We start from the raw sequence: 72,089 nt of genomic DNA, 5'->3' as shown, positions 1-72,089 counted from the left end.
TAAGCACCGTTAAAGACTTGTGATAGGCAAAGGTGAATGCAATAAGTCATGAGGGGTAATTTGTAATAGAAAAAATAGAGACCATCAGTCTTTCAAGTTTCGAAAATTATATATAATTGAATATATTATGTATCAAAACTTCCGATAATTTCTCTCTCAATATACATAATTAAACGACCATTAGTCCAAGACTCAAGTGTCGGCTTTGTTGAAACACCTTTCCACATAATTTTGATTTGACAAAATTGTTTAAGTATAATTGAAATACATATTCTAAACACACTAAGTTTAAATGCTTTGATTTATTCTACTAATGTGTTTGTTCAATGTTGAGTGAAATTGTTTATAAGACACAAGAATTAAAAGGCCCAAGCCCAATACAAGTGTCAAAGCCCAAGTCAAATAACTCAGTACAACTCGGCCCGCGTTTGTTAAAACGTTGTCGCTTTGGACAAAACGCAACTCAGCAAGAGAAGGATCTAGAAGACCTTCGGGAACAACTTCAAGATGAAGCTGCTGAGTAGTCTCGACAAAGCGTACAAGACAGCAGCTGGCTAATGAAAACTTTCAGACAAAGTATTTCTACTTTGGGTAAAGTTCAGACGACACAGTATGCTGTCTAGTTGACTTTACCATAAAAGGAGAGACAGTCTGCTGAGCTGACCGAGGACAGAAGATACACAAATCTAATTGGCCGAGAGCTCTGAGCAAGTCAGGATGACAACGACAGGAAGCCGTTTCTCTCCAACGGTTATTTCGAAATTCGAAATGACCGATGCCCAGACATCTCTATAAATAGGGCCATCAGAAGCTTCATTCAACACAGAACTTGATCAAGCCATTACGCTGACCAAATTTCTACACAAGTTCTGCAAGCAAGAAGCAAAGCAAATCTTACGCTACAATTCATACATTTGTGTAAAAGTCTAGAGTGATTATTTCAATCGTCTAAAGTGTCTTAGCAAATCATTGTATAGGACAAAACACTTATCATTTCTAGAGATTAGAAAGGAGAGGCTGAGTACTCGGTTATAGTACTCAGCAAGAGATTAGGATTGAGTAGAGGTATAGAGGAAGGTACTCTTGTCATACTCAGTTGCTAAGATTGTAAAAGGTTTGAGGCTCTACCTTTAAAGAGCTCAGTAGAGGATTCGAAATCTCAGAACGTGTTCCGGGGATAGGACGTAGGCTTAGAAGAAGCCGAACCTGGATAAATCTGCTGAGTAAAGTATTTCTTACCTTTAACTCCTTATATATATTGCTTGCTTAAAATAACCAAAAACTGACCAAGTAAAGAGGTCAAGTTGAGTTGTGCGTGTTGAACATCTGAGCTCAGGAATAGACTCTAAGTGCTATCTCCTGACTCAAGCTAAGAAACTGACCTAGTCACCAGTTGACTAAGCCAGTATCTTGCTGTTTACTCAGCGCCGCTGTTAAAACCTTTTTCCTTAGAAAAAGAAGTCTGCCCTAATTGCGAAAAAAGTTTAAATAGTTCCTAACCCCCCCCTTGTAACTATACTTGCAACCTTATAAGGGACCAACAGGCTTATGGTCGTAGAGTACTAGAGTCGCTCCACATTCTCTCTAGGAACTAGATTTTTGATATGAGATCTAAGATTTCTAGTGCTCTAATGTGACTTTTCTTGCCTTGTGATTCTCTTCCATTTATGACTTTCATAGTATGCTCTTCTTCGTGGGTTTTATCCTTGTGGTGATTTTCTCAAGTGAGTTTCAATTATTCTCTTCCACTAGATGTCGAGACATGACATAAGCCAGTGGAAGCCCAAAGTCGGGATTGGGCAGAGTCGTTATGCCACCTATCGGAAAGCTACTCAGGACAGCATGGGATAGGCGAGTGCGATGGTAAAACAAACACATCCGGACATGATGTATTGCTATAAATGACGAGAATGAGTGGAGAAAAATTGGTCGGCAATCCATATAATGGTGCAAATCCAACCGTGTTTGAGGGAAGAACGACTGAGGTGGAAGAGGAGAGGATTGCTGGTGAAACTAATGTTCCATTAAAAGAGGAAAGAATCGGGATTGAAAAGCTAACCTGCTCTGATATTGGATAAAGCAGAGAATAAATTGAAGAAGACAAATCAATTGCATATGTAATTTTTTCTTATGTAAACCATACAAGTATCAATATCTATGAATAGGTGCAAAAAGGGAGTAAATAAGTGTATACAATAAATAAAGTCAATCAATATAAATGTGATGATAGGAATAATTGTGAGACAAATAATGTGTTTATGTGAGTCAAAAAAAAAAAAAAAAAAGTTAAACTCGAATTTTATTTGGATTTTATCTGATTCGTTTTAGTTATAAAAGGCAAATTATAATCCGACTATAATTCTAACAATTACATAATTACATAAAATTTCATTTTTATAATAACTCTTTTGTTTTTTTTAATTATGTATTTACAATTTTTATATATAAATTAAAAAATATTAAAAATATTAATTATAGTATTATTACGGAAACAGTCCTATAAATATTTTTAGAGTATCAATTACTTTTTCATAAAAAAAAGTTGATCTCATCACTAGAAAAATAAAGTTCAATAATTTGTACTACTACTTAATTCGAGTTTTTTTTTTTTTCTATAAAATTAGAGTATGTTTTAGATTTGACAAAGTTTTTTTTTATATACAATCAGTTTTTTTAATGAAAAATATATATAATCAATCAGTTGAATAGTTGATAAAGTGTTATAAAAAAAAAAAAAAAAGTTGATAAAGTTTAATTTAATTAATATGCAGTCTTTCACGTGGAAGTCATAAGATTTGCTTGGGAAAGCGTGAAATCTAGTGTACCAGCCTATAAAGTAGAAGGAAGTAAAGAATACATGCAAAAATAAAGAAAAACTAACGAAATTGCTTTTAGCGTGGATCGAACTTGTGAAATAAATACAAGGAAGTAAAATAATTGCAAAAATAACGAAAATGCGGTGATCGTGGATCGAACACGAGACCTTCAGATCTTCAGTCTGACGCTCTCCCAACTGAGCTATCCCCGCAGATGACATTCTTTCGAAATCAATAACTTATATATGAATTTAAGAAATCCAATAATTCAGAAATAGAGAGTTTATGATATTGGGTTGAAACTTGAAAATGGGCCAACTTCACATTGTTAAAAAAGTCATAGAGGAGTCGGGCTCAGGCCTTTAGATTTAGCAAGATGAGACTTTAATCAAACTTTCAAAATTCAAATTTGTTTATAAATTCCCAATGACTTTATATTTAATAATTACCCATTTGTTTTTGACAAAGTAAGTTTTGTTTTGTTTTTTCTACTATTGGATGAACTTACTTTGTCAAAGTTTATCACCATCCAATGGTGGAAAATATAAAGTAAGACTTACTTTGTAAAAAACAAAATAAGCATAGTCTAACCCCAGAATTTATTATTACGAAATGTAAAAAAGAAAAAGGGAAATGCAGTTTCACTTATTTTCAAGCAGAATAATGTAATTTTTTTTTTCAGAAAAATGAAATATCTTTTTTGTTACAAATTCTTTTCATGCATTTTACACCTTGAGTAAAATAAAAAGTTCAATTAATGGTTTTACTCTTCCATAACGTGACAGTTCACTTATTGATTTTACTTATGTAACACAATAAAATGTTAACTTTATGTTGCGGTATGATGATTTTATCTTATGATAAACGGTGTTAATGGTTTTTTTTTCCGCTAATAGTGTAAAAGCATATGATTTTTTTTATTCAACAAAAATAACTACATTTTTTATTTACAAAAATGTAAAACTACACGAGTTCTTTTTATCTATTATTTTCATACAAATCAAAAAAAAAATTATATCATTTTTTTTTCTATTTCAAATTCTTTTTATACCAAATTTTAAGTGCAGCCTAATATGTATGGGTTAGTTGTTAAGACAGCCACAAGCCATGGTGATTTTCTAGTCTACCTATTGTTGCTTGTAGGACCTGACTAGGCATAAGCCCTATGATGTGGGATGGATGTTATATAGATGAATTGTACAAACTGAATGCTAAGTCATTTTCACCTATTCTGTTAGTAAAGTAGCAATCGTACCAATATGTCTTAGTCCGGAGATATTATATTTAGATGATACCCCTAATTGTAAAGGGCAATAATCTATTATGTTGATTCACTTGTGCAATCTAACTTAATAGAATGTCTTTAATTAGTGATATGGTCATATTTGATGGGTTCAGGACGCGGGTAAGTGAAACCGTGAAGCAATAAGATATTAATTTAGATATCCCTAGTTTGTCGTCATAGTGGGAACGATAACGAATTAAAGACTAGCATGTACCCATGGTCTATCCTGATAATTTATGGACCCTAGACGGAATAATAAACAAAAGCCCTTTTAATAAAAAAAATTTATGTAAAAAAATTAAAATATATTTCAATATATGATAAACAAAAAAAATATTTTATTAATAATTATACTGTACGTAATATTACGTTTACTGTTTATCCAAAATCAAAAAGATGTTTTGCAATTTTTTTAAATTATGGATGAAACCATTATTTGGCTCATGTGGTATTCAAAATTTTGTCATTTGGCTAATGTTGTATTATTTGATAACATTTGCCCCTTCGAGTATTTCCACAAATGACATTTACCTCATTTTGAAAAAAAACTAACCAATTTGTTAAATTTTTTACCAATAATTTTTTATTTTTTCTACCACCACAAAGGTGTATTGGGGGCAAGCCTTCCCTTGCCAATTTAATTGGCAAGAGGCCGCTCCTAAGACTCGAACCCGTGACCTCTGGTCACACGGCAACAACGTTTTTACCGTTGCGCCAAGGCTCGCCCTCTAAACTTAGTACATGGATAAATAAGAAAAAAGTTTAATTTCTTATTTATCTACCTATTATATCTATATGGTAAAAAAATCAAATCAATTGCCACGTGTATATATCACGTGTTAAAAATTGTGTCATGTGGCAAAAATATTTTAACATGTCAATTAACTTTTCCATCCAAAATACGTTAAATGTCACTTATGAAAATATTTCAAGGGAAAAATGTTACCAATTTATATGAAAAAAAATTAGATCCCAGAAAGGCTAAATATGAGTTTAATTCTTAAATTAATCCTCAATCTATATCCAAAAAATCAATTGGATCTCTTTTAAGTTTAAAATATTAATTATTTAGACCCTTTAAAACCTAAATAACTTTGAGGACTTTACATTAATGTCACAATTGGTCACAAAATTAAATTAAATCATATCATGAAAATTATTTTTCAATATATTATTATTTTTTATATATAAGAAATAAAGTATGATTTTATATTCTAATTTAAAAAATTTAGACCTCAATTCATCAATTCTAAACTTTAGTAAATATATCTTAGACCCTTAATTTATAAACCTTAATCCTTAAAATATATTAAAAATAATGATTTTATTAGTTTGACATAGTTTAAAGTATCATTTGACATAATTATAAATAATTTTTTAAAAGTAAATTTCTATGTAAATTTCTCTAATTTTGTGATGGTGTTTCACCGGTTAGAGAAGCATGTAAAAATCCAAGGTTCGATAATACAATAAATGATGAACTAACAACTTTAGAGCAAAATGCTACTTAGACATTGTTTGGCAAATAGTTGTTAGTTGATAGCTGATTACCTTTTTGGTTCGTTGATTTGATTTGCCGATTGTGTAAATTTGTTTAGTAAAACTTAGTTGACTGTTAATAGCTGTTTGGATAAATAACAAATAAAAACATGATAAAACATTTATTTTGAATTAAAGGATAAAAATTAGGGATAAAAATTTCCTTCACAAGAGATGAAACAATAAACTAATTAAAACATTTCATAAAATTAGTTTTTTCAAAATAATTTTGTACCAATAAATTTTTTCAGATGGATTTGTGCATTTTCCAGCTGATAAGAAAAGTATAGGCTCAAAATGGACCTTCAAGATTAAATGAAATCCAAATGGGCAAGTTGACATATTCATAGCCCAGTCTATAGAAAAAAGTATACAATCAAACTCATAGACTATATTACTTTGAATCATTCAGTTTTGTTGAAAAAAAAAACAAAAAAGTTATAGGGAGAAATTTTACAGGTCAAATACATGAATATCATAATTAAGTAAAATTACAACTAAGTTATATCACCAAACTTAATTTTTAATATGTCATTATTCTCTATATATTATGATTTTATATCATAATTTAAAAAATATAGACTCCAATTTATAAATTATAAATTCTAGAAAATATATTTTAGATTTCTAATTTATAAATTTCAATCCTTAAAATATATTAAAAGTACTGATTTTACTAGTTTAATATAATCCAAAATTATGACTTGATATAGTTGTAAATAGTTTGTAAAAAATGAAATTTTACATACCGTTTAGGATAGGTGATTTGATATACCAGATCCATTTAAAATTTAACAAGTGTTAAAATAATTACAAATTAAAAAAAATATATAAAATGTTAGAAAAATTCTATGAAATTTGTTTATCAAGTACTTTTTTCATAAAAATACTAAAAAAAAATATCAATTAAATAATATCTATAAATAAAAAAATAAAATAAAAAAAGCACTTCAATCAAACAGTAAATCTATCAGTGAATTGAGGAGGATAGTTCAGGAGGGATGAATGTTTTTTTTTTATTATTTTTTTGAGGAAATGTTGAAATGAAAGCAAGAAAGGGTCACATGGAATTGATACAACAAGTGATATGGGAGAAAAAATATATATTTAGGGTGGGGTTAGCATATAATAAAAACACTAAACATCTCCACATGCCAATATGACCCACTTTTCTGACTTCTGTCTTTCTTTTTTTTTTTCTTCTCCAAATTTCTCTTTTTTTATTATTATATTTTATTTCATTGGGTCTCAATTCTCAACTCATCTGTCTACATTGTCCTATAATTACTTCTGTAATAAATGTCTAATGCTGTAATAAAATAAATAAATTGGATTAGAATATAGAATTAGGAACCATCCCCAAAAAATTCCTGATATTATGTGTAAGAAAAAAAAGGGAAAATTACAAAACTAGGTCAGGCTCATTTATATATTTAACCCATTTACTCAACCTATTACATATCTAGACTCATTTTGTGTGACTTTCCCGTAATACCCCTACCCTTCCCACTTCCCCTCACTCTATCGGTTTCTCTCCCCTGTTCTCCTTGGTGCGCGAAAACGGTTTGGCTCCTCCATTAATGATTTGAAGACTTTTGATCTTCCTATTTGCCTTTAAATTGCATAAAATCTGCACCATGTTTCCAAATCACAATGAAGTTCTCTTTTCATCTCTTGATTCTGCAACTTCCTCACCCTAGAAAATGAAGCCATGGTTCTTCATCTTCCTGTTCGTTAATTGGTTTCTTTCTTCTTGTTACCATTCCAGAAATGGTTATTCTACGTTATTTCCGTCGTTCTTCCCAGTTTATCATATTGTTAGGAGCGAAAAATGTAAGCATCTGCTGTTTTTCCTGCGTTTTCCATGAATTCACTTCGCGTAGTCGATGAATTCGCGGAGATCTGCGAAGAGAACGAGCCTGAAACTTGATGATCTACTTCGCGAATCGATGAATTCGCGACGTTCTGCGAAGAGAAAGAGTCTGAAACGTATGGATCTACCTCGCGAATCTATTAGTTCGCGAAGTCTGCGAATAGATCCTTACGTTTCAGACCTCGCAGACTTCGCGAAAGCATCGATATGCGACGTAGATAGTCACATTTCAGACCTCGCAGACTTCGCGAAAGAATCGTTATGCGAAGTAAAATCACCTCTTCCCATGCACATTTACATTCGCATGCTTCGCTAATTTTCATTTCGCGAATCCAAAATCGTCCTTTTTCATAACTAACACGGTTAATTTTTTCTGTAGATGGTTGAATACGTAACATCCCTTTCTGGAAGGCGGCGTACTGGGCTGCAGGGAAGATGATTTTCCTTCCTGTATAGGGATGAACTTCCCCAAGATTGACACATTCACTCCTGAAATGATTCGTTAGGAGAGATTGTGTCAATCTCGGGGTGCACCATGGGACACGTCCATCCTATGGTGCCAATCTTCAAAGTGGACCTAACTTAATCCGGTGCCAATTTTAAAGCGGATGAGTAATCTTCGTTTCAAAATTGGTACCGGATTAGTTATTGTGGCAATCTTGTTGTAAATTTTGATAATGTTATGATTTGAATGTTGTTATTGTGGCAATCTTTTTGTAAATTTTGATAATGTTATGATTTGAATGTTAGAATCCGTTGTTGTTTGCCCTTTTTTGTTATATACTACTTCGCGAATTAGCTTCAAAACACATCCGGGCTTCGCATATGCGAACTAAATTCATCAAGCAAACCCAAACATTTACTTCGCAGACTTCGCATAGTATGGAATATGCGAAGTCAGACGGGATGGGGCGAGCCGCGCGTAAATATTGGGGGTATTTTTGGAAAGTCACACAAAATGAATCTAGATATGTAATAGGTTGAGTAAATGGGTTAAATATGTAAATGGGCCTCCCATTTGACCTAGTTTTGTAATTTTCCCGAAAAAAAACAGTAAAAGTTAGTTTAAGAGTGTGAATTAGCAATTAAACTTTTGGTTAAAGAAAAGACATTAGAGTACAAAAAAACATGTCTGGAATTAAACCTTGAGATTAAAAATGAAAACACAATAATGTGGGAGGGAGACAGTAGACACTTGTTTCAGATGTTACATAGCTGTAATTCCTCTTTAATTATTCTTATTTTTATCTGCTAAATCTTTATTAATTTTCTTGTACTGAATATATTTGTATGGCTATATCATTTTTAGACTGGGTAAATAATGCCTAAGTATATAAAGAATATATTGAATTGCATATCAGAAAGAAAGAAAGAAAGAGAGAGTGATTAGATTATGTTTCAAATTATATATATAATTATATCTTATGGTTTTATTGTTACTCGTGTATTCACAAAGTCAGTTAGTTGATCCTTTTATTAAGTCATTGAGTAATCATATGATGTTAGGGCTTAGCACGGATTTTAGAGATATTAGATTGGATCGAATATCCGATGAAAAGATTTAGAAGAAATGAAATTTTTACTTTTTTTTTTTTTTTTGACCAAATTTGACAAGTTTGGTAAAAAACAACAGTTTTATCAAATTTTGTATTCTTTTTTCTCGGATATTCGACCTAATATAGTATTTTTAAGATTTGTGCCCAATCTTATCTGATGTTACTTTCTTTGGTTTAAATGGGGTTGTGAAGATTCAATATGATTTTTTTAATCTTATCGGGGACTGTTAAACTTGTGAATATGCAAGACTAACAGTGTTGAGAAACGATATAAGAAAAAGAAATAATTGCCTTAATAAATAGAAGTCAATTTCATTTTTGCTTATTATAACTATAAATAACAAAATGTAAATCAAACACTGATTGAAACATTCTCTTTATTTTCATATTTCTTTTTCTTCGTGTTATTTAGCAGGGTTTAAAAATTTACATAAATAATTATCCAAAAATTAACTACATGATATTAATATTTTATTGATTAATGCTTAAAAAGATTTTATTGATTGATATGTAACGATGTTATTAAATTATTATTGATTTTACATACTGATAACATGATGCATGTATAATAAAATCTCTTATAAATCAACAAAATCTAAAAAGTGATAACTTCAATTATATACTTCCGGAACACATACATCTTAAGAAATAAAATTTGTAGGAGTCCTTAATTTAACCTTTGCAACTTTTCAAATTATAAAATTGCCAAAAATTGTTATAATTAATTATAGGAAGATAAATAGGATTTTAGTTAGAATATGGAAATATTTAGGATAAATAAATAAAAAAAAAACATTCAAATTCCTAGAAAGGAGAAAAGGACATGAGAGAAAATAAAGGTCACATGGTCCTGGTCACTGGTCAGTCACTCTATCTATCCTAATGATGGACATGCTTTCACATGTCTATTTAACCAATCACCATTTTTAATTAATCAAATTAATTTTGTAAGCAGAGACATTTGCTGACAACCTAAGCTGTATGAAATTTTGATTTTTTGCTAATCTTTCTAGACAATTTCTGATTCTTACAACGGGCAACCCAAGTTCTCATTTTATTACATAAATTAATTAATTAATTTAATTAATTAAGAACCAATTAGAATTGGAAAACAAATCTTAATTATTTACTGAAGGAAGGAAATATATAAATATTAAATAAATTGAGCATAAGTGTAATTAATTATAAGGGTAGATAATTTATTAGTCCATGATTTTGTACATGTTACACTAGTTAGTCCTTCTATTTTTTTGAAACACACTATAATATCCTTGAGTTTTGACAAAACTAATTACTTAGTCCCTTCATCTATAAATTTTATAGAAAATAAAAAATTTTACCCTTTAACCACTAGTTGACTTTCTTATAGATTTAATTAATTTTTATCTAATTTTATTTATTATATTAATTCAAGAATAAAAAGTAATATTAGTGATAAAATTATATTATTATTTAGCATATTTTTAATTAAAAAAAGACAATCAATTTTATAATATTTTTTAGTTCGTAAGGGTATCTCCACCGCCGGCAGTAGTGACTATTCCCTTTCGCAAATGGTTGCACCTCTATAGGTAGGTGGGACTTAGACCTGTTCAAAAGCCCATTGGCCCGCCCAGCCCGTCCAAGCCCGCTCTTCAAAGATTGGGTTTGGACATATATGTTTCGTAATAGGCCCAGCCTGGCCCAAACCCGCTTAGGCCCGTACATAGAGTAGGTTGGGCTTGGGATTTGTCTCAAAACCCAGGCCCAACCTAGCCCGGCCCGAAATTTTGATCATAATTTTAATTTAATAACTTTTATAGTTTAATAAACTTTATATTCCAAAATTAAAAAAATTAAATATCTTCAACCTAAAATTTCCAGACCATATATTTTTTAGAATTGGTGAACATGTATATATTTTTATTACCATTTTATTTATTACTACCAAAAAAGTATTTTTTTTTATTTACGATTGCATTAATTGATTTTTATTGAAATAATCCTCTAAAATTTAGTGTATTGTATTTTATTATTTATATTTATAGTATAATTTTTTAGCTTAATTTTAATTTTTAAAAAATACAAAGATATTAGTTGGACCGGGCCAGGTTGGGCTTGGGAATTAGTTTTTTTAGCTTGGCCCAGCCCGGCACGAGCCCGATATAAATATAGTGCGGGCTTGGTTGGGCTTGGACAAAGTAATTATGTCATAAGCCCGGTTAGGCCCGGCCCAAGCCCAACCCGGCCCAGCCCATGAACAGGTTTAGTGGGACTGCTAAATAAAATATAAATAAAATAATTATTAATGTTTTTAACCTAATAAGTAAAATTAAAATTTATGAAATAATTTCTAATTAATTTTATTACACATTATTTTAGTAAAAGAATGGTTTTATATAATTTGTCTGATTGTTCGAATTAATTTTTTTACTAATTCTCTTCCAATTGATTTTTTTTTATGTATACTAAGATTCAAATTCGAGATCTTTAGTTTAAGCGGCTTGAGATCTTTTACTAATCAATTCAATATTAATTGGTTTCGTAAAAAATAGTTAAATACTACATTAAATTTTTTAATATATTGATTTATCGAATATTATGAAACACTAAACTAATTTATGATAGATTGATAAATGTATCATTTTATTTATAGTTATTTATTAAAATAATTTTAATTATTGATATAAATAAATGGCTAATTACTAATCTAGCCCATTTGAAGGGGTTCATTAACATATTTGACCCATTTTGCTTCCATCTCACCAAATTAGACACTTTCATCCACTTTGGATAAGAATACTCTTATTTCAATTCACCTTCTGCCTCAGACTCTCAACGTCTTTTTTGCCATCCCAAGCCGATGAAAAAGACGGTGGTTTATAGAGAGAAGAGACTATGTTTCATTCAACCTTCGAAGAGTTAGTGTATGTGGAAGAGGATTAGGATGGAAAACTCAAAAAATGAGAAAAAAATCTAACAATTGAACTGCAGCGATGTCGCATTTGTGACGAATTAATCACAAATGCGACAAGACTTGTCGCATTTGTGACGAGATACGACAACTGTTGTCGCATTTGTGACGAGATGCGATAACTGTTGTCGCATTTGTAACGAAATGCGATAAATTTCGTCACACATGTGATAATAATGGAGGAAAATAGAGGAAATTGAAACGATACCGTTACAGATGAAGAAAGAGTCACGATCAGCAAAAAAAAAGCAGACGTATAAACTAAAAACATATAATTTCTACGGAAAATTGAACATAATACTTCAATAATCTCAAAAATTGTTAATGATTGGTATCAAAAATTGAAGAAGATGAACCGAAGAAGAAGAAGAAGAAGCGAACGAAACGGAAGAAGAAGAAACGGGAGCAAGAGCAGATGGATCGATCGAATAGAACTAAGGATAATTTTGTCCAAAATGGATGAAAGTGTCTATTTTGGTGAGATGAAAGCAAAGTGGGTTAGATATGTAAATGAACCTCTTTAGTTGGATTAGATTTGTAATTTGCCCAATAAATAAATTTGATAAAACTTAATTAAATATAGATGAAAGTTAATTAGTGATAGAAGGACAAACTTGTCATTTTCTAACAACTTATGAATGGAGGGACTAAGTAGTTAATTTTATCAAAACTTAGAGATGTTATAATGTGTTTTAAAAAACAAAGTGACTAAGGGGGTGTTTGTATACCTACTTTTCACCTCCTGTTTATCTTTTCATTTAAAAAGCAGAGTTTTAGGTGTTTGGTTAGACTTCTCCTGTTTGTCTTTTACAGTTGAAAAGCAACATTAAGTGTTTGGTTAGTGATCTTCTGTTTGTCTTTTACACCTGAAAAGCAGCATTTTACAAAAGCAGAGAATCTCTGCTTTTTGGAAAAACAGCTTTTTCCAACAGCAACCAGCAAATAGCAAACTGTAATAGCAAACAGCAAACAGCAGACCGTAACAGTAAACAACAAACAGTAGGTAAAACAAACAAGCCCTAACTAATGTAATACACAAGAGACCAATAAATTATTTACCCTAATTATAATATCAAGTGGCAATTTTGTTTTATTTTTGGGACTTTTTAACAAGTAATTTGGCGTGCACTTTCGGTTGTTATGTGGGGGTGATCAGTGTTGGATTTAGCTGGCCTACCTGTCAAATTCCTCTTAATAGGCCAAATGCCAGCAATTTTACTTTTTAAATCTACTGTAATATGCTTAATTATTCATTTTCAATGCATGCTTCATAATTCTCTGATTAGGAAAAAAAATATTCATATAAATAAAATGTCAATGTAAAACTTGTTTGAAGTCCGACTAAATATATAATTTTAATTTCACTATAACACTTTTCAATCAGTTTTCACATATCTTATCCTTTAAATTTGATAAAGAGGGTAATGCATTGTGAAACTATCATACATTATTATTATTATATTATTTGATGTTTCAGAGTTTAATCGGGTTGAACTGGAGTCACCTAAATAGAATGAACAAATAGTCAGGAAGGGTTTGGAGTACGGTGTTTCCTCTCTGATGTCTGAGTCAGTAAATTACTTAGAGAAAAGTAGTGAGAGTTGAAAGCAAAGTGTTACCTTGTCATGTCTCGTAGACAAGTTATTTATAGACAACTGAAATATACCTGTTATTAAACAACCTTTACATATGTGAGTGTTTGATTAGCTCATGTACCGTGGAATTTTCTCTTTTTCGTAATATACGGTCGGAATTAGGGTCATATCTTTGGAATCTGGTGTTGCTACTGATACACATATACAGTTAGTTCTGCTTTACACTCAAGTTTTTTTATTGGCACGCGTGTCCTGACCCAAACCTTTTATTCCAAACGATATCATATAAATTACAATAATTAAGATTTCAATATATTTTTAATGTTTTTAGAATTAAAAAAACACTTTAAATGATTTCAAAATTAAACAATTATCAAACTAAAATAGAAAAAAATAAGAGCCTAAAATAAAAGAAAATATATATTCAAAAGATGTATTTTTATAATTTCTTCCTTTTCATGATTAATACCCTTTAAATTTCTTTTTTTTTCTTTTAGTTCTATCATTTAAAATAAGAATAAGATAAAAAAAAAGATGTATTTTTTTTATAATTTTAAGTCTAACGTCATAAATGACACAAATAAACTTTTAATATTTACAAATTAGTTCAATTTTATCTATAACATTAGAAAGTTAGGTCAATTTTTAACTGGACACTCTACAAGTATCCAGTCTATTTATACGTTATTTTATCAATCATTAATAATATATAAAAAAACCCATATACACATAAAAGAGATAAATAAAAAAGTTTTAAAAAACTATCTTATGCATGCAAATGATATTTTTTAACCTACAAAAAAAAAATCACATACGTATACTACTGTCTTTGATATATTATTGGTGAGTATAAAATAATACAAAGATGGAATGAAAACAATGTAATTGTAATGAGGGTACAAATGTTAAGAGTATAATCATAAATATCTATGACGGTAGGAATAACATTACTTTTTGACTCTTAATATTAAAGAGTATTTTTAAACCTTAAAGTACCATAAGCATACAAATTGAAATAGATTTGAATTACAAAACTGGGAGATTTAATAACATGAACATACAAATTGTTTATTTATTGTTTAGAACATGTATTTTTATTGAGATTATTTTAGCAAGAATTTTAATCGTAATTAAAAGGGTGTTTGTTTACCTACTTCTCAATTCATGTTTGCCTTTTCATTGTTTAGTTAAACACCTCTTGTTTGCTTTTTACCATTGAAAAATAAATTTTTATATGTTTTTTGAAAAAGCAACAAACAGCTAGTAAGTATTTAATGAGAATTAAATCTGAATTTTTTGAGTCTAATTGCTAATTGAAGTACAACCCATACATAGATTACAAATTGTTTATTTATTATTACAACCTGCTTGGTTAAACCATTGTAGCAATTAGCTAGGGTACGTACTATAGAAATAGACATTTGCAATATAAAAAATGAAAGAAGAATATTAATTTACTAGGAGTACGTACGTAGTGTGGATAAAATAATAGAAATGGTGAAAAAAGAAAACGAAAATGATGGTTTTGGACAAGAAATGGGACAAAAAGAGAGAGGTGGAAGTGGGTCCGGAGATGTCGTGGCAGTATTGGGGCAGATGTCAGACCAATATTAGAAGGAGAAGGTGATGCGTAGATGCGTCCCCTACCCGCATACCACCATTCCTCTACCCACTCTTCTTTCCCCCTTTTACCCCTTTACTCTCTTTTCTTTTCTTACCTCTTTCCCCACTACGTACCCGATCTATGATTCATCAGTCTTGATCACATGTATCTTAACGAGCATGTACAATTTGCTCATTTACCGTTAGATCTAAGCTCATTTAATAAACCTATATCTAACGGTGAATGAACAAATTCACTTGCTCATTAAGGTGTATGTGAAAATTCATGTTTAGTTTGATACTGCTAATTTGATTGTTAATGTTTTCAAAATCGAAAATTCTTAAGAATTTGATTATATGTTAAGTAACTTTTTTTTTTGGTAAGAATATGTTAAGTAACTTTAATTTTTCAATTTTGAGATAATTTAAGTGTTTTTTTTTATAGAAATTGGGACGAGACAGAACTTGAGCGGGGTGAGCACCCATGGCCCAAGAACTGACAAACCCGCAATATATTAATAAAATAAAAAATGAGTGTTTGAACAAGAGAAGAGAAAGGAGAACAAACAAAAAGAAGGGGGGAGGAGAAAAGTTTAGAAAAGTCAAGAAAAACGCAAATGAGAAATACTACAAATGTCATCATTGATAAATCTATGGCAAAAAGCAGGAGCTGAAGGCCACCAATTGATCACTGAGGAAGAGACTCCAAACTTAGCCAGCGCATCAGCAACTCTATTTCCTTCCCTAAAGATGTGAGAAAAAAGAATGTTCATCCTAGAGCAAATGCTGAGACAATGCAACCACTCTTGACGAATACTCCAAGGAACATCCATGGAACGATGTCTAAGCAGATTAACAACGTACAATGAGTCTGACTCAACCCAAAGCTGATGCCAATTTTTCTCCTAAGCAAGTTCAATTGCGAAAATAACGGCTCTCAATTCAGCCATATAAGCAAAAGAAGGAGGGGTAGAAAAAGCAAAACAGCCTTTGGGAAATCCTCGATAGTTGCGAAAAATACCACCCGCTCCTGCCTCGCCAGGAGTGCCAAAAGCAGAGCCGTCCACATTGACTTTAACCCAGCCCGGAGGAGGTTTTAGCCAATGGACAAGAATAATGTTTTGGAGCCGGGGGCGGCCTAGGAGAAGCCAAAAGACGTGATAAGATAACATCATCTCTCCTTGAAGAGCAAAAACCTTTAGAAGTGGCAGAGGACTCTCGAATCATTCGAAAGAGGGTGATCTTCGAGTGCTGAATAGAAGGAGAAACTTCCTTAAAGATTGCTTCATTCCTGCAATGCCAGATTATCCAGATGCAAGTGACAGCTGCAACACGCCAGATCATCGACACTTGGGAGCCAAAATGAATGCTACAAAGAGAGCTGAGGAAGTGGATGAATTGGGAATAACGAGGCAAAGAGCAGTCAAAATGAATCTCAAGGGCCCTCCAAAGAGAATCTGCAAAAGAACAGCTAATGAATAAGTGGTTAATGGATTCAGCATCCCTACCACAAAGAACACAACGAGAGGCAAAGGAGAATCCAAGACGCTGCAGGAGGTCGTGAGTCGGAACCCGACCATGCAAAACTCTCCAGAAAGTGAAGGAACGAGAAGGGGGAGTATGAGCATTCCAAACAAATTTATACCAGTCCACCGAGGAGGAACTAGGACTGATAATCGAATAGTACTCTTTGGCAGAGAAAATACCCTTCATAGAGGGCTGCCAAGCACAGAAATCAAGATCATCTCTACCCCTGTGAATAGAACGAATACTGTCTTGAACAACCGAAGGAAGAGTACCTAAGTTAAGCCACTCCGAATTTACCAAAAAATCATCAACAGAATTAAAGCGTGAACGTTTATCCTGATGATCAAGACCCAATCTGTCTGCCACCGATGGGACTATCCACCTATCCGTCCAGAAATTAAGCGAAGAAGACTGGCCAATCCACCAAAAGGTCTGGTCCCAAATGGAAGAATAAACAAACTTACAAGAAGACCAAATCGAGGAAGGAGCAATGGTAGCTTTAGGCAAACCAGAGACAACCATAAATCTAGATTTCATCATAGAAAGAGCTAGACTAGTACCTTGAATCAGTTCCCAACACATCTTGCCCAAGAGAGCCTGGTTAAAGATCTTAAAGTCCTTAATGCCCAAACCATCCCCTTCCAAACTTTTGCAACAAGTCTGCCAGGGAACCGTGATTAGTTTCCTTTGATCGATACAACCCGTCCAAAGGAAGTTTCTAACACTTCTATTGAGTTTATTCAACAATCCCACTGGCCACTTATAGATCAAGAATGAGTGAACCAAAGAACCAGTAATAGCAGATTTAATTAGAGTTAAACGCCCTGCAAAGGAGAGAGAGCTACCTTTCCACTTGCTAAATTGAGAGAGAAATTTGTCAGTGAGACTGCTGAGATGACGCCCTAGGAGCTCCTTTGAATAGAGGGACTCCTAAGTAATTGAAAGGGAGAGACTCCAAATGGATGCCAAGGCAGTGAGCAAGACGAATCCTTCTCGGAGGACTTACCTGAGAACCAAAAAAGATAGCAGATTTGTCCCAACTAACCTACTGACCGGATATCTGTTCATAGAGCAGGAAGAAATCCTTGAGAGCATGCAAGTTACTCAAGGATGCCACTCCAAAAATGAGCATGTCATCAGCAAAAAGAAGATGAGAGGGAAAAGAATTTCCTCCAGAATAATACATGGGAGAATAAGAACCCTCCCTCACCATCTTATCAAGCCAACGAGAGAAAAAATCCTCAGCAATGTCAAACAAAAGAGGGGAGAGGGGGTCCCCTTGTCTAACCCCTCTAGAACAAGAAAAGTAACCCTTAGGAGAACCATTAATCATCACAGAAATACGAGAAGAAGCCAGAATGTTTAGGATCCAATCCCTGAAAGTGAGAGAAAAACCGAAAGAATCTAACACAGCCAAGAGGAAGTTCTAATCTAAAGTATCAAAAGCCTTACGAATATCAATTTTTAAGGCCATGTATCCACCAAAACGTTTTCTGTCAAGCATATTGACTCCCTCAGAAGCTAAGGCAATGCACTGATGTATGCTTCTACCTTTAAGGAAACCATACTGGTTGGGAGAGACAATCCTTGCTGCAATAACTACAAGGCGATCAGCAAGAATTTTTGAGATGATTTTAAAACCAAAGTTACTCATCACAATAGGGCGAAAATTTTCAATTCTGTCAGCTTCAGCAACTTTAGGAATTAGAGCCATAATACTAGAGTTTAAACCAGGAAGGATGCAACCATGATCAAAGAAAGCCTGAACCATATTGCAAACATCCTTCCCTATAATATCCCAAAAGAATCGATAAAAAATACCCCCAAAACCATCAGGGCCAGGGGCACTATCAGGATCCATAGAAAAGACCGTGTCTTTAATAGTTTCAATGGAAGGTTTAGAAGTTAATTCCTCATTTTCCAAAGAAGTTACTAAGTTGGGAATTACCTCATTAATTGCAGAAAGATCAACAAGTTCCCTGGAACTACGAAAGAGATTAGAGAAATACTCAATTACATGATCAGATAATCTAACCGTGTCAGAAGTGGGACCCTCATCTCCGATCCTCAAATGATGAATGTCGGCCCATGTCTTTCTAACTCTAGCAGACCTTTGAAAAAAGCTAGTGTTCCGATCTCCCTCTTTAAGCCATTTAACACGGCTTTGCTCTCTGTACATCATCTCCTGCCGAAGAAGTTGTAAATCAAGGTTGGAACAGGCGGCAGAAGCAGCATTACTCAACTCCAGAGAATCACCCTGTTCAGAAATTTGCTTTTGAATATCAGCAAGATGAGCTTCAGCCAGGTGGATATTAGAATCAATTCTGCCAAACACGTTTTTATTCCAATCCCTGAGAATAGGCCTAAGGGTGCGAAGTTTATGACATAATAGTTGAGCAGGACGGAGAGAGATGTGGGATGTAGTCCAGTGATTAGCAATAACCCCTTTTAAGGAATCATTAGTGGTCCACATTGCATGGAATCTGAACCTAGCAATCCTTTGATCCCCAAGCCTGTATTGAAGGAGCATCGGGCAATGATCAGAACTATACCTTGCCAAAGCCGAGCAAGAGATAGAGTCCCAAGAATCCAAAAAGCCCTCAGACACTAAAGCTCTATCCAGTCTACATTCAACATGAGCGGCCCCATGTCGACCATTGGACCAAGTAAACCTCTGACCCAAAGTATCAATATCAATAAGATCACAATCATCAATAAAATTCCTGAATTCCCTACAGGATCCAGCAGCAGGAGGGGAACCAAGCTTCTCATGAGAGCCCGTAATAGCATTGAAATCCCCAAACACCAACCAATTATTATTTGGAAAGGCACAACTATAAAGAGATGACCACAACTCCCTTCTTTCCGAAGCCAGGTTACTACCATAAACAAAAGAAATCAAAAAAGACTTATCACCCAGCTGGTGTTGAACAGTAACATGTTGGGCATGAGAAGAATGAAGAGAAAGAGAAGAAGCATCCCTAGATAGAAGCCAAAGAGTCGGCGAATCTTTATCATTCCAGGCAAAGAGAGAAAGACCCAGAGATCTCCAAAACCAATCGGCAGTGTCACTAAAACAAACAAGAGGTTCTGCAAGACACAAAAAATCAGGACGATGTTGTTGGCACAGAAGCTTCAGGGCTCGTTTAGTGCGATCATTACCGATGCCCCTACAATTCCAAAATAACACAATCATTGAAACCGCACTAGCGGCTTGCTATGCTGTTTACCACTGACCTCAATGGGAATGTTGTTATCTTTGTGCTTCTTCCTTTTCTGGACTTTAGACCAAGTCGTTTCCTCTGTATCATTAACCACCTGCAAACTGTCACTGTTTTTTGAATGCTCGATGATTTGCAAATTAGGAAATTCAGAAGCCTGAGGACTGGGGTGAGAAGTTTGACAACCCAAGACCCTCATCTCTTTATCAAGTTGATAAGATGGAAAACCAAGAGAAGGAGAGGCGGGGGTCGTGCCAGAATCAGAATCAAGAGCTGGTTCACTAATCTTGACAGAACTATGAAGTACCATCTGCCAATCACAATTGTTAGTTTTGTCAGACTCAACAATGTCAGGAGCCCCTTTAGAGGATTCACCAGTATCAATGTGAACTCCATGCTTCTGTTGCCAAATTCGAGTAACTGACCTACCTCGGGGCTCGGGGGATCCCATCTTTTGCTTCCCATTTCTTTGCTTTGTGACAATATGTTCTTCACGACGAAGATTCCTCCTACAAGCTCCAGCAGAATGACCAATGGAATGGCAAATGGAGCATAAGTCAGGAAGTCTTTCATATTCAAGTGAAATCCAATGCATAGAGGTGTCGGTATCCACCCTTAGTTTGTATTGAATTTCCTTAGAAAGCTCCATATCAATCAAGATACGAGCATAATGACCCATTTCACCCTCCACAGTATTCTTGTCAAAACGAAGGGGCACCCCAATCGCCCTTGCAATGCTTGCCATGATCCGCTTATCCCAGAATTCCCAAGGAAGATTGTAGAATCGGACCCAAACTTGAGCAGATGTGGATTTGTGAGAATCCGGATTAAATCCCGGGCTCCAAGGAATGAAGCGCATAATCCCAGTCCTAAGAGCAATAGCACCACGACTCCAAACAGATTGGAGAGCCTCTTCGGTCGAAAGAATGATGTGGTAAAAACCTTTACCCAAAGAAATCAATTTCCAATTAGGAGAGCAACCCCAAATAGTTGAAAGTTTAGCCTTCAAGTCCGGTTGCTTCCAAGGAGATTCCCCTTTAGCAAGAGTGATACGACCGATAATAGAGTGCTTACAAAGATTGAGCCTTTCATTATAAATATCTTGCTGTATTTTGACGGCTTTAAAACCGCCTTCTTCAGATATAAGAGATCGATCCATGGGGGTAGTAACATCAGGAGAAAAAGCCGCAAAAGGAGCAACACCAACAAGAGAAGCCGCATAGGACCTAGATCCAGCAGAAGGCCCAGGTCTCGAAGGAGGACAAATCTCAGCATTCCTAGATCCAGGCAAGACATGTTTAAGGAAAGAGGATCTTGAAAAAAGATGAGCAATGGAGCAATCCATCTCCATCAGATCAGCGAAAACCGACCAAAGAACCAACCATGCACCAAACCCGAGCCTCACAAAAACACAACCCTAGTCCTTATAGGCGGAAGCCGAACAACGGCGGCACCAGCGTTAGGCGGCAGCTTTGTTAATTAAGAAAAGTTTATTATATCTTTTTATTTTGACAACAAAAGTTTATTATATCTTTAATTAAAGATAATAATGGCCAAATAATTATTAGAAGCTAGTGCGTTGTTATTTTGGATTCCAAGAAAATAGATCCCACAATCTCAGATGCAAAGCAATTTAATTAAAGAGATATTAAATAAAGGCAGCCTGCTCGACGTCCGCGGAACAACCAAACAGATCCATGAAATCTGAGAAAAACCAGGCACGCGGATGCGAGAGGAGAAAGCGGCGGCGGTCAGAAGACGGCGGCGGAGGACAAACCAGAGCCGCGAATCCGACGAGCGGGACAGATCCGCGAACTCCCAAGCACCACAGAAGAACCGCGGCGGCGAGAGAAAGAAGGAGAGGATCATCGGCGGCGGAGAAGGATCCGCGATTACGACCGGCGACGGACTCCTCGATCTCCCTGCAACCAAGAGAACCGCGGCGGCGAGATGACGACGGCGGCAGGTAGCAGGAGCCGGCGGCGGAGAGAGTCGGCCAAAACCTCAAACCCTAGTAGAGCCTCCTTCCTCTCGTCAAATCCCTTCTAACCTCAACTCTATCATAATCTCCAAAATTTACATTTTCTTATAGCCATGTTAGCGATGTGAATTTTAAGAAGTCAGTAGATTACTTAAAGCAAGTTCAGAATCTAAATACGGCTCTTTCCTGAGATAATTTAAGTGTTGTTTTGTGAAGTGAGATAAAATTAATGTTTAGAGAAAGAAAGCTTCAAAATAAGGATTTTAGAAAATAAAATTTTTATATAAAACTATGATATGATACTAAACAACTTTAAATTTTTAAAATTTTCATTTTGAAATTGTTAAAGTGTCAATCCAAAAATCTTTGATTTTACAAATAGCAACAAAGCCGTAAAATAACAACCATACTAGTTTTTTCAAATTTTTGATAATTTGGAAGTAAAATTGATCTTACTTGTTAAATTTGTATTATTTTGTATGTTAGGACTAAATCTGTACTTTTCTTAAAATGTTAGGAGTTAAATTTGTACAGTACGTTAGAACTAAATATACACTTCCCCTAAAATGTTAGAACTAAATTTAGCTCTTACCTCTAAAATTTTGGATTGAGATAGAGTTTATTTATTAACTCGCGAAAATGATACAGATTTGTAAAATTATTATAATTTTCTTGAATAACTAATTTATTAATCTCTATATTTTTATATAGACTCTAAGTTGTGTAATTTTAAAAATAATTATATAGATATTATATTAAATGAAAATAAAAATTTAAGAGAATAAATAAATTATTATATATTAATATGCATAAATTTAAAAATATTAGTGCATATATGCTAAATAAATTTTACTACGAACATGTTGATTAAATTTAAATACTAAAATTTATATAATTAAAGACAAGTTTGTATTTTGGTATAAAAAAACATGAAAAGATTATTAGAAAATATAGTGCAAATTTTCCAAATTCATAAAATTAAAGTAGTGAAAATATTTGGAGAGAATTAAGGAGAAAAAAACAAATGAGAACATGACATAAAATTGGAGCACTGTCAAGCATTTTTCACCTATAAACGGCCATTTTTCACCATGAACAAAACACAAGAAATCAAAACTATAAAGTTGTTGAAGTCTTTATGTTCTTTTTGAAGTATTTTTGTTTTTTTAAGTGCTTTCATTAGCTAATCTAGTATTAAGAGTGTTCTTCTTTTACAATTTTAAGGTTTCTTTGTAATATCTGATAAAGCAGACAAACCGTTATAATTCATGTTTAATCAAAAAGGTATATATCTCCAACATGTGGTATAGTATATTAGATTTGATACGTGTCCATCGAGATGTTATATATCTCCAATGAATGTATGTAACTAAAGCTCTCGTTTATATGTCGGCCGCACGATCTATTTGTGAGAATGAGAAGATGGAGAAAAAATATATTACATGTCACATGCAAGTAAGAGATGTTAAAATTTTGGTATGAGCCAAATAATTAGTCCATAATGGAAATGGGTCGGATGTAGTTAGGATGAGCTAATGATTTATTAGGTTAATACTCAGTAATCCAACTATGTAAGTATAAGTATAATCCTAATCTTAGATAGTCTTAACTCTCAAAGAGATTTAACCCGAACAGTTAGAGAAAGCAAAAGTTGATCTCCTCTCTCTACCTACACATCGGTCACCTCACCCCTCCTCTCTCCCCCTCAAATGTCCGCTCTTACTTCGTAGATCATCATGTTTTCTCCCTATTAACCTCAACAACGTAGTTAACTGCATGATTTCGTTCTTTCGCTGCATTCTACTTAAAGAATTGTATGCACTATAAGATGTGACACATAACTTATTTATATTCGGTTTATATTTGTTATAATCTCCATACAGATAAAGAGTGAAGAGTGAAGAGATAAAAGGTAGAAATAGTATAACTTAAAAAGAAAAGACATCTGGGTTGATGAGGGCATCCGGTCCCTAAAGATTGAACCGGAGTTGAAGGATGGGACCCGTAGAAAGCTAACCGAGAAGGAGGAAGGAAAGGGCGAAGAACAGAGCACGCGGGGCGTGTCCGCTGGGACGCGAGGCGTGAAGGACTCGAAGTCGTGGGAACCATCCAGGAGGTCATACACGCGGGGCGTGTATGGCGAGACGCGGGACGTGGAGCCAACCTCGGATGAGAGTTCAGATCAGGAGGCCGAGTACGCGGGGCGTAGGTCGCACGACGCGGGGCGTAATCTTGACGCAGGGCGTAATCTATCGGGCGCCTCGCGTCTTGAGTTCGAGCCAGCAACATCAAGTTCAGGGACACATCCACGCGGGGCGTGAGGTAGGCCATGCGGGGCGTATCGGACCTGGAGAATACTTCCTCCCCAAGTTCTTCTTGTTGAGGACAAGATCTGCCACCTTCTTTATTACTGTTTTGCCACTCTACTATTTACCTCTTTGTCATTGAACTTATTTACCATAATATCTATCTTTATGCATTTCCTATTTTACCCCTAGGGCTCCTTAGTTGTTGGTAACCCTAGGGGTGGCCTTTTAGTCTTTATCTTTTATTTAGAAGGAGTATATATTCTCCATCTTTTGTAATGTTGAGTAACTTTTGATGAATATTATATTTTGAAGCCTCCATTGGAGCAAGAATTCATTCCTTTGGGTTTATTCAACCTTCAAGTTAAGCTTGAAAAGTTTGTAATCTTTGTTGGTTTAAGATTAAAACCTCCAGTCGATTTTAATCTACATCACGGGTTGGCTTTTCTAATTTTTCACATAATTTAAACGTTAAGAAGGAAAAACTCGTGCAATTAGTAGAGCTACCATATCTAGTCAACAATTAAAATAAAATTGTTACTATATAATTACAGAATTTATTTTGTTAATATACATGAATTTCACATGTTGCAAAGGCAAATTTTCCCTTATTTTCTATCCATTTGCTTAAGTAACGTGTACGAGTCTGCCTCTAATAATAACATTTATATGATATTATAAATATATGAATTGGAAAATAATCAAGCTGCTTTTAAATATGTTAAAAATTGATTTAAAATTTCTTAAAACAAAAACAATGATATATTAATATTTAAAGTTATTGTTTAATGTGAATCCAATATTGCGATTTTTTTTCCTATTTTCAATTTTTATTGAGCTTTTTTTTAATATGAGCTTTTTTGTTAGTTTATTTTTTCTTGGCTTAATATAATACATTAAAACCTCGTTGATTTGTCAAAAATCTTGATTGGTCCTATAAACTTACATGATGGCTCGCTAGCCCTCTCAACTTGCTTAAAATGACTTATTGGCTATCTGAATTTGTCTAAAATAACATATTAGTCCACTAAACTTGCTTATAGTGATCAATTTCCTCATTAACTTGTTTAAAGTTACCTAAATTGCTTATCGTAAAAAAAATTCAAAACTTAAAAAATAAAGGTCTAATTCGTGATTTTAAGTCTTTAAAACAAATTAATTTTTTGTTTTATACATTTTTGTGATGTTTTTATAGAGTTAAAAACTTAATCATAATATTTTAAAGAAGTTTAGAGAGCTAATTAAACACCATATAAATATAGAGAGTCGATCAATTTTTTTTTTTTTTTCTTTTTTTACAAATTCAAGACATAACTCATATTGGATTCATATTAAACAAAACATTGAGCTTTTACTCGGTCTTTACAGGATACTATACAAATTAGTTATGAACAATAAATTCAGTCAAAATAATGACAAATTACATTATAACCTCTCAACTTTAAAATTTAAATAAAAATCAATTAATTTTATCATTTATTCACATTATAGCCCTTATAAAAGTAAATGAACTAAAAATGATCATTAACTATCTCAAAATATAAAAGTTTTAAAATTAAAAATGTTTAGAACTATATTACTAATCATGATTATGTATTTTCTTTCAAAAAAAAATTATGATTATGTATTTTAGATATTTGTCTATCTTGCACACTGATATCCAATTTAATTTAGAGAGCTTGTCGCTCGTCTAGGACTTGACTATGATGGATGAGCATTATACATCTAGTATCACATTGGTCAGGGGCTATTCTCGGTCTCCTGACTAGCTCATGGAAGTACGAAACCAATGAGCATTCTACAGTCTCGATACCCTATAGGTATTGCATCTATGTGAAAACTCTGATCTCGTAACAATTAAAGCAAGAATGTAAAACTGATGTATCTTTTTATAATCATGTAACACAATTTATTTACTTTACATGTTATATATGATATAAATGTAATAAATTGTTACCGAATGAAAGGGACCATATCCGATATATTATTACGATAAAGATTGATAGTGTGGATTAAATAAAGGACAATCACACCATATGATGTGTAATAGGTGGACAATGACTACTAAATAAGATCAGCTCCATTGGATTGTATTATTTTATCCATTGATCTAATTGATTTGTTGTTTCTTAAACGTCTTAATCAATTTAGTTTTGTGGGTTACTCAATTATAAGATAATATAATAATTAGTAGAACCATACATTTCATTTGCCCACTCCATGTCTACCTCATTTAATCTATGATTACACTAATTTGCATGCCCATTTTTTACACCATTGATTTCCAATGGACCATCCCTTCATCCATCTATTTGTCTTTATCAATCAAATCTTCTTAATTAATTTAATGCTTTTTATAGATTAAAATTTATGTTGTTCGCATCAAGTCTAAATAGAAACTCGATTCATCTTTGAGGCCCATTCGATCCTGGAAAACCTATAATATTCAGAATGGCGAGAACCATCTTACCATCCAGTCTAGAGGTAGAATGGTATTTTCACAACTATGGAAGCCTGTAAATAGATAATATCTAATTTCTCTCCCTTTATTATTATTATTATTATTATCTGATATTCAATTTCGTTATTCTAATTGGTCGTTGTCTTTGGCATCAGAGTATATCTAGGAGCACACTCAATATAGGCCAACAAGCATCTGCGGAAGTCAACTAGAAAGATGAACTAGACCCAACATTTGGTTTGGTAAACGTGGATCCTACTTCGCGATCTCTAGATCTTTAGTTTGAACAACTCGAGATATTTTCTAAAAACATGGACAACCAACTGATGGAAGATACCACTCGAAAGAAGTTTATTCCTTGATTCGAGGACCCAAAAGACAGTAGATCCCACATCGGGAGGAGAATAAGGGGTCCCACCCATAACGAGCAAGACCTTGAGGTACATGATCTCAAGGATGATACAATTGAAAACCCTGAAACAACTCGGAACTTCGTAATGGAACTTGATGCAATGCTGCTCGCCACATTGTAAAAAATGTAAGAGACTCAAGTTAAGATAATGGAGACTCAATTACAACTACAACAGGAGAATCAACATATGTGGACTTACCTAACAAAGGATAAGACATCCTATACTAAGCGCAAGAAAGAAGATGTAAGAGATAAGCCTAAGAGCCTTGATTAGGGTGCCAACAACGATGTTCTATCGGAGAAATAATGCACTAAAAAAGACAAACAAGTTGTAGATGATATCAACCCAAAGGAAAATAACAAGAAAGCTTTGACGGTAGAATCATAGGAAGTATTGTTCAAACACTTTCTAGATAAAGGGTGCTCGATGAAATGGTGGGTTATCAGATACCATCCCACACTCCCCTCTCGCATCGCATTATTAACACTCATTTGAAAACTCCTCGCTTAAGCACCATGTAGAGCATGATGAACATGTACACTCAAGAAGATTCTATGACGTGTAAGAAGATTCCCACCACCCTATTAAGTATAACTCGAGAATAGTACAAGGAGCTGGCATCAGGGTTTGTACTGGAAGGTATGCAACGAATGGTTTGCTCAAAGAAAGAGATATGCTGAATCATGCTAAGTTGAATGGAGGCCATCCTGTCAGTACAGGTGTGAATACCTTGTTGAGAGACCAGATCGCTACTGTATGAAGCATGCTTTTAACACTGACCAACTCATCCAGAAGTAGAGTGGTCTCACCTAAAGAATGGGTCGTCATCTGAGGAAGGTTCTGAGTAGGTGTCAGATGAGGTTGAGGAGCACATGAGGCTTTAGCAATTGCTACCAGCTTTGTGGCAGCATGTTCAAGGATTTTCAGAACCTCTACTTTAGAGAAGGTCTGATATGTTGAAGCACTTTGATATTTGATCTGCTTAGAGAAGGCATCGCCTTTGTTTTTCAACCTAGAGGATTTTTGAGTAAGTGTGATCATATCCTCACCCAAGGAAGTTTGATTCTACTGAGTTTGCGCAATTGGAGGTGTTAAGCCAGCCATATAATATTCTTCAGTATGGCTGAAGGGAGAGTAAGTAGGAATAAGCTTCTTAGTGAGATTTTCCAATATCTCTTTGTGAAGGGATTTTATGCTATTTGTCGTGGATTGGTTCATTATGAGCTCAAGAGCTTTAAGAGGTGCTTTGGCAGAAGTCCTTTCAGATAGATTTTCTTTAACATGCGATGGTTCAGTAGAGTATAGTTCCACAATCTTAAGTTTCTTCTTTTGAGGAGAAGTAGTGGCGTATTCAACTGTTGGATAATCCAGGTTAGGAGTGGAAGGAGTTGGCTCAACAACATTTTTCTCATAGGCTTGCTCAGTTTGAGCCGAGGCCGGAAGGGTTTCGTTTTGCTCAGTTGGCTCGGAGGCTTACTGGATTTTAACAGAGACTATTTTAGTGTCTTCTTTTTCAAAGGCTTACTCAATTTAAGCAGATACATGTTCAACATTGTTTTAGTAGAGGTCTGTTTAACATTGTTAGAGCCATTCTCTGTCGGTCTCTTTCCAAATTTGGAGACAAAAAATTCCTCATTCTTAGAATTTTTTCACAAATATTCATCTATATATATGATCGGACCCTGCCATAAATGTGGAATCTTTGTCCATTCATATTCTTATATGAGGTGCTAGTATATTGTAGTACATCTGAGCGATATGTTTTATTAGCATATTATAGTTATGGAACTATCACGCAACATCGCCAATCATAGTATAGTAAAGAGCATCGATCCACATAGAGTTTAGCAGGTGTATTTGCACTCTATTTTGATTATATTTAAGAGACAAAAGTAACCCAGTAACGATTATAAGAGTTTATGCTGAAAACTAAACCGAATACACTAGAACAGTAGAAACATCACATGATAAACGAGATACTACTTTGGTAAAACGCACGGGACAAACTTCACATAATAGGGGAGCAGATCTAGCAACACGTCTCATAAGGGTATAATTAAAGCATAGAAGCAAGGCATCTGAAAAGCATTCTTCCCACATGTCTATGCTCAAAGAAGTTCATGTTATGTCTATGTCATATCTCTATCAATCTTAAACATTCAACCAAATAACAGAGCACATCAGATAGTAAATAGATAATCGCTTACTCTTATTCATAACCTAGCTAGCTTAAGATTAGCATCTTTGCCTAACCAATCACTAAACACTCTAAGTTAATGTTTCGATTGAGATATCTTTCTCTCGAACAGAACTTTTAAGAACATATAATGTTAATGGTCTATTAACATTTCATACAACACACTTAGAGATCCTAAACAAATAAATACCCTCGTATTGAGATGATGCTTACCTTTCCCCACATTACGGTCTATCCCGTGCAGGTTAGTCTACTCACTGTTTTTTATACAAAGATCATAAAGAGCTTGCAGACAACATATCCGCATACCAACGATAATAAACACAGAGCTTCCAGCTCTCTTAAGAAGACGAAAATGGAAAAATAGAGATATATTAAAAAATAGAAAATTATATCCGACATCAATAATCTTTTTGCAAAGGCCAAAAGTGCCTTATAAATAGCCCTACCCCTTGGTAGGGCAAAAACAAAACATTCTCCTTTAAGAAAAGGTAAAATTGTATCAATATAAACTAAGACATGAAGCATAACATCCGCTGCCATATCAGATAAAACATAATTGTTCAATAGGCGGCACCATTCACAGCCTCCCACCTCACTAACTACACAGACTCCTTGCATCTTATCCCCTGTGTCACAATCCGTACTCTTTGGCCGACTTGCTTTTTATGGTAAGCCCTTCCCATATGGGTACATGCTCTTGGGCCTACAAAATACAATTCATTCGATAAGTCTATGCATTTAATCATATCCGACTCATTAAATTAGGTAAGCACATGTTATTTTCTAGCTTTTATATGCACAGTTTCGCTCACATCAACATCCAAAGCCTCTTTCTAGGTGGAACACAATCTAAAACATCTTCTTCCAAGGTGGATTCTAGTAGTCAGGCATGCAGCAGACCTCAAGAACACCGTTTTCCTCCGCCACTATTAGAGCATCTTCATCAAAGAAATGATAAAGTATGGTGTATGCAAGAAAATCACCATAATTTTAATATAAACTTCAAATATACATTTCATCCCGAATGTGTGTAAATTTGTGGGGAGTCCTCTACATTTGATGCCAAAAATAAGGTAGAAAATGAGATTAAATAAGGGATAACGTACTGGAAACTCCACTCTGATGCTAAAGTCATCAGAGTTGAAGGGAACAGATACTAAGAAGTATGGAATTAGGGATTTAATGCAAAAAGAATGTGTGTGTGTATCTTTTGCTGCTTAGCAATCTGTTCTATTTATAAGATGTCATTATCAGGTGAAGATGTAGTTGCTTGGAATATTATATGCTCTAATGGAGCTCAACGATATGTGTCAACCTTTGAATGGAGAATGTCTCCTAGCAGCTCATAAAAATTTGTGTTGGCTTAAAACTGTCATCTCGTGATTTTAGGCATGGAATCAGAGAAGAATGTTGTTGTGATTTCAGAAATCTTTTACAATTGGTCCATATGGATTAGCAGTTATATGTCAGTATTCAGCTTGATTTGACGGCTCTCTTTGTGACAGGCGTCTTTACTTTCTCTCATGTGACCACGTATCTAGTTTCGTGACATCAATTTCATGTAATTTTTGTGCAAATAGCATCACTTTCAATATATGATACTAAATAATATTTCTATTTTGGGTAGGGATATTGTGTAAAAATAATACTAAGGTAGACAGTCAAAAGCAATTTTACTCATAACGTCTAAAATTGTGCAATTTTACTCACAACGTTGGCAACCAAGAGCAATTTTACTTCTAATGTTAGCAAATTTAGTCAATTTCAGACATCATTAAAAAATACAGTTTCCTATCATATTCTGCATCAATTGCATATTAATTGAAGATTAAATTTGATAAAATATTTGACTGTTTCCCAACTCGTATAGAAAGTAGCATACTTTTTTATTTTTTTCATCTGTATACATGTGTCTGTGTTTTGTTACTTATGAATGATAAAATAATGTATGTATGGAGTGAAGATGATAAAATTCATGACTGAAAAGACACAATTTGATGAATTGTTTCCCAAATTGACCAAACTTGTCAATATTAGAGATAAAATTAAAATTAATCTTGGTTGTCAACGTTAGGGACAAAATTGTAAAAATTGAATAATTTCACACATTATGAGTAAAATTCCGCTTGACGATCAATGTTAGAGACATTTTTATACCTTATCGATAGGTATAAACAATCTAGTTGTAATTAGAGAAAATTACATCAAAAAATCAGATTTTAATTTTTATTTATAATTATGAAAATCGTTTTTATGCATTTTATCATCCCATGATTTTAAATTTTAAAATATCATAATATCATAATTTTATTTTTGTTTTTGTCAAATTTACAGTAACCCGTTGTTGGAAAAAAATAACAGTTTTAAAATAACCACCAAATTTAACAACAACAACAACAACAACAAAGCCTTAGTCCCGAAATGATTCGGGGCCGGCTAACATGAACCATCATATAAAACCGTGAAAATCAAGTCGTGTCAGCGACACAGATTCGCTCCCTCCACTCCGTCCTATCCACTACCATATTTTCCTCAATTCCCCAATAAACTCATATCACTTTCGATCACCCTCCTCCAAGTTTGCTTAGGTCTTCCCTTACCCCTCACCACTACATCTCTTTGCCACTCTTCGGTTCTCCTAACCGGCGCATCAAGCGCTCTACGTCTCACATGGCCAAACCACCTTAGTCGGTTTTCTCTAATTTTATTCTCAATAGATGTGACCCCACATTTAAATAAATTGGTTTAAAAGTTTAAAACATTGGTTAATCTTTTAACTATTGTGTAATTTACCTTATAACTAAATTAGTAACATGATCAAGAGAAAAGAAAGAAAACATATAAATAAACAAAGTATGAAAAAGACATGAGTAAATCCAGGCTACATTAACTTTTACAGACAAGAAACAACATACCCTCTTCCTCTGTGTCTCCCTCTAAAATACCATTCTACTCCTTTTCTCTCTATATAAACTATTCTATAAACTAAACATCCCAATCTCTCTCACTCATTTACACAAACACCTTACCCGCAATTTTTTCCGATGGGTTTTCCCGTTGCTTACACAGAGCTTCTTCTCCCCAAACTTCTAATCCACACTCTTTCCTTCCTGGGTTTCCTCCGAAAACTCATCAGCACTCTTTTCCGCTATCTGGGTCTCCCTGATTTTCTCGAACCCGACATTTCTTGGCCCGAATCTCCTCACCGGGTCCCCGAATTTCACTCCGTCTCTGCCCTTCTTATCCGCGAGATCCTCCCCGTCGTTAAGTTTTCCGACCTCGTCGACCCGCCTGAGAGCTGCGCTGTCTGTTTGTATGAGTTTGAAGATGAAGATGAGATCAGACAACTCACTAATTGCCGACATATCTTTCACCGGAGTTGCTTAGACCGGTGGGTTGATTATGATCAGAAAACATGCCCGCTTTGCCGGACGACGGTGATTCCAGATGATATGCAGGATACTTTTAATGAGAGATTATGGGCTGCTGCTGGTATTCCTGAATTTTATGAGGATTATTCCCAAATTGCAGACTTGTAAGATCAATTTCTTAGATTTATAAATCTATTCTTTTTTTTGGGGGAAAAAGGTTCAATCTTTACTCTTTTTGAGGGGATTAATGTTTGTACATATACAAAAGATGATAAAAGTTAGATGATTTTGTATAGATTTTGTTTTTCTTGGTTTATGATTTTGGTGGGTAAATCTAAAAAGGGGTTATAATAAATGTAGTTGCTTTTTGCATCAATTTTTGGGTAATTTTGATTCATAAATGAGCAAGTTCCTCTTGTTATTTAATTTCACTAGAATGTGACAAATTGCATTTGTTTTATGGATCTAGACAAGAATGAGGTCTTGCTAGAAATCAAAGTTATTATTATTTTTTTAATTTAATTGGAGATGCAAATGGTGTGGTCACAGAATAGAGAGTTAATGCATATTTGTCTTTCTTCAAAGGTAAGGTAAACATCAATGATGGTTGTTCATATTCATGCACATAATAATAAGATCAACCAAAAATTAATTAGGGGGTTCGATGAAGAACGCAGCGAAATGCGATACTTGGTGTGAATTGCAAGATCTCGTGAACGATCGAGTCTTCGAACGCAAGTTGCGTCCGAAGCCTTCTGGCCGATGACACGTCTACCTTGGTGTCACTCAAAAAAAAAAAAAAGATTTAAAAAAAATTAATTAGGGGTTTGCATTTTTTATCAACATTTTGATTTTAGATCTCTATTTAATCAAGTGGAAAATGGACATTAAAGTTTCCCTTTTTGTAATTTTATTATTATTATTATTTTATTCCAATGCTTGATTAGTGTTGAATTATGATTGAAAAACAACTTGAGAGGAAAAATTAGTTAGCATAAACAATAAAGTCTTAAAACACTGTTTGTCCCGATCTATCTAAAATGTTGTTTTTTTATTGGGTAACATTTGTCACCTCATTTATTAAAATTTGTGAAATCTCAATAAAATGGATAGTAAGTTAACAATATTTTTGTGTTTTTTTTTTTTTTTTTGCCTTTTATGGGTTCTTTTTGCTCTTTGTAGTCATTTTCATCCATTTGTTGATGTTGTATTTGTTTTAGTTTGTAATTATGTGAGGTTTTATTCCTTACATTTTACTTGTTGTACTCCTTCATTTTTTATCTAATGAAATTACAAGCATTTTTCTAAAAAAAAAAAAGTTAACAATATTTTTTAAAAGTTCCATTAATTTTTTTATGAATTGAATTTATATATGATAAATTAAGATTTTAATAAAACTAACTTAGTAACGTTGATTGAGATTTCGTTTCAGGGGACAAATGTAAAAAAAAAAAAAGATTGGAATACAAAGATCAATATTTAAGATAAATTAGGAGCCAATTATTGTATTAGAGAGGTAAATACTAATATTTTAGTCATACTTAAATTCTTAGTCTGGTATGAATTTTGAAGTGAGATTTCATATGAAAAATGGTATATTTCGATATAAGTAATTAAAAAATTATAATTTAAAAGTACATTAGAGGAGATTGAATCTGCATCTTCAATATGATAGATTATGACAGAGCAATGATAGATGGTGCTTGAAACTGTTTTTTTGACACAACGACAGGAAACAAACTCCACGCAGAAAAACATGATGATAGACAAAACTCTTCTGTTTTTTCACGAAGAAAAACATGATAACATCTATATGGAAAAATAAACGACAACCACCCATAAAGAAAGAAATACTAGAAATAAGAAAAAAAGAAATTATCAAACCTACTATAAACTATAAAAGAAAAAACTAAAGCAAAGTAAAAAAAGTGATTTATCTTCCGACTAAAAGACAGAAGAAAACCCAAAACCAGGATGAATAACCTACATTTAGTTTGAAGTGGGTGATTTGATGTATATTGTGTTTTAGTTATATAAATTTTCATGGTTATATATGTATACTTTGAACAAATAGATAAACTAAGAGGGTGTTTGTTTTAGCTTTTCGGATAAACGTTTAGCTTTTCGGATAAGCGTTTAGCGTTTCACTCCAAACCGTAGAAAAAATAGCGTTTGGTTAGGTTTATATAACCGCAGCGTTTAGCATTTTTTCTGAAATCTGTAGCGTTTTGGAGCGTTTCATGAAAAGCTCATATTTGGAGCTATAAACAGCTGTTTGTAATTATTTGTTATTGACAAAATTATCCTTTTTATTTCCACAAAATATATTTATTCTTTAATATTATTTATATTTCTACAAAATAATTACCGGAAGAACAAGGTTTTGTTGCGTTCAATAAATTTTTTATTTTTTATATAGATTATTTTTATTAATTTGTGTAATACATTTTTTATTTTATAATAGGATAAGGTGCAAAAATACTCCTAATATTTATAGCTAGGAGCAATTTTACCTTCAACATCTAAAATGGTGTAATTATACTCCTATTGTTGGCAGCCAAAATCAATTTTACCCCTAACATTGACAAGTTGGGTCAATTTGAGAAATAATTTATCAAACTGTCTTCTTGATCATGAATATTGTCATCTACACTTCACGTACCATTTTATCATCGTTAGTAACAGATCATAAACATATGATTAGACATGAATTTTTTTTAAGAAAATAAAAAAAAAATATTGTCTTTTGTACGAGTTGGACAAAAAAATTTCAAATATTTCGCCGAATTTATAAATATTAATTCTCAAATTTATAATTAAATCACAAAAAATATGAAATCTCTTTTTTAAAACTACTGATATGTGCAATTGGTGTAGAATAAGAAATAAAATATCTATGTTTTCTAATAATATTTGAAATCGACCCAACTTGTCAATATTAGGGGTAAAATTGCTCTTAGCTGCTAGCGTTATGGGTAAAATTGCACCATTTTAGACGTTAAGAGTAAAATTATTCTTAGTTGTAAACATTATATGTATTTTTTCACATTTTTTCTTTTATAATTTTATCGTTAATTAATTTAAAACATGTTCCTTTTAGACATTTTAAATTCGAACAGCAGCAGTTCAATATAATTTTACCAAACACTAGTAATTAAACAGCTAACAGCTTACTGCAACTATAAACAGCTAACAACTTACTGCAACTGCAAACAGCTAACAGTGACCGCAACAGCTATTAGCTAACAGTTGAACCAACATGCCCTAAATAGTCGATACCATCCTTATAATCTTTAACAGAGATTGAAATTTCTGATACAACAGTACAATTTAAATGAACGCGACTGATACAACATGATTAACACAATTATAATTTTTCTTGCATTTATATCATACCGTATGAAACATATAAATAGCATAACATATATCTAATATGATATAACTAAAATTACCACCTCTAATTACTAGAATAATAATAATAAAAAAAAAGCTTTTACCTTTTCTTTTATAAATAGTAATAACATAAGAGATAAGTATGATGACATTTAACTAACTTTGATCTAAGAAAAATAGTGTCTAAAATAGTCAAGAAGAGTATGCCTTGTAGGTTAGGTAGTTCAAACTAACACTCTATCATATGCTCCAATTTAGATATAGATATTAATTATTCCATCAAACAAAAGAATGAGGACAATATTTCCATTCTAATTCATCATAATTTTTTTAAAATATATATAGAAACATATCAAAACTTTATCTTAATCAAAATTTTCATAACATATATATTCTGATCGTTAGTAGTGTTCATATAGATCGTGAATGACCAATAGATCAAGGCTCATTAGTATTTTAGAGTGGAGATTAAAAGCATTCTAAGGCTTAAATTCAATGAGTCTTGATATAACAGTGAACGACCAAATTCATTTTGTCATTCAGGATCCTCGTGAACACTACTAATCCTATCTAATATGTTTATTTAGATGTTTATAGATTAAAATATAGGCTAATTTGTCTTTAATTCACAATTTTAAAGAAAAATGATTATTTCCTTTAAATCTATTATTATTATTATTTAACCATGAAATTTTGAAGTTGTAAAGTGAATTAATTAATTAAAAGTAATATGCAATTGGCCTACATACACAACTAAATATTAAATAAAAGAAAAGAAAGGTGGGCGTTGAAGGAAGCCAACTCCTTGTAGAACACTGCCAAGTGGCATTACTTTTTAAGAATTATGCCTACACGGTTTCTATTTTTCTTTTTAATTAAGAATCAATTTGGTACCTTAACTTTGTTAGTTTGATCAATTTAGTCCAAGTTTGTGTATCAATCTGACTTTTTAAGTTATCTAAAATAACACACGTAATATAAATACTAATTATATATTGACATATGTTATTTTGGATTGATTTAAACCTTAAATGTCAAGTTGAAATATCAATTGATACAGAAATTTAATATTAAACTAAATTGATCATGTTAGCGATCTACTAAAATATATATATATATATAAAAAATTATAATTATTGATGATCAATAAACCTTTAACTTATCAATTTGAGATATAGCTAAAAAAACTTTAATAGTTTTTTTGAAACCAAAACTTTAATAGTTTGTTTGCATATTTTACGATAGTTGCATATTCATAGAGTAAGAGTTTGATGTCTTTTTGCAATTTTAACTACGTTTGGGGATAAAACATTAAATTTAATAAAAATATTTATTTATTATTCAACACGCTATACAAATTCAGACAAGCGATGACTCACATCATATACCGTATGTATATGTTTTTTTTATTTGTTACATATAAATTATAAGATGATATATATATATGTGGAGTAGAAATAATGAAATTCATAACTATAAAATGAGTTCATTCATGGTATTTGAAAGCCGAATTTATCAACATTAGACCCTTGATTTTGTTTTTCAAAATAAACGAATCTAATTAACTAATCCAACATCTATTACACATTTTCTAGACAATGTTCTTTCTAATCTGAATTTAATGTACATATATCAAAACTTGAACTGATGTGTTAAGTTTGGAAAATTATACTAAGTATCTCGTTCTTTAGAAGACTCCAATACTTTTGCACGTACTATTTGTGACATAAAAATGATGTGTTACAAAATATATTAGGGTATACTAAAAGTCCGATATTTAGGGATGTTTGTTTCAGTTTTTTGGATGAGCGTTTAACGTTTCACTCCAAACCGCATGAAATATAACATTTGCTTAGGTTTATATAACCACAATGTTTAAAATTTTTTCTAAAAACTACAACGTTTTGGAGCTTTTCACGAAAAACTCATTTTTGGAGCTTTTCATGAATGTTTGGAGTTATTTGTTATTGGCAAAATTATCATTCTTATTTACACAAAATATGTTTCTTTTTAAATATTATTTCTATTTCTATAACATAATTACCGACAGAACAAGGGTTTGTTGCGTTCAATAAATTTTGTATTTTTATAAGCTTGTGTAATACAATTTTTATTTTATAATTTATTTATTGATTAATTTAAAACATGTCCATATTAGATATTTTAAATACTAACAACAACAGTTTAATATAATTTTATCAAACACTAATAATTAAACAACTAATAACAAACAGTTAAAACAACAATAAACATCTTACTGCAACCACAAACAGTTACACTGAACCAAACATGCCTTAGTATAAAAATCCCTTAAAATCATAATTGACAGATTATGATCTTTTCAGCTATATTATTTTGCTTACTATTCAACATAGTCTTGTGTATAGTTGAAATATTTATTTTTATGGTTCAAATTGTTTTAAGAGTGTAAATATAAATTATGCCAAAAAATAAATATAATATATTATTTTTATATGTATATTTAAGAATTGTTAAAGTTTGAATTGTTTTGTACTGAAGTGATAATTCCGTACTAACGTAATCATTAAATTTTAGAATTAAATAGTTAAACCTAATTACTTACTTAAACATAACCAAACTATATTATAATTACTGTAATATAAAAGAATTCTACTTTTAATTATTTGATTGTGAAAATATACTATAATGGTGGACCCAGGAATTAAAAAATAAAATGGGGAAAATTCAAAATAATCATAAATAAAGAAGGTTCAAAGTGAGATGGTCAAAACACTTAAATATTATAATTATAATAATGTCAAGCAAACCACCAAATTAATTTAATGTGAGGAGAGGTAAACAAATCAATTTGATTTTTTCTCAATCATATTTTAATCCTTTTACTTTTCAATAATAAAAGTAAAAATTAGTCAGCCAAATTTCATTTTTTTACTAAAACTCAATTCAATTTATTTATTAAATAATTTTCTATAGTTTGAATGGTTGACATGTCAATAATTATTTTATTTATGATTAAACATCAATGTCACATGTTGAAGAAGTAGATTTGAAAGAGGTTTAACAATATTAGTAGATAAGGATTGAGAAATGGGGATAAATTATGGTCAAAGACAGTTGAAGTTTAGAATAATAAATATATGAATCTAGTTCTGGATTAGGTGATTGGGATTAGGATTGAAAATTATTAGGGGTTGATTGATTTAGTTCATCAAATCCACCATCCCATGCTCTCACCTATACCAAACTTTTTTTTAAAGTATTATTTGACACCTATAAATCAGGCAATATGAGCCTCAACGAGCTTTGACCTGCTCATGTTCGGCTAGTAAGAAAATCGATAACTTTAAGTTCCACATTCTATTCATGAGTTGTTAACAAGTTTGTTCACGAGCTTTGTTCGCGACCAGCTCGTTAATTCAGTTCATAAATTTCGTTCACTCGCAAACAACTAATTAACTATAGGGTTAATTATAAGTAGATGTCTTGTGGTTTTGTCCATTTACAGATGGATATCTGTGGTATTTTTCTTTTTGCTTATACAATCCGTTGATTTGCAGAATTTTGCATTTGGGTTCATGTTGTTAAAATTTAGCAGATAACGACCTCAAAATAAAAAATTTCAAGAGTTTAATAATATTTTAAGCAAATTTAATTCTTTTTTTTTTTTTTTTGGTAGAAAAGCAAATTTAATTCTTTAATTTTTTAGGTTTGAGGTCATTTAGACGTTTTTTATGAAAGAGAAAGTTAATGTTTAGAGAGAGAACTCCAAAGATGATGATTTTGAAAAATTAAAAATACGGCTCCATAGTAAATATGATAATAAACAACTTTAATTCTTGAAAATTTTCATTTTGAGGTCGTTATCGGTCAAATTTGGCAAAGTAAAAAAATTCAAAATTTTACAAACCACAAGGTTGCGTTTGCAAAAAAAAAATATACCATAGGTATCCATCTACAAATCGGCGAAACCACAGTAATTAACCCTTAATTATATTTGAATTTTTTAAACACAACTATATAGTTTTGAAATCTACAAAACTAAAGTTTACATCAAACTACGTTGTTTTACATTTTTCCCTTTATAGAAATATTATTATTAAAAAAACCGAATCAAAATTGCTCACAAACGTGTTCATGAAACATTATAGTTGAACTTGCTCATGACATATAATCGAGTCTGCTCACAATCTTTCAAGCGGAGCTTCATTGTGCTCAGGCTCGGCTCGTTTGTAAATCGAATTGAACACAATCAAGTTCTTATCGAACCGAACATTGCGCTGCTCATGAACAACTCGTTTATAAATCGAACTGAACACTGAACCACTCATGAGCGGCTCGGCTGATTTACAACCATGCCTATAATTAAATAACTGCCATGTAAATAAAAATTTGAAATTATAACTATTTCTGATAATTAGTTAGTTTAATACCTACATTAAGATGCAAATTTGCAAAAATTAATCTTATAACTATTAATATATCTTATATATCATTTTAAAAGGTCAATGAGACATTGAACTTTTTTTTTTCTTCTTTTACAAATGACGTGAACCAAAATATATGGTTCATATTAGCCGACCCGAATCATTTCGAGACTAAGACTTTGTTGTTGTTGTTGTTTACAAATGACGTTGCTCTGTGATAATGCAATTTTTTTTATAGTAAATCCGATTGATTTGAAATTAATTATACATAATTTTTTTTTTTTGAAATTAATTATACATAATTTTAGTTGATCTTTCTTTCCTCTGATAAATGTTATAGTTGATCTTTTCTCAATTAATAAAAAAATAACTATTCACTCCCATTAAATAGATGATGCCGTATGAATGGATGCAATCAAACACATAATTAATTAAAATTAAGCACGTGTAATCATTTAAAACAATAACTTTAATACCAAAAAAGTCACTTCAAACTAAAGTAATCCTTAACTAACACATTAAAAGTGCAATTAAACGTTTAACCAATTTATATCACCCAACCAAACATCGGGTAATCCTAATAAAATGATTTGGACATTTTGGACATTTTTAGATTGTTTTCTCGTGGGATGCTTGCTTGGTCTAAAGGTTTTAGGCGTGTGGAGGTGGAGCTCGATGCTCAAACTTTGGTGCAGGCTATAAATAGGGTGACAAGTTCGGGGAACAGGCTTAGCTGGTTAATGAACAAGTGTAAAAATTTGATGGGTCAGGATTGGAAAGTGCGGATTACTCATGTTTTTATAGGGAGGGTAATAAGGTGGAAGATTGAATGTCAAACTATGCAGGACGACTGTCTTTAGGATATCACGAGTGTGAAGTGCCTCCTGTGAGGCTTGTGGCTTTTGCTAGCCAAGACACATTCGACTGTAGTTTTTTTTGTTTCCTGTTCTTTTGGGTTCCCCCTCCATATAACAAAAAAAAAAGTTATTTTTAAGGATATTAATATATTTTTTTGCACATTTTATTATTAATATTATTTTATTGGCATGTTTTTATTTTTTTAAAACATTAGTATAATAAATATTAAAATACATCTTTTGTATCTTAAATATTTTATATTATTGTTTTTACTATGGGATGTAAAATATATCTCTACAGAATTCCTCTGTAAAAAATGGAACTGCAGTTTCATTTTTTTAGGAAAGTATAATTCATATTTTAATTGTATTTATATAATAATTTATTAAAAAATAAAAATATACAAAAACACAAATTTAAGTAATTTTATGTGGGACAAATTAAATACTATCTTTTAAGAACATTACCAAACTTTTCCGTAGGTGCTAATTACCTAACAAATATGACATGCATCCCTAAAAAATCAAAAATACGAATCCACTGTTGCAAAGCCCAGATCTTAAAGCAACCATTTCTCCTGTCTTCCTAATTGTAGTTTGCAACAAAGTCTGCAAATGCATGATCTAAAATTAGGATTGTAAAACGAAATAAATATTAGTATTATTCGTATTCTCGTCTCCATGGAGAAACTTTTATCCCCGAAGTTGGAACCAAAACAAGGATGAAAAGTACCCCAAAAATATTTTGGGGACGAAAGAACCAGTCCCGCCCGTTTACAGCTCTACATAAAATTTACACTAATCAACAGCATGAAAATAACAAATGAATAGCAGAATAGCAGAATAGCAATTAGGTCTCAATCTGAGTTTTCTCTAATGAAGGCAATGAATTAAAAGTCCATATGAACTTTTCAATGCTATAAAATAAATATATACTCTTTCGTAAAATAAACAGCTATACTGTGGTCCAACTCATACCAAAAACTCACAAATTGGGAGTTCATCACCTCCAAATCCATATCAAACACTGTAATATACCTCCAAATGGCAAACCAATACTCGTAACAGCAGCTAAGATCACTTAGGATATCCTGCAGGCGGATAACCTGGTGGTGGGTAATCGGATGGAGGATATGCCGGAGGTGGATAACCAGCCGCAGGAGGAGGATATCCATAGGGCTGTCCGTATGGTGCTTGCGGTGCGTAGCCAACGGTCGGAGGAACCTGCTGATCGATGCGCGACATCTGCTGAACGGGGGGCACTGCCATTACTTGTGGCCCGAATTTGCCATCTCTTTTGTCCATTTCGATCTTGTGTTGTGTCTGTAAATTCCCAAGTTAGCAACGGATAAATAATTGCATCAGTTTTACTAATGAAAAAAAAAAAGTGTAGTTCTGTCATTTCAAGGACTTGCTAGATCATCGGTACCTGCATACAGGCGCAAACCCTGCCAACAGAAAGATATAAACAATTAGATCAGTAAGAGTCACAGGCCAAACTTTGATCAAGAATATTCTATCTGTTTAATTCATTTCGTGTTTTGGAACTCAGAAACTTGTAGGAATAGGCATAGGCAGGGGTCAATGGGGTATCGTTGCAACCCCGGTCACCCGGAACCATCCAAAAGAGAGGTGGTTCTGCCTACAATTTTATTGCACCTCCAACAAATGAAGAAAACGCCCAGCCTTTTATGCACTGGCATCTCTTTTTTTGCCTAGCCCAGGTTGAAATGTGTTGTCTTTGGCCTGGGTAGGGCAAAAAATATAAGCATCCCAGGCCAAAACAACACCGATTTGGCCTGGGCTGGACTGGACAGAAAGAAAAAGCCCAGTTCATAGTCCAAGGCTGGCTCCACCACTATTTGTATGAAAAGGTTTGGGTCATATTTCCGTAATTTAAGAAAATTGAAGATAAGTTTCTTAAAATTTGGAAAATCATTTCCTAGAATGTAATGCATTTTCCGAAGTAGATAAATGTTAATCACATGTTCAACAAATCCCTAATATTTTCTAGAACATCTTCTAGAAGTTCTCAAAATGAAAAAAAGAATGATTTTTTCCTTCTATTATGTGAATTTTATGTGATTCTTTTAATGCGCATCCTTATAATTTTTAAAAATTTATAGATATACCCTTATATTTTTATTATTTACACGTTTTCCCCCATGTTTCAGTTTCCTATATTTTCTACAGATATCGTTTCAAGATGTCCATGTCCATGTCCGTTTCAGTTTCTGTGTAACATAGAGTTTAATTTATCCCAAGGAATAGAAGTAGTGCTTACGTGCAATAAACCATGTCAGCCAAACATGAGAGTAATTGAGAGGCCTCTGAAAGTTCATCGCTGCCAACAATCATTGCCACAATGGAGAAAATGCATGCTATTTGAGAGAGGCAAAACATAAAACCCTAAAGAAAGAAGCAAGATTTTTAGCTGAAATAAGCATATTATAATATCACATAGGGAGACTGGGAGAGAGGGGGAGAGATAGAAGTATACAATGATGCAATTGTCACATTGTGTTGTCTGAATATTGAACTCATCCTGCAATAAAAAGCGGGTAGAAGCCACAGAATTTCCAAAGCAGCAGAACACCTAAGAACATATAGACATATACAAACTGGGTTAATTAGAGGTTTCAAAACTGCTCTTCGTGTCATAGTCGTGTTATGTAATCTATACATTCCAAATGGTTATATATAATATAGATGACATAAAAATGATAATTGTGTCAAACAGGTTATGTTAACTGTCAAGCGGGTTGTCTTTGTAAATCATATTCTCATGTCAGATATTGACAACATTGAGGTTTATAGCAATAGCAGAAGAAACAGAATCCAAGGGCAAGGTGATACTTCTAGCGATGAGAATTATGAATAAACAAAACCAATTATATGATTCTCAATCAGTTTATCTACCTTTGCAATAAAAAAAATTCCGATCCCCAATAATCATTAAGGAAGAAGTTGCAATTCTGGATTTAGATTACTAAACTAATTTGTTTCTCTGGGATATATTTGGTCAATACAAGATTAAAAGGTTCAGAATTACTCCAAGTGCAACGAAGAGAAATCATGCACCAAATTTTGAGATGAAAAAGTAATCTTCCTTGCACAAAATAATTGTTCACTTCACTTGTGATCATAAATTTAAGACATGATGAACGGAAATGAAGTTTCATCTTTGTTTTTTTATTTGGCCCCTGAAGTTGGCTAGCAAGATCAATTTAGTCTAAAATCAAGTTTGGGCCTTCAACTTGGTATCTAGGATCAAATCAGCCAAAAATAACATGTTTAGTTATTTGACATATCACTTCCGGATGCCAAGTTAAAGGTCCAAATTCATATCAAAATTTAATTTTGGACTAAATTGATCATTAATTCGTTTTTTTTTTCACATGTCTACTTTTTTTAGCAGAAGGGTGTTTAATTATGTTGTTAGCTATCTATAGTGGCGTCAAGTTTCAACCAGGGGCAATCCTATGGACTAATGAAAAGAAAGAGAGAGAGAAGAAAAGTTCACTGTGGAAATGAAAGTTAAACTGACCATCAGATTTCATAAGAAAAAGTACAATAGAACAGACAAAAACACCCTATTCTTTCTGATTCTTTTTTCCCATCTATTAATCATTTGATGCCATATATCCATCTTCCTATATCAATTTAAACGCAAAGATCTTCTGAATTTTTGCCAATCTATTAATCATTTATCTATCTTGCAATAGAAATCTGATTTTGGTCTTCTTCAGCACCAATTAATTTCCCCACTATCATGGGTAAATTACATTCATGGCCCCTGAACTATTATATCGCTATAACATTATAGCCCCTAAATTTCATTTCTTGATATAAAAATTCTTCAACTTTACGTTATGTAAGATTAAAGTCCAAATCAACGATAATCCATTAAAAATTTAACAAACCAATGAGGGTAAAATAGGTATTTGACCATAATTTTTTATGAAATGGATAAAAAAGAATCGGTGGTTTTACGGATATTGTTTATTTGGACTTTAATGTTACATAATATGTAGTTCGAGGAAAGTATGTCAAGAAATGAAGTTTAGGGATCTTAATGTTAGTAATTCAAGGGCTATGGTTGTATTTTACCCTTGTTATCTCCTCTATTGCAGAATGTGCTTCTCATGCAAATAATTAGATATTAAATGGTAGCTTGTGAAAGACAGCTAGATAATTAACCAATATAAAAAGAAGAAAATGATAATCTCTAGATGGCTGATGATACCCATACCAAATATTAGAGAAATCAATTCAAATTGCATTGCAACCAAAAGCTTGTCAAGTAGACGCTTTCAAGATGCAAAAATAGTCGATGCACATAATTTAGAGCAGGTATTTCATATATAACTTTTATGTTCATGTTTGACAATCCTATTTCAAGAGAACCAACAAACATCTTGGAAATGTTTTGAAGTTGGTTCCTTGGTCAATTGACTCCTTAGTAAGGGAAAAATGAAAACATTATGATGATCAATTACAGGTGAAATTCATACCTCCGTGGCAAGGCAAAATTCTGGGCACTTGCTTTCACCACATCTGCCACTGCATGGCATATATCCAGCACAGCACACATACCTATTACAGACAATAGGAAAGTTATCTACAGAGGATGTTACCTAGATATCAAAACTCAAAAGATTTATGTATGAACTGAAAATATCAATACCTTCTCATGTCGTTATATAGAGCTCTTTTGCGCAGCAAATATGAGACACATGGTCCACTACAATGATGAAATCTAATTAGGTGCACTCAGATAACCAAGAACAAGAAAAATACGAAAAATTTAGCTAAATAACCAATTAACAACAAGTTATACGAAAGGCAATGTTAAATAAGATATAATTCATGAATATCTTAGAATGACATACAAGATCACAACTTCATACTAGGACTTAGATGTAATATATTGTGGATGGATGAATTCATATGTCTTAATTCCCAGAAGATCTTGTCAAAACACCAAAACACAATGTTGTAATTGTCACTTCTTTTCCTAGATAAAATAACTAAAAGAACTATCATAAAAGAATGACCTGTAAAAGAATTCAGATAAGCTTAATCAAAGAAATTGGAAAGACTATTCAAATTTGAAAACGAATCTTCGACATATCCATTTTTACTTATAAAGATCATCTTTAGTTGATTATTTTTTTCCCCATAATTATAGCTAAAAGTGCTTCTGTATGCTAACGCTTAAGAATATCTGAAAAGGAACTCAAGCAAGGACTTGAGAAAGAAACATTACAATTTTGAAGTGATTTTTCAAGATTCATGGTCAACTTCTAGCAATATCTAAAACTTTATCTACTATAGCATTTCTAGATGGAAAAACTAAACCAAAATTAAGAAAAAATGATAGCTACTAGCTAGGGCTAAGTACATTTAATCCCCGAACTATCAGAAATGGGTCAGAATTGCAACAACACTTCAATTCTTAGGGAGAAACCCCTCGCCATGTTGTCTTTTTTACCGGAAATCAGTAAACTCATTTGCTGGAAATGCCACATGGTTGACATGACACCCACATGGCACCTCCGGCAAATAAGTTAACTAATTTTACTTATAAAGATCATCTTTAGTTGATTATCTTTGTCTTTCATCACTCTTGTGCATGAGGATTAGGGATGCAAGAAAAAGAAAATCATTTTTTGTGGTTTCTTTTTTAATTTTCCACATGGTTGACATGACATCCACATGGCACCTTCGGCAAATAAGTTAACTAATTTTAGGTTAATAGGATAACAGAACAAACGGAAGTCAAACACCGAGGGGTTTCTCCTTAGAAAATATAGAGTTATGGCAATTCTAATCCATTTATGATAGTTGCAGGACCATGAGTATAATTAACCCGAGTTCCTACAATTTGGAAAGTGATCTGCAATGTTTGGTTCTTCTAATGGAAACATCAATATCTAAGCAGAATAGCTCTTTTGATAAACATATGCTTTTAGAGAATTCAGGATATCTCATTCCAGATGCTGAGATGTTAAAGCTAACATCTAAATACATGAACGATAAATTGCAACAGATAAGTGAATTCCCTCCTTACACTGAGTTGTAAACTCGTTAAGCAGTATGTTCTTCATAGATTATGAAAACAATTGGAGTGGAAATTTGGGTTATTGTGTCAAAATCATGTTATGTTATACATATGCTCCATATGATTATATATGATATAAATGCAAGAACAGTGAGTCGTGTCAATTGTGTCGAGCCAGTCGGGTTATATGTGCAGATCCTATTATTGTGTCAGAAATTGCCACCCTACCTCTCATTGATCATAGTTGATACACTCATAAACATCTACCCTAGTCAACTCTGTTTCACAGGAAGTCAAAGGCCATAATTTTGAAATAAAATCCATATAACAATGATTAACACAAAATCAAACTAAAGAGAATACAAATTGATGCACACTACATCCAGATCTGCATTACAAAGTAAACAAACAAGGTATGAAAGAGTACTCACCACCAAAAGGACAAGCAACAATCTGCAACCTCATATAAGAAAACAAAAATCCCAAATCAGATAATCCAAACATAGATAACTGAAATTAACATAAATTATATGAAAAAGAAAAACTCACATGGTGGATCAACTTGTATAGTCCTCATGAGATCAGTGTGCCAGAGATTTCTGTAATTCTGGCGGAGCTGCATCTTGTCCAGATGCGCCTGATTAGCCATGGCAACCTAACAATCTCTACCACGAAGAACGCGAAAAGCAGAAAATCTTGAAAAATGAAGCCGTAAGAAAGAAAAATGATATATATATTGAATCAAATTAGGCGAAGTTTCTTCGAAGTTAAGAAAATTAAAACCCTTGAAATCTTCAAAGCTAATAGAATTAGAAAGAACAACAAAATCGACTGACAGGGTGTTCTTGAGCAAAAGCCGACGATTTCGAAGAAACCCACATGCCCCACTTCCCCATGATTATTAATTACATTAAATATTCATTATACTGCCGTTATAAACATAATTTTGTTTATAGTTTTGTTGCTTAGTAAAGAATGTTTCCTTTATTGATTTCCTAGAAAATATTTGGCTTCGTAAAAGAAAAAAAAGATATTTTTTATTTTTTATTTTTGGAAAATTTTAATTTTAATTTATATTACTAAAATTCATATTTTCAAATCTCTAACTTTATGATTCAAATTTATTGAATTATTTTAAAATAATTATATTCATAAAATAATTCAAATTTAATAATTAAATAATATAATTGTATTAATATAATGTTTTTAGAGATATTGTAAAGTTTTATTCCTTATATTTTTTTTACTATACTTGATTATTCATCTATTAAAAATTTAAGTATTTCCATAAAAAAAACATAATTGTATTAATAAAACAAATTTAAACTTAAAAAATAATAGAACAAACATATAAAGTTTAAGGGTTTAAAATTACTTTTGACATCCTTTCAAAAAAAAAAATTTACTTTTGACATAATAATTTAATTTGAGATTGAAGGCTTGAAGCCATAAGTGTAAAGTTTACATTTGGGCCTCTTTCATTTTGATGTGGACAGCAGCAACAACATGGATCTTACAGCTCTGAAATTTGGGCTTTTATCATTTCTGAAGGAATTAAAAAAAAAAAAAAATCCTTTAAATAATGCAAATTTTAGAAAATACATGTTAATGTAAAAAATTAAAAAAATATTATATTTGAAATAATTTTGTCAAAAATAAAAAACAGTGAAAGTTAAGTTAAGTTAATTGGTAAATTGGACTTGAAAAATAATAACATGGGTTCAAATACGGTTTATCGGGTTACTTATAGTGTAGATTACCGTTGAGTAGCAGCGAAAAAAAGAACCATAATCTTGTATTATTGATCACATAACTTGTACGTCAAAAATCATTCGAGAAAAGAAGTAATTGTTCTACGAACTAAGTGTAAAGGTTTAGAGAGAGAGAGGGGGGGGGGGGGGGGGGGGGGGGGGGGGGCGCAAGTAGAGAGAGATTTTTTCCTGTTCTTGGATGTGTATTAATTATGTCTTTCCGAGTCTGCTTATATGGGGAAAGATAACCTTAATTCTAATCAAAGTCAAACTGGCAAAATTTTAATTACTATTACTTATAACTCTTAATTAGATAAGATTCCTATTAATCTTAATTACTTAATTATATTTAATAAATATGGATCTATATTTATCCATTCGATCCAAATTATTTACGAGCCGATAATTCCTACATCTCCCACTCGCATGTAATGTAACATATTCGTTTATCTTATCTTTTTTCATACTTTCAAATAGAGTGTGCGACCAGTATACTATCAAGAGCTCTAATGTTATATACACTTGTTGGAAATCTATAGCGCCTCGATTAACATGTATATGATAAAGTACTATACATATGTTAGGTATATATAGCCTCTTATAAATATGTATCAGAAAGGTTTTATACCTTTATCCTAGATTTCATATCACATACACTGTATATTTTCTATTTTCAAAATTGTGCATATGTTATATAATGTATCTTCCAAACACAATCTCAAATCATTATCCTTAAAATATAAACTAAATCCTAGTTTTAACAAAGTAGTAACAGAAAATGAATTCCTTCAAATCTCGGGAACGAACATGATGGCATGAGAGAAGAGTTCGACCGTCATGTAGATGTGATCTAGAGTTTAAGATCATAATCACTTCAACTTTTGAGTTGTTTCCCCAGCTGGGATCCATCTAAATCTGATTAAGGGTTTTCGATCCTTTGTCATGTGGTCCGTTGCAGTTGAATCAACAATCCATATGTGAACGAATTCAATTAGTAGAACAATAGTTGATACACATATTTCACTCCCTTAGGGTTAATAGAATGTACCTTAGGGGGTTTGTAGTCTTTTGCATAATTCCATTTGAGTTGGCAGTTGAAACACTTCACACGTGAGGTGTTTGGCCTATTCTGTTCTTGGGATTCTTATTCCATTCTAGTTCTGGTTTTTTATGCTCTTGGGCCTGCTCCCTTTGCCATTATAACACTTGGCTGGATTAATTTCCAACTAAGTGTGAACCGGTATGATTAGCTTCAACATTTATCTTAGCTGATGCTAAACGGTCTTCCTCAAGCTTAAGCTGGTGATATTCTTCTTCAAAGGTCATAACCACTTGTAGAGTGGGTTTATATGCTCCCAACTATTTGGCAGAGAGTGGATAACAATTTGAAGTTTCTAGTCATCGGTCATCTTGTGGCCCGTAACATTAAGCTCATTAATCATGTTTCATATATCCCTTAGATGCTTTTTCACGGTAAAATCAGCTCATTTATTATAAGTACGAACTTTATAGTTAGAGCTTTGTCAAAGATATTCCTCCAAACATGTCATTCAAAGAAGTCCACATATCATTTGCAATCTTATTTGTATGAAAATGGATAGTGAGGTCATCATCCATATCATTGAGCAAAATGAAACGGGTTGTGATATTTTTTTTCAAGGTAGATAAATTTTTTTGTCCCTTCTTTGTTGAGCAGTGGCTTCATCTTCGGGTTCATCCATGAATGTTTCTAAGGGCTTTGGAACCTATTGTTCCTCCTACATATATTTGATCTTAATATTCCATGCATCGTAATTGTTCCCATTCAATTTGTGGTCTTTGTTCAATTCAACAATGATTGATTTTGATGCATTTGCCATTGTATTAAACTGATCTACAATGCAATTTGATTGCACAAATTATTAAGTAGTTAACTATCAATCGCAAGTTCTTTATGCAATCTATATCTAACTAATAAAGTTTTCACACTAGATTTCGATTCAAAAGGGAGACTTAGGTAGGCTCCAATTACCTTTTATTTCCCTTGCTAGTGGAGTTTTCAAGGTTAAATATTTCCTCCTAGGGGATTATTTGGGGGCCTAATTGGGCATTCCTCGAGTTATATTTGGCGAAGTATTTGAAATTCTCAACTTTTGCTCAAGAAATGGATTAAGTGGAAAACTGGTGATGGTACCTTATTTAGTGTTTGGAATGATCCTTGGTTGCAGGACCCTTGATAAAAAGTTCAAACAAATATCATTATAGGGTTAGAGAATCTCAAAGTTTGTGACATATTTATTCCCAAATTCGCTGGATCGGGATGTGGAAACTTTGGATGGATTGTTATCATCTCGTCATGTCCGGGAAATTGTTAAGCTCCATAATTGCAGGAAAGGTATATGAGATTTGCTCATTTGGGATTTTAATCTAAGGGGCACAATATTCTGTTAAAACGACATATAATGTGGCTTCGAAAAAGCTTGAGTCTATCGGGCATTTTCATTAGGGATGGCAACGGGTAGGGTACCCGCGGGTAATACCAATTGCAAACTCTTACCCTTTTATTTTTTAATTACCCGTATCCGTCCCATTACCCTAACAAGTATACTTTATACATCCCATACCCATCCCATTTAATTCGCGAGTACCCACGGGTACCCTTACCCGTTAAGAATCAATAAATAAAACAAAAAATATTACAAATTTAACAAAGTATAAATTTAATAAATCATCTATCTAAATATTGAACAAATTGAACCATAATTAATAAGAATAAAGTAGCTTAGTGGTATCACTTAATGGTTGAAAAATAAAAGGTTGGGGTTCAAATCTCACGTCTTACATCTAAAAAACAATGATATTTATTAATATATAAAAAAGTTATGACGGGTAATGGGTACCGGGTACCCTGGGAGTATTCCCATACCCGTCCCATTACCCTAACGAGTAATGGTTTTAATCCTATGCCCATCTCATACCCTTTTATACAGGATACAGGTAGTCCCATTAAGGTCGGGTAGTGTCGGGTACCCGCGGGTATAGTACCCTTTGCCATCCCTAATTTTCATGTTCCATATGTATGGGCTCAAATTTTGAAGGCGGAGGTCCCTCTTAAGGTGCATAACTTTTCATGGCATTTTCCTCAAAATTGTCTTCCTACAAGAACAAATCTAATCACCGAGGTTGAATATGACGAGCTCCTATATCTTGTGAGACATTGACATTGAAGACATTTGACACCTTTTTGTATACTATCCAAATTTGAATACTGTTTGGTTAGAGGTGGGTGTTTGGAAGCTTGTTTCTTCTAAGGCACAAATGACAGAATTTTTTTGTAACTATGTTGTTTTCAATTATGTCTAGTGTAATGATGGTTGTTAAAAGAAAATTCCTTAATTATTCCAGTTCACTTGTGTGTCGCGTTATCAGTTATCAGTTTTCAGTAACAAATAAAAATGATGTGTACATACATAGCCTTTTATGGGTTTCATCTTGTTGGAATTCTATCATGTGTTCTACATAGGGGTGTTAATAAGTCAAATAGAGATTAGGCCTGAGTAGAATCGACTAAGGTAAAAAATGGGTGAGCTCAAGCTCAGAAATTTAGGCTCAACTCGAGCTCTAGAGAAACAAACACAGGCTCGTCTCGAGCTTGGCTCTGTTTGAGAAAGAATCGAGAATTCCATTGAGCTTAAATTTTATATTTACATGTACATCTTTCAATATTTTATTATCTAATTTCAGCCTTTTAATGAAGAAAACACAAACTTTAAACTAAAAAAAGGCCTAAACTATATGGCCCCCCCTAAAGTTGTTCATTTTGGTCACTTTGCCTCCCCAACTTAAGAGAAAACCTAGCCACTCCAACTGAGTGAAAGTGACACACCACACCTTTTTTTTTGCTACATAGCTTTAATATGGCAATTTTTGTGTTAACAACACAAATGGGGTGCATGAAGGGGTGATTAAATGAACTCCAACAATAAAATCCTTCTTCTTCGATAAAATCCCTAAATCTCTTCTTCATCAATTTCTTCTTTGATTTCTTCTTCATTTAAAATTCAAATCCCAATTTCTTCTTCGATGATTGCTTTATTCTTCACAATGACATCCTTTTAGATATTATTTCTTCTTTCTCATGTGAAATTGAAATCTTTGTCCATTGATGAACCGCTGTGATTAAAATCTTCATCGATTAAATACCTTCATTTGGATAATTTTTCTTCTCAATTGAAGTGGTTTATTAAAGCTATTTGGTTTTCTTCTTCAACATTTTCTTCTGCTTCTATTTTGGATTTCATTGGATAGCTTTCATGGACACAACTTCAGATAATATATCTTATCCTGTTTGTTTCTATGGTAAAAATTTGTATCAAAGAGTTTCTTGAAAGCCTGCAAATCCTGGAAGACGATTATGTGGATGCCAAAATTATAGGGTAAGTTTAATTATCTGGTTCTTGTTTAAGATTATATTTCTCCCCATTTTTAATTTAGTATTAATTTGTAATTTTTGAATTGCAAGGTGAAAGCATTCATGTTGGTCATTCATATAGTACTTATATGCTCATTAAGTTGTGTTGATTTTGGTATAAAATGAAGTTTTGGTATGTATCTCATAGATATTTAATATAGAATGAATATCATAAAAGGTATTTTATAGGAAACATGCACACGTGGTCAAATTTGGGCTATGTAATTTTACAGACAACAAAAATAAGTTTTGTGAATTATCATACATGAGTCACCAAATAACATATGTTAAATATCATAATTTGTCAATAAGGAAAAGAACATTCCCATTTAAATTGAAGACATAACATAAAAGGTCATAATTTAATATCTGCCAATAGCATGTCCAAAAAAGGTAGAATATAAACTGCCAATGTCATCCTAATAATATCCAAACACAATCTTCCAATAATATGTCCAAAAGGGCCGATACTAAGCTACCAAACATAAGCCGCCACCTTAGGAAAGATACTACAATATAATATAAAAAATAAACACAATCTTAGTACCAGCAGGGTACACAAATGTCCAACTAATGCCACTTAACTACCATAAAATTAGATTTTGATTGAGAAGATGCTCTACTTACAACTGATCTTGCAAGTGGAGGCTAACTGGAACCATGTGCATATTCTGGTAGCTTAAGGACATAGTTGGTTGTGATGGTTGACTAAAAGCTGCTATACTTATTGGTTGACTTGATGGCCTAATTATTAATGCTCTTGTCATTACTTGTCTTATTTTATTTACTTTTTGCTATTGTAGTTGAGTTGAATACATTGCTTACTTTCTTTTCCATTTAAGCCAGTGTGCCTCTGATAATGATATTTTACCTTATCTTTTGGTACAATTTTTTGGATTAGTTCATATCGTTTTGAGACATTTTTTGTCATTTTAATTACGTTAATCTGCTTTCATCAAATTTCCATTTTTATTTATTTTTAAAGCACTTTTTCATGTTTTTGCTTAATTTGTGCCATTTTTAATAAAAGAATATAAAATTTAGTTTAAGTTTATTTTTATCCAATATCCACGTAATTAATTTACCAAAACCGAATTTGACTTGGTATTTAAAAGACTTTTGGTACATTAATTAAGTGGATATTGGAGTTGATTCTAATGTGATTGTATTGGAGATTTCAGTGGAGACTTTTAAGGGATTTTTCAGCTAGCCAAAAACCAAGCAGGAGACCTAAGACCAGCTTTTGCTGGGACCTAGCTTGACAAGCTGGCTCTCAGGGGAAGCCTTTCCCCATCTCAACAGGCCAGCTCGATGAGATGGCCCTCTGAATCAGTCTAAATTGACCGATTCTCCCCTAGATCAGATTGCAATCCCTTTGAGATGTTTCAGCTGCTGTATTTTATTTGAATTTTATAGTTAGGATTTGTTTTCTTTGTCTATTTAAAGACATTGGTTATTCATTCCAAAGCATTCAAAGTTATATTTATAAAATCCCTATCACCTTGAGAATCATCCGAGCTTCCCACATTCTGCCATTATCATCTACAAAAGCTCCATCCATCACCAACCACAAGTTCTCAAGTTGCCACCCAAGTTCGGAAAGACGACATTAAGTCGACAGGTTGCAAAAGGGATTTTTACCCTATTACTCTTGTCCACTTTTATAGATCTCTCTATGAATTTTGAATTGGTTGTAAGCCCTATGATTTTGTCTTTTCATCTTTAATACAAATATTATTTCAGTTTAGCTTCCATGTTTATGAGTTCTTTAATGTCTGCATAATATATTGATTGAATGATTCAAAAGTCCAAACATTAACTGTTGGTTCATATTGTGAGTCTAATCCAGCTGTCTATACCGGAGACTATAAGTATTGAAAACACCAGAGTAATGGACCTGAGTTCCTGAGCCCTTAGAGTTAGTTATGGTCTTACAAGAGAATTATGTGTTAAGCACTTAAGAATGATAAATTGGTTCAATCTTTAAGTATATCTATGCCATATTGAATTCCTTATAATCATAAATCAAACGCTGCTTGAATATTTGTCTTATCATATTGCACCATCCTCATTCTTGAGAAATTATGAATTGCTCTGGATCACCTTAGGAGTAGATTAAAGTAGAAAACAAACTCAAATCAACTTATCACCGCCTAAATAACGATCCAAAATTGAGTAGTCTGGTACTTACGGTATAAATCCCGTGGATTCAATACGTGGAATTCTCTAGATTATTACTTGATAACGACGGGGTACACTTATCCCATAGTGAGTTTTTGAGCGTCAGCTCGAGATGCATCAGCCTCAAATCTGATGTCCCTATCACCTGTGCAAAATTCTTCAATTTGCTTAAACCAGTAGAGATAACCCTTCTACCAATTCTATTGATCAAAATGAAAATGAATAAGTCAACTTTACATAATATCCTACACCATTTCTCCTTATTATAGTTCAATAAGTCTTCTACAATTACCTGACCTAATTTGCTTAACCCATGAGTCAATCCTTTAAATGAGCTTTAAATGTTGACTTGCAAGCCCTCTAAAAACATTGTCTCCTCTTAACTCCCTCCATTTCTTAGCCCAATTAACAAAAATGTTCCTAGTATACATTTTGTTATATATTTGGCAATAAGTCTAGAATGACTAGAATCGAACCCCTAAACAGTAGTACCACATAAGCAAGCATAATTAAACCAAAAATACATATCTACATAAAATTATAAGAATACATACATGTATTGTTAAACACAAATACATATATACATGAACACATACATTCTGCATGCCAATTAAAGCTGTGAATCCAGCTCCCTAGCCCAGCTCCAAATCTTATTGTAGTAGATTGATGAACCACTTTCAAGTCTTTTTGGTTTCATGATCAACTACTGCCCAAACTATAGGATACATTTGTGAATTCCAATTATTGGCAATGGTAGACAAATCAAAAGGGACAAATTGACATTAGTATTTCGCATATGCAAGGAAGACATTTTCTTTAATAATCTAACATTTGCCTATACAGTTCACACTATATCACCAAAATACCTAGATACTAAATTGCATGTCATAAAACTAATAAAACAAAACTAATTGGTTTAGAAATCAATATAAACACTAACTTCCATAGAATGTATGCCTCTCTAAAGCTTGCATCAATGTTCTCCTCCAAATCACTAAATCTTGCATGTGTCGATGAATCGTGAGGAATACTTTCAATTTGATTCCTTAGTCTCCAGTAAAAATGTAATCTTAAGTAGGAAGAATAGATTTAATTTCGATTGAGAGTGAATGAAACTTAAGGGAAAAAACTAAGATTCAAAGAGAAAGATATATATATATATATATATATATATATATATATGGGAATCGAATTCAGAATGGTAAAATGAAGGAGGGAGAAGAAGGATGAGTTCATCGTTCTAACTAAACAAGTATAAAGCCACATGGAAAATAGGAAGTCAAATAAAAAGTATATGGTCATAACGGGTCAACATCTTATTTGGTCGAGCAAAAAAAGGAACACATTATGTCACTTTTACCGAGTTGGAGCGGCTAATGGGTTATCCCTTAAGTTGGAGGGATAAAGTGACAATGGACAACTTTGAAGGCGACACATGGTGTAGGCAATTTTTTGACATATAGTTACAACAAATTTATTTTAAATTAAAAATTAATAAAATATATATAATAATTAAATAATTGAGCATGTTTAGTACCTTTCGAGCCTACTTTGAAGAAACTTAGGCTCGACTTGTTAATATTTCGATCGAGCTGAGTTTTGATCGAACCGAGCTCGAATATTTTATAAGTTACCCTGACTTATTAACACCCCTAGACATCAGCACGTGTTGAACAATTTATTTGATTACTCGGTAAAAAGCTCGTTAGACACTCTAAAGAGTGAATCATTTTCCAATTAAACTTTTATGCACACTAAGTTTCAAACCAATGTGATTTAAATCTATTTTTTTGAAGCAAAAAGATAAAAACTTCATCAATACTCAGAAAAATCCTTACACAAAACCGAGTTAAAAAACTCAGTGTTGCTAAAAGAAATAAAAGGACTAGCGATGGAACGAGAGTGACGAGCCAAAACATGGACCGCCTCGTTCGATAATCTTGAAGCAAAAATCACAGAAAACCTATGATGTTGATGAAACAATACTCATATATCCTCAATAACACCTCCAAATTCGAATATATCTCACCTACTAGAATAAACTGCATCCACAACATTCTTGGCATCAACCTCGAACACTAGATCCGCTTGTTGATCCAAACTAACCCACTACATTCCTTACTGAAGCGCTAGTGCCTCGGATAAAAGAGCCGAAATGCTCCCTACTGCTGCCGCACTTCTACAGCCCCTGAACCCCCCCCCCCCCCCGCATGAGTCTCGAAGCACAGGTTTGACACCAAAAACCTTATCTCCCATGAACATCACAACATCTATATTGCATATGGGCACCTTAAGAACAAATGCCACCCATGCTCAATATTTTATAAACACATCAAACAATGACTCACCATACATACACGACGAGACAACAACCTAGTCCGAAGTGGCAACAATTTTGCTCCAAGTTTCCACATAAATAATTTAATTTTTGGCAGCACCTCAAGGTCCCAAATACGAGCCCAACCCTCTCGTTGCTCCCTACCTCCTCGACCGCCTTCAAGCAACCTATAACTCGACTTTACTGAGTACACATTTTTCCGACTAAAATGCTATACAAGTCTGTCGTCTTGATTCATAAACAGAACAACCATGCTGAGGATCACTTCTACTTCTTGCGCACTGAATTATTTCCGAACCAGGTGATTATTCAAAACCCGCGTACCCTGAATAAACATGTACGAGACCTTGGCAGCCTGATTCCTCTTTGTCACCATTGACACTCTCATGCTCAACTCATCTGAATTTATCCACGAGTCTGACCATATTCCCACTATGCTCCCACTCTCGAGGCACCATCGAACCCCTTGTTGAAGTAAATCTACAGAACTCCACAAGCTCCTCCAGATATAGCTAGGAATATTGCCTAACCTGGAAGATAGGAAAGATACATGAGTGAAATATTTTTCCTTGAACAATCGACTCACCAACGTATGAGGACTATTGATAAACTTCCATCCATACTTCCCTAATAGTGCAAGGTTAAAACCCCATAGGTCCCGAAACCCCAATCCCTATCTCTCCTTACTCATACACAAACTCTCCCAATTACACCAATGCATATTCTTCTTTCCATTCTCCTTCGTACCCCGCTAGGAACAATTCATCATTCTTTACAACTCCTCACCGATTGATCTTAGTAATAAGAATATGCTTATGCAGAATGTAGGAAGAGTGAGCCACTATATGCAATAAAACTTCCTTCCCTGCATTGGAAATAAAACTAAAAGTCCAACTACTGAATCGTTTGCCAACCGATCCTTTAAAAAATTGAAAACCTGTCTTTTTCTTTATCCAATCAGCGAAGGCAACCCAAGATAGTGACATGTGTCTAACAGGGCAGCTGATGCGCCTCACGACGTCGTACTGCAAGGCTCACTAAGGGATAAGTGTACCCCGTCGTTATCAAGTAATAAAATCTGGACAAGTCCAGGTATCGAATCCACAGGAGTTATTCCTGCAAGTATCGATCTACTCAGTCTCAGGTGTTATCTAGGCTGTGGGGGGTTTGAATTTGGTTTCATTAAGTCAACCTACTCCTAATTAAGTTACTTCTACTCCTATCTAAGTTATTCTACTCCTATGTGATCTTTTACCAATGTAATTGCCCGAAGGGATATGAGATGATACGATAATAATGGAAATAGATTGTCTAGACAACAGATTTAAAACCTAATCTAAGTCACTTGTGTCCGAGGCGATTAACCCTACCTATCCTTCTGAGGTACCTAGTTTGTGATTCCCTTGTAAGGCCGAAACTAGCTCTAAGGCTCAACAATTTGGGCTTAATCATCTATAGGGTTGTCAATCCTATAGGCACTTACTAGGTCAGATTCAGCTCGCAATATGTGCCAACTTAATATTTGGACTATCGAATGAGTTAAACCAATCAGACAAAGCATAAGACAAAGATTTAAGCAATAAAACAATTGAACAAAACAAAACCATAATATTATTAAAGGTGAAAAAGTGTTATCACGAAGATACAATGAGCCTAGGATTCATAGCATGGATCAGAGGCTAGACAGAATATAAAAAGAGAAGAAAAATCCCTTTCAGGGAACCTGTCTACCAATGCAGGCGTCTTCCTAGGACTTAAGGATAGAGCTTGAGCAATCCTCGGTGAATGGAGCTTCGGAGGTTTCTTCAATGGAGGTTGAAGGAGACGGAGGAGGTGGAGAGGATTTCTCAAGGTGGAAGCTAGGGTTTTTACAAAGATAAAAGATATCAAAAACTAAAACTAAACGGAACTATTTATAGATGAAAAACTAAAACATATTCCTAATGAAAAACTAATTAATAAAACATATTCCTAATAAAAGACTAATTAATAAAAAGCTATTCTAATGGAAAAATAACTCTCCAAATATTATCTAATTAATTTATCTTTGGGGATAAAAAATCTAATTATTTAAATACAAAAAGCCCAAAGATAATCCCTAAAAGTCTGCCAAAATATTCTGCATGATTTTTATTTGAATTTGATGCGCCGAGTGGGTCTCTGATTCTGATCCTTAAAAATCTCCACCTTTATCTCTAAAAATCTGCACATAATCTCATAAAATATTATTTAGATAATTCACCCAAAATTAATTAATTATCCTACCAAAAATTCTTTTTAATTACCAAGTCAAATTTGATTTATTTTTGGTAGGTTAATTTCTTAATTTTGGGTACAGATAAAGCTCAAAATAACATATAGAGATTAATTTATTAAAAGTGACAAAATACTTGACAAAAGTTAGAAATATTTAATAAAAAGCTAAAAAGTAATTTAAAAACCTAAAATTGACAAAACAATAATAAATTGCTATTAAAGTAAATAAAAAGTAAATAAAAGATATAAAATAGTCCCTAAAACCGTACTAAAAGATAGGGGTTTTTGACCCCTATCAGCAGCCACCCCAAGAACCCCACTAACCGCTCTTCTAATCTCCTCACCCATATTAGCACTAAAGAAAACCCTAGATTTTGCTAGATTAACTACTTGTCCCGAAGCCGTCTCATACCAGTGTAAGATAGCTGCTACCACCTGGCTTTCATGCTCCGAAGCACTAAAAAACAAGAAACTATCATCAGCAAAAAAATGTGAGAAATGTTAGAGGCACCCACACACACTCTGCATCCCGAGATCAGGCCCTCTATCTCAGTATGTGTAATAAGTCGGGATAAGACTTATGCACATAGAATGAAGAAATACGTAGATAAAGGGTCCCCCTACCTCAAACCCCATCCTGGCGGTCGAATCAATTTCGAATTTAACGCCACATAGTAACTCCCCATAATAACACACAACATAATCCACTCCACCCACTTCGTATAAAAAACCCATTCGAACCATCACCTCCCGAAGGAAACCCCAATCCACCCTATCATAAGCCTTGCTTATGTCAATTTTTAGTGCCACTTCCCCTTACCCACTCTCTACTTTTGCTTCATATAATGAATAACCTCAAATGCAATATGCAAACTATCACCTAGAGACCTCCCAGGAACGAAAGTGGACTGACTCTCTGAAAATATCAGGCAAGATACACTTCAGGCGATTAACAAGCACCTTGGTAATAAATTTGTATAAAACATTACACAAGGAAATAGGCACCAGCTTCGTCATGTGTCTAAGGTTCTGACACTTAGGAATAAGGGTAATAATGGTGTCATTAAGATTAGCGAGAAATTCAATGCGTTCAAGCCATCCCAAGCAGGCAGTAACAATATCCTGGCTAATCACATGCCAAAAATGCTGAAAGAAATCCGGTCCCAGTCCATCAGACCTCGACGATTTATTAAGGTGCATTTGGAATATTGCAACTCTGAACTCTTCTGTTGTAAAAGAATTAATCAAACCCTCATTCATCAAATCCATCACTACAGGCGTTAATACATTAATAGCAGAATAGTCACATGTTTGTGCATTATTAAATAAAGTAACAAAATAATTATCCACAACTCTATGCATTCCTAGACCCTTTGCATGTTCAATTCCCGTATCATTAATTAACATTGTTATAGAATATACCTTGCATCTAACATTAACATATGCATAAAAGTACTTGGAATTGAGATCACCCTCCTTCAACCAGAATGTCTTAGCCCGCTGCTTCAAGTAGACTTTCTCTTGCCCAGTAAAAATTAAGTTACTGTTTTACCTGAAACCATCTCTGAACCGACTCCTCATCTTTCAACAACAGCAACTGCCAATTATACCAAGCCATCCTCTGCTGAAACTTTCCTCTGAAGTTCGACCCCTACCGTTCGAGCACCTTACAACAAGCTTCAAGCTTGCTCGTAATAGAAACAGACTCGAGCTCTACTAAGCACTATGTTACTACATCAGAAAGTCCTTCTTCCTTAATCCAAGCACGTTCAAACATGAATCTATAAATTTCTACCTCCGCTCCTCCAGCCCCATTTCCAATAGTACTGGAGCATGATCGAAGTATGTTGCAACCAAATTCATCAAACGGACCTCCTGAAAGTGATCCAGCCACGACGTAGAGGTGAAAGCCCGATCAAGATTCTTGTGCACCTTAGCACGTATTCCCTTGCCCAATCCCAGGTAAATCTGCTCCTACACATTCCGATCTTAAACAAGGCATTGCATTAGAGAACCGAGGTTCCCCAAACTTCTCATCCTGCAATAATATGCAATTGAATTCACCAATTACACACTATGGAAGAATAGATGAAGCATCAAGTCTACCTAGTAACTCCCATGACTCTTTGTGTTTACTACAGTTCGGATATCTGTAAAAGCCAATAAATCTACAATCTCTATGAACTGTGTCAGCTATTGCCATTTCAATATGCCTATCTAAATATGAACTAACTGATAGACCTAAATTATCATTCCAAAGCATCGCTAATCCCCCGTTATGACCCCTCATATCCATTGTAAAGCAATTATAAAACATCAACTTCCTCTTAATCCCTTCAATATGTGCTTTATCCATAAACGTTTCAATCAAGAATACCACCACCAGCTTGTGAGGTTTTACCAACTCACATAAAATCTGAACTGCTCGGGGATTGCCGAGACCCCGAGAGTTCTAACTTAGGCAATTCATAATGCTCGGTGAGTCTGACCTGCAGACTGCGTTGTTTCAGTATTTAAGGAAACAACTTTATCTGTCGGAATCACAAAAGAAACCATGTTCGAGTTAGTAGTAGAGATCGTGTTTGTTTGACTACCCGAAATATCTGCTAGAACGCCACCCTAAGCCTCCTCCCGCCTCCTCTTCCTATCCTCCCGCAACTATAATTCATCCTCTTCGCCTGTGTGCATATTCACATCCAGCATCTCTCTCGTGGCAAACCGAGACTGATTACACAACACCCATCATGCAGTACTATTTCCAGGACCATAAAGCCAACGGGAGACTGGTGGTGTCCCCCATCCCCGTATCGAAGCACGAAGCCACTCCTCCTATTCACACTTACCAGTATTCATTCTAGTAGTAAACAACCTCTTGCAAAAACGTTCTATATGGACTATCAGTCCACACATGTAATAGAAATTACACAACCTCTCATACTTAAAATTGATTAGTGATATCTCTGTAGCTGACCGTTTTATCTTTTTAAAACGTTTAAAAGGCTTCTGAATATTCATAGAAACTTGAATTTGCATGAAGGCATGCCTACCCCCCATATTATTCTTCTCATCATATTCCATAAATTCTCGGGTAAAGTTACCAATTTGTTTCCCAAACACCTCAGGCATATAACCGTCTGGTAAATCATAGACTTGCACCCATATATGGATCATATTTAATTCAACCTGTTCTGGTTGAACTCTTGGTTTCCATTTCGACATTACCAGCATATGATTATCAAAAGACCAAGGGCCCCCTGCAATAATCCTGTCTCGATCAACCGTGTGGAAAAATTCAAAAGTAAACAGATGCACATTCACATTGTCAATCACGACTCCCTGCTTCGGCATCCATATATCAGCAAGTCAGGTCTTCATCGTTGCAGCATCGGCCGCTACGTTAAGAACCATCCAACAAATACCAGCCCCGAATTTTGTCGCACAACCTCCTTATTATCAGAGAAATCGATAACTAGATTCTCATTGGCATTCAGTGACAACCCTTGCAGAGCTTGATCCATTCTACACTCAATTCTGCCAGCCACCCACCAAAAATCGAACACCACTGAGTTCAGATGAGGAAGGAAAACTGTCATCAGAGCACAAACAAAACTCTAGCAAGACTCCTACCAAGAAGAGACTCTCTGACGAAAAAGAGACTATGGTTCTCTATTTGCAATCTTTTAAATCACATAAATTATTTATTACATTGGTCATGGTTTATTTTTATATTTTATCTTCTAAAATGATTTAAATCTCTTAATCACTCAATTTAACTTTATTAATTCAACCTTATTAATTGATGGAATACATTTACTCTTAATTGGCAAGTATTTACCCTAATCCCCAATCAAAATAAAAGAAAGTTTATAATAGTTTTTTTTTTCCTTTACTAGCAAACGTGCCACCATCTAATGCACACCATCACAACCTATTAACACCTGTAAAAATTCAAATTTTCTAATGAATATTTTATGATTATTCAAATTAAGTTATGAACAAATATGGATGGATACCTTATCAATTTTGAAATACTACTTTTATAAATACTGAATAAAAAAGAAAAAAACATTCTATAGTTGGTATTTAAAAAAAAGAATAACCTGTCTGTGGTCTCTGTTCTGTTCATGCCATTACCGAATAGAATCTTATCATACAACTCGATCGCAATACCCATTAGGATAACAAAATAAACATCCAACTTATTAAAATTACAATTATTTTATATAGCATGCCTATACTTATAAAGACCTATACTTGTATTTTATAAGGACCTCTATATATATATATATACTTGTATTTTAAAAAGTGATTGAGTTAGTACGTAAAAGAATGATGAAAGATGAGAGAGACAGAGCACTTGAGGGGCCTTCATTTTCGGCCAAGAGAGTGAAAAAGAAAGTAAGTGAAAATAAATGAAATTTAGGAATAGTTTGTCCTTAAATTGCAAGTTTCATCAATTTTGAGCTCCAAAAATGCCAAAATAGGTTACTAATCATTTCAACACACTTACAAACTTGGATTTGCTCAAATAGCATCTTCGGTTTGTGGCATTATGTTGAAAATCATCAAAAACTTCTTGGTTTGACCCTTGCTTGGATTTGAAGTGCTTTTTCTACGGGTTTGGACATGGGAGAACGTCAAGTCGAACTCCACGGACGCTCTGAAGACATGCTACAAAGGTAACAAACTGAGAGACGTAAAAATCGTGTTATTTCTCGTATTATAGTTCGTTTATTCTATTGTGCTCGTTTCTAATTTTTCTTTTGTATTTTCGTTCTTAGGAAGCCCGACCAGTCTTGTCGAGTCATGTCTAGAGCCGGTCGACCTTAGCATGGAAGATTTATATTTTTTTCTTTGTGAAAATGAGTTTTTGGTCCAAATGTTTATAGAAATGTGTTCTTTATAACCTTTATATAAAAAGATAGTATTCTTAAAGGTTTGTGTAAAAATAGTTTTAACTAGATGTATAAAATATTTCATGGAATTTTATTTGGTGTTCATATATAAATATACTATTTTTTAGGTTTGTTTATAAAAATGAATTTTCTTATATAAATATTTCATGAATTTTCATGTTTTTCACGATTTTTGTTGTTGGTTTTTTCGATATTTTTACAACTTAGAAACAAACTATTCCTAACTTTCACCTCCTTTCTCATTATTTTCACTTCCTTTCACTTACTTTCTTACTCCAACTCTCTCTCTTTTCATGGCGCTCTCTCTGACTCTTCTTAATTCCCAAAAATCAGAAGCCTTTCATTATTCTTTTAAAATGTGAAAAACTTGAAACATGAAATGCGAATATATATATATAAAATAGCGGAATTAGAGAGAAATAAGGAGAAGTGTTCTTGAGAATTTTTTGATGAGTTGTCCAGTAGTTAAAAATCAAAATTAAAAAGATTATTTAATTAAATAAAATAATAGAATTAATAGCAAAATAAAAAAACGTAATAGTGTGGTATTGATTAATATTATATCAAATAGTGATTCAAAAAAAATTATATCAAATAGTTAAAATGTATATTAATTAACATTATAATATAATTAATAACAAAATAAAAAACGTCATAGTGTGGTGTTAATTAACATTATATCAAATAGTTAAAATGTGTATTAATTAACCTATTATACAAAAAAAAGCGTGACAGTGGATTAAAAAATCAAAATCAAAATTTTAATTAATAATATATTAATTATAATTTTTTTGATTAATTTTTTTTTTTATATAAATTATACATTCCAGAAGAAGTGTATTAAATTTATATATAATATAGTATAGATTAAAAAAACAACAAATTATTAATTAAGTGAAGATGTATTGTATTAATTAAGATATAATAACAAACTAATAATTTATATTTAATAGGTATTATTAGTTAAAATTTATTGTAGTATTATATTTTTTGTTTGGTTGGAGAATTAGCTATTTTATACAATATCCCAATTAGCCTATATATAAAAATGATAAAATGAGTTGGAAATTCAATTTTGAATAACATGTAATTTTTTGGTTCAAAAAAAAAAACTATTGTAGTATTATATAATGTAAGGAGTTTGTGATTCCTTCTTCATAAATTTACATCCCTATAAATTAAACTCTTCAGATATGACTATATTTGTTAGAGTTATATGATTCTTTTAATTGTTTTGTGTTGTACATTGTTATTTGAAAAAATTGTTTATTGGTTTAAGTTATGATTAATTTGTTATACATTTCTTACAAGAGTCAATCTTGATCACAGATGAAGAAAGCACCGCAAAAAGTCATGCCACAAATATAATATACAAGGAAGTTTTTCAAGGAATTTAATATATTTGTAAGTATAAAAAAATAACAATATAAAAAATATATTTATTAAAAAATATTTTTTTTTGGTAAGAAGGGAAGAAAAAAAACAAACAAACAAAAACCTAACCCGGGATCAGTCTAGGAAGACTGACCCCAATCCTATCCTCAAGAAGAGAAGGTAACAGAAAAGAAGGAGGAACAGAAAGGGTAGAAACACCTAACATCCCCCCATGCCCAGCAGCTGCCAAGCGATCCGCCACGCGGTTTTGCTCCCTATAAATATGGGAGAGGGTAAGAGAATCGAAGGCAGGACGAAGCCTCAAGATGGATTTAATGAGTCTGACTCTTAAGACAAACAGTCTGTCTATCCGAAATCCTGTTGATAGCCTCCAAATTGTCGGACTCCACCGAAAGTCTTTTAACACCCATGCGAATGGCGAGTTTAATGCCAGACAAGATCCCCCAGAGCTCCGTAGTAAAGGAGGAGCCCGTACCTAAGTTATGGGTAAACCCAGCCAGCCAGGCGCCACCAGCATCCCGAAGAACTCCACCAGCAGCAATTCTGCCATTACTAAGGCAGGAGCCATCCGTATTCAACTTGACAACCCCTTCCATGGGCTTCCTCCAACCAACTAACTGGACCTCTTTAACCGGAGAGGGGTGAACCAGGGGTTCTCCTTCAAAACTCTTTGTAATAACAGAGAGTTTTTTCGAGAAGTAAAACCGGAGGTCAGGAATAAAGACAGTCTTCTCAGCAAATAACTCTTCATTCCTCCATTTCCACATTTGGTGACAAATAATAGCGAAGAGAATAGCCCCGTGCTCCATACTGGCCAACAAATTCCCATTAACGCCTTCAGAGAACCAGTCAATATCAGAGAACCCCATAAAGGAAGGAAGGATGTGGTGAGGAAGGACCCCTTCCCAAACCTTTCTACTATTCAGGCAATCCCTCAAAGCATGGCACAAGGTTTCCACATGGCCGCTGCATCTGCTACAGGCACCAGATACAGCCAAGTGCCTTCTGTGTCTATTTGCATTCGTGAGGAGCCTGTCTTTGACTCCCAGCCATAGGAAACTCCTAATGCGGTAGGGGACTTTGAGGGTCCAAATGGACTTCCAAATTTCTAAGGGAGGATCAGCCCTATTAGGGATAAAAGCTTCATAGGCCGATTTGCAAGAATAAGAACCATTATTAAATATATTACTAATAAAGTTAATAAAATATTTTAACTTCATTGATTAAATATATTACTAATAAAGTTAATAAAATATTTTACAGATATACAAATAATGAGATTACAACAAAAAGTTGTCTTTCATTACGTCAGAAAAAAACTTTAAGTAAGATACAATTTACATTTATATAGTTTTTTAATAAAATATTAACATATATATATATTCATAAAGGACAATTGTAATTAACAATAAATATACAAATTAACATAGTGAATTAAAATAAGACTTTACAATGACAAAAAAAAAAAATAAGACTTTACAAAATTTGGTTATTTTAAATTAATTTTAAATTAATTTATTATTAAAATATTACAAAATTTCAAAATTAACTTTTATATCTGTAAATATGTTTATGAATCTAGCTATATATATTTGTAATTATTATATAATAAAATATTTACTAAAAAAGTATTTAATTACACTGAAAAAATAATAAATGAGATCTCATACAAAAAGAGAAACAAAAAAATATTAATACAATATATATTCACTTAGACTATTGTATTTTAAATAAAATATTATATTATTTATAATGAAAACTCACTCATACTATTTTTTTAATGTATGAATTTATAAAGTTTATTACCTATCAAACAAAATGTTACATGAAACAAAATGTATTATGAATCAAAATATTATTCGAATCATTATGCTCCATTTTTTTAATAAAATAATTAATTACTACTTATTAATTTGCTTTATAATCTAACTATTAAAATATATTATTTTCGATACAGTTACTACACATACATTAAAGATGGATGAGATTTAAATTTATCAAAAACTATTCAAACTAAAAATTATACAAACTTATTTTTAAAAATAATTATTTTTTGTTAATTTAAATTATTTTAAAACAAAAAATTTATATCATTATATACAAATGATATTTTGTATAAAAATTTAGTCAATCCGCGCAACGCGCGGGAACAATACTAGTGTGTGTATATCTATATATCTATATATATATATATATATATATATATATATATATATATATATATATATATATATATTGAAGAATAGTAAAGAAGAAAACAAAGAAAACAAATTCGTTGAAGAAGAAGATTACAATTGAATAGAAAGTTTATCTTTTTTATATAGATCCTAACTGCTTTTATAGCTTACCGTTATTAACTGTTTTTATAGCCTACCATTATAGCTCATTACCGCTCGAGCTTTAATAATTATATTTACACATTAATACCTAACTAATAATTTAAGCTAACAACTACTAAACTAAAGCCAAAAACACAATTACCAATGAATTCTAATGAAATTCCAAGAAGATTACAAAATTAGGTGAATGGAAAGTTTGACATTTTACATAGATCCTAACTGCTTTTATAGCCTATCGTTCTTAACTGCTTTATCGTTAGAGCTTATTAGTTATATTTACACATTAATACTAACTAATAATTTAAGCTAACAACTACTGTTAGAGCTTTAATAGTTATAGCTCTTTACTGTTAGAGCTTTAATGGTCGACAACTATTGCTACCAGTGTTGCCATGATGAAATGAATCTTGATTCAAGAAAGGAAACACAAAAATTTGAGATCGAGAAGGTAAAATTGAAAGAAAAATCTAAGATTGAGTTTAATCAAAACCCAAATCGAAAAATACTGAATCGCATGTAAGCGATGAATCAATACCAACAAAAATATGATATATGATACCATAGCATTGAAGAATAGTAAAGAAGAAGACAAAGAAAACAAATTCATTGAAGAAGAAAATTACAAAACTGTTGCTACCAATGTTGCCATGATGAAATGAATCTTGATTCAAGAAAGGAAACACAAAAATTTAAGATCTAGAATGTCAAATTGAAAGAAAAATCTAAAATTAAGTTTAATCAAAACTCAAATCACATGTAAGCGATGAATTAATACCAACGGAAATGTGATATCTGATATCATAATTGAAGAATATTAAAGAAGAAGACAAAGAAAACAAATTCACTGGAGAAGAAGATTACAAAATTAGTTGAATGAAAAGTTCGTTATTTTATATAGATCCTAACTGTTTTTTTAACCTACCGTTATTAACTGCTTTTATAGTCTAGTCTGCTGTTATTAACTGCTTTTATAGCTTGCCATTATTAACTGCTTTTATAGCGTACTGTTATAGCTCTTTACAGTTAGATCTTTAGTAGTTATATTTACACATTAATACCTTATTAAGCTAACAACTACTAAACTAAATCCAAAAACACAATTATCATAAAACAATTAAATTCCAAATATGGCCCTAACCATATGAGAGTCATAACCCCCTTAGCCTCCACAATAGCTTGAAATAGAAGACACAAGTCATGACTACAAAAGAGAAAACAAAAAACCCATTTTCCCACTTACTAACAAGTAATTAAATACTCCATCAATTCTACTACTTGTTAGACCAAGCAAGCAAATCTTTCATATGATTGGGTTTAGTAATTAAAAGAGGTCAATTAGAAGAGAATAATCTTAAAATATTATCAAAATTGGAAATTATTCTACTAATTGTAAAGAAAAAGAGCAATTAAGCAACAAAGCTTGCTTTATAAAGCACATAAGTGAAGTGGGCAAGCCTCTCTTAGTTGTGCTTGGACTTTGAAAAATCTCTATGAAAGAGAGTAGAACAAATTGACATGTTTTTGTCTCTTCCTCAAGCACCCAAGTGTCACTTGTTGCTGTTTTTTTCAGCTACATTATAATCTACAAAAACCATCTTCTTCTTCTTCATCATCTTCAGTTTTATCATAGAATTGAGGTAAAAAAAAGGAAAAAAAATAATGTCATCTGATCTTTACTTTTATGATACTTCTTCTCTCTACCATAATTCAAGCCCTGAAATTGTCTCCTCTGATGGTGACCTTTTTTTCCCTGACCCATTTTCCCCTTTTTGTGATTCTGATTTCTTCCCTGAATTATCATCCAACACTCAAAATAATCAAAACCCATTTCAAAATTCAGTGTCTTTACCCAAATTAACCCCAATTGCCCCAAACCCCCTTTCATCATCCCCACCAAGTCAGCAGCTTGAAAGCTTGTCTCTTTACTCTTCAAATGGTGGAAATTTGGGGAATTGTTCAAGTTTACCAAATGGGTACACTAATTTCTCTGGATTTAACAGTTCAGGGATCAAAAGTGAGGGTTTTGATTTTGATCAGCAATTCTTTATGCCTGAAAATGTGACAAAAATGATGCAGAGAAGAAGCAATTCTTTTGAGGGAAAACCAGAGTTCCTTTTTCAACCTATGTTTGATTCACTTTTTGAATCCCCAAATTATCAAAATCAAAACTTTAGCCCACCTGAAAGTAGCTTTCTTTCTAGTCAAATGAGGAGAGTTTGCAGCACTGGTGATTTACAAGTTAGTACCTTTTTTATAATCCTCTTTTTCAAATACTCCCCTGTTCTTTTCCTAATGTTCTGTTTTTGTGTAAATCAGAGTTTAAGAGGTGCACATTCAGGTTCAACTCAGAGGTCTTATTCGAGCCCTTTGGCTACAGAAAGTTCGGTAATGGAAGATGGGAATTTTAAGGTTGGTAGGTACAGTGCTGAAGAGAGAAAAGATAGAATTTCAAAGTACAGAGCGAAGAGGAATCAGAGGAATTTTACTAAGACAATTAAGGTGAAAATCTAGTTTGATTTTTTAAGGATTAATTGTTGTTGTTGTTGTGTTTTGATTGAAATTGTTAATGTGGTTGTTTTGGACGGAAAAAGTATGCATGCCGGAAAACACTAGCCGACAACCGTCCACGCATACGTGGCAGATTCGCTCGTAACGATGAGAGCGGCGAGATTACCAAAGCTGCATGTTCTTCTACCAGACATGAAGACGAAGATGAGCTCTGGGTATTATATCATTATTCATTCATTTTAGTCCCTCACTCTTTTTTATTTATCAATTTTTATTTTTGGATTGGGAGTTTTATATATTTATAATTAATACACCCTAACAATATAAATTTTTTTTTGGATAGATACCATCTCATGAAAGAAATGAAATTAATATTAAAAAATAAATGTATACACGTGACATTAATTGATTCGTTAAACGTGACATTAATTGATTCGTTAAACTTATTATTCGGGAATATTATAGAATTTCTCTAATTCATTATGAAAAAATTCTATAATAATCTCATAGCAATATACTTAATTAATCTATTAATT

General features: G+C 32.9%; 3 protein-coding genes and 1 non-coding gene across 6 annotated transcripts in view; 2 read left to right on the top strand and 2 right to left on the bottom strand.

Annotated features, from left to right (window-relative positions):
• Positions 1-2,955: 2,955 nt before the first annotated feature.
• On the bottom strand, positions 2,956-3,028 carry TRNAF-GAA (transfer RNA phenylalanine (anticodon GAA)). The gene has a single exon. It is a non-coding gene; the product is annotated as a tRNA-Phe (tRNA).
• A 29,241-nt stretch (positions 3,029-32,269) lies between these two features.
• LOC136210840 (brassinosteroid-responsive RING protein 1-like) lies at positions 32,270-33,136 on the top strand. The gene has a single exon (XM_066002256.1). The coding sequence runs from the start codon at positions 32,373-32,375 to the stop codon at positions 32,865-32,867; it is 495 nt and encodes a 164-aa protein (XP_065858328.1). The 5' UTR covers positions 32,270-32,372; the 3' UTR covers positions 32,868-33,136.
• Positions 33,137-41,812: 8,676 nt separating this feature from the next.
• LOC136210839 (uncharacterized) lies at positions 41,813-48,322 on the bottom strand. 3 transcript variants are annotated; one of them, XM_066002254.1, is made up of 9 exons: positions 47,969-48,322; positions 47,851-47,872; positions 46,043-46,099; positions 45,870-45,951; positions 43,856-43,951; positions 43,640-43,764; positions 42,785-42,803; positions 42,394-42,678; positions 41,813-41,964 (listed from the first exon to the last, which is right to left on the bottom strand). In XM_066002254.1, the coding sequence occupies exons 1-8, from the start codon at positions 48,066-48,068 to the stop codon at positions 42,433-42,435; spliced, it is 747 nt and encodes a 248-aa protein (XP_065858326.1). In that variant the 5' UTR covers positions 48,069-48,322; the 3' UTR covers positions 41,813-41,964; positions 42,394-42,432. The 3 variants fall into 3 exon arrangements, with proteins under 3 accessions (XP_065858326.1, XP_065858327.1, XP_065858325.1); XM_066002255.1 differs by lacking the exon at positions 41,813-41,964 and adding an exon at positions 41,992-42,137; XM_066002253.1 differs by lacking the exon at positions 41,813-41,964 and having other exon boundaries at positions 42,160-42,678; positions 47,969-48,321.
• Positions 48,323-70,532: 22,210 nt separating this feature from the next.
• LOC136214631 (zinc finger protein CONSTANS-LIKE 2) overlaps positions 70,533-72,089 on the top strand; it is a 2,782-nt gene continuing 1,225 nt past the window's right edge. The window contains exons 1-3 of the mRNA XM_066002884.1: positions 70,533-71,283; positions 71,362-71,544; positions 71,637-71,768. Coding sequence (XP_065858956.1) covers positions 70,705-71,283; positions 71,362-71,544; positions 71,637-71,768 — 894 coding nt within the window. The 5' untranslated portion in view covers positions 70,533-70,704. The remainder of the gene's footprint in view (positions 71,284-71,361; positions 71,545-71,636; positions 71,769-72,089) is intronic.

Source organism: Euphorbia lathyris, chromosome 1 (assembly GCF_963576675.1).
Source record: "Euphorbia lathyris chromosome 1, ddEupLath1.1, whole genome shotgun sequence".
Taxonomy (NCBI): domain Eukaryota; kingdom Viridiplantae; phylum Streptophyta; class Magnoliopsida; order Malpighiales; family Euphorbiaceae; genus Euphorbia; species Euphorbia lathyris.
Note: the sequence above shows the minus strand (reverse complement) of the source record. Positions and strands in the feature narration are given on the sequence as shown.

What these genes read in the sequence shown, in the direction of transcription:
- LOC136210839 (XM_066002254.1), bottom strand. Translation starts at nt 48,068, where the DNA reads ATGGCTAATCAGGCGCATCTGGACAAGATGCAGCTCCGCCAGAATTAC. An exon ending in AATTTTGCCTTGCCACGGAG is followed by an intron (nt 43,952 to 45,869) that starts GTATGAATTTCA and finishes ATATGTTCTTAG; the next exon opens with GTGTTCTGCTGCTTTGGAAA. An exon ending in AATGTGACAATTGCATCATT is followed by an intron (nt 43,765 to 43,855) that starts GTATACTTCTAT and finishes TTCTTTCTTTAG; the next exon opens with GGTTTTATGTTTTGCCTCTC.
- LOC136210840 (XM_066002256.1), top strand. Translation starts at nt 32,373, where the DNA reads ATGGGTTTTCCCGTTGCTTACACAGAGCTTCTTCTCCCCAAACTTCTA.